Source organism: Aythya marila (genome assembly GCF_965140915.1).
Source record: "Aythya marila genome assembly, chromosome: Z".
Taxonomy (NCBI): Eukaryota; Metazoa; Chordata; class Aves; order Anseriformes; family Anatidae; genus Aythya; species Aythya marila.
In genome coordinates, this window is record NC_139080.1 from 31,381,360 (window position 1) to 31,453,448 (window position 72,089).

The 72,089-nt window shown below is 40.7% G+C and overlaps 1 protein-coding gene across 1 annotated transcript; it reads left to right on the forward strand.

The window, feature by feature from the left end:
- Positions 1–22,394: 22,394 nt before the first annotated feature.
- Positions 22,395–24,012, forward strand: LOC309889739 (tyrosine-protein phosphatase non-receptor type 2-like). Its single transcript, XM_082782762.1, is given in 2 exon segments — positions 22,395–22,831; positions 22,835–24,012. Coding segments are annotated over 2 exon segments (1,164 nt in total). The 5' UTR covers positions 22,395–22,540; the 3' UTR covers positions 23,708–24,012.
- Positions 24,013–72,089: the final 48,077 nt, after the last annotated feature.

A 72,089-nucleotide genomic window follows, 5' to 3' on the forward strand; every position in this document is an offset into this window, starting at 1 on the left:
CAGTTGCACAAAGCTTGGACCTTTTATGTAGCAGTATTTCATACAGCAGGGAGGTATCTTCTTATTTTTTGTTTTCACCGCCACTCTCTAACTTTTTTTTTCAATGTGGTAAGAGCAACTGCTCAAAAGGAATTAAAAACAAAACAAAACAAAAACAATAACAAAAACTGACCTACATAGTCTTTTTCTTTTAAAAATGTAGCTAAAGGAACTGTAATGTGGACACTAGCACATTTCCCTCTTCAGAAGTGACTAAGTAGTTTAAGTACTCTTTTCAGGAAGGACACAAATAGATTCATCTAACTTGTTCATTTGATGGTACTTTTCTTTGGGCATAAAACACCTAAGAGCAGTACTATAGGGTGTTATAGATTTTTCAAACCCCTCCTTTTAGAGCTATTCCATTTTGCATGAAACTATTAAATATTCACTACCTTACCAGAAGGAGAGAGGCAGGAACCATGACTGCATAACATAATATCTAACTCTAAGAGACCTGGATTTCTTGCTCCACTGGATACTTCAATTCCTTGCTCCAGTTGGCTCAGAAGCCAGGAGCCATGTCTTCCTTGTCCCAAATGAATGTAGCAACAGACTATAGCATCTTGTTTAGCTTCTCCTCTGGAATAATTATTTACTGGACATTGCAAGTTGGAACAAAGACATTTGGCTAGTAGAGCACCCACAGCAGAAGTGTATATTCAACTCTTCCATCTCTTTCTGCCACCCTCTCTGAAGCCAAGTAAAGAACCCTTTCACTGAATCACATAATCACAGAATGGCTGAGATTGGAAGGGACGTCTGAAGATCATCTAGTCCAACCCACTCTTCCAAGCAGGGTCACCTGGCACACCTTGCACAGGATTGCATCCAGGCAAGTTTTGGATATCTCCAAAGGAGGAGACTCCACAACGTCTCTGGCAACCTGTACCAGTGCTCTGTCACCCTCACAATAAAGAAATGTTTTCTCATGTTCAGATGGAACTTCCCATGTTTCAGTTTGTGCCTGTTGCCTCCTGTCCTATCACTGGGAACCACTGGAAAGAATTTGGCCCCCATACTCTTAACACCCTCCCTTCAGATATTTGTAAACATTGATAAGACCCCCTCTCAGTCTTTTCTTCTCCAAGCTAAACAGACCCAGATCTCTCAACCTCTCCTCATATGAGAGATGCTCCAGTCCTCCGATCATCTTTGTAGCCTTCTGCTGGACTATCTCCAGTAGCTCCATGTCCCTCTTGTCCTGGGGAGCCCAGAACTGGACACAGTACTCCAGGTGAGGCCTCACCAGGGCTAAGTAAAGGGGGAGGATCACTTCCATCAACCTGCTGGTAACACTCTTTCTAATGCACCCCAGGACAGCATTGGCCTTCTTGGTCTCAACACATTGCTGATTCATGGTTACCCAGCTGTTCATGAGGACTTCCAAGTCTTTCTCCACAGTGCTACGTTCCAGCAGATCAGCTCACAACCTGTACTGGTGCATGGGGTTATTCTGCCCTAGGTGCAGGACCCTACATTTGTCTTTGTTGAACTTCATGAGGTTCCCACTGCCCAGTGCTCCAGCCTGTAGAGGACCATCTGAACAGCAGCACAGTCCTCTGGGGTATCAGCCACTCCTCCAAGCTTTGTATCATTTTTGTCCCAAGACATTAAATAGAAATGGACAGTACCATCCTGACCACCCTTAGAATGCATTTGACTAAGTATAGGGATGTGCTCTCCAAAATTTACCTTAAATAACACGAGTGAGGACACCAGTGCATTTTATGTGTAAAAATGAGTTTAAATGCTCAGCACTGTCATTAACTGGGAATGTGCAACAGGCTCAGAGGCACTGAAGGTGCACAGATTCCTTTGGAATGGGGCTGCATATGAGCAGGACATGTAACTGCAAGAAAATTCTTGAAGAGCAGTTGAACATTAAATAAACTCCTTCAACAAAAAATTGTATAGAATCACAGGTTCATAGAATCATTAAGGTTGAAAAAGACTTCCAAGATCATCTGGTTCAACCATCCCCTTCCATCAATATCACCCACTCAACTATGTCCCTAAGCACCACGTCCAATCTTTCTTTAAATACCCCCAGGGACGGTGACTTCACCACTTCGCTAGGCAACACGTTCCAATGCCTGACTGCTCTTTCTGAGAAGAAATGCCCCCTAATTTCCAACCTGAACCTCCCCTGTCACAACTGGAGGAAATTCCTTCTAGTCCTATCACTAGTTATCTGTGAAAAGAGGATAGAAACTATGTTTACTGAGATTGCATCCTGTTGGTTGTTTTGGGAAAAAATTATAATTTTAAACATGAAAATATATTGGAATCAAACAAACAATTCAGTGATGCTTCTTCAAAGGTGGACACTTTCTTGGTAGGCATGCCTAATTGCTGCAATAGCTTTTAGGTGTTCTAATGCACTCAAGTGAATTATGCACCACACTGCTTCTGAATGACACAGCCATTTCTGACTCCATTAATATGGAAGATTTCATCCAAATGCTTTTAAACGATAGCTTCTCTTTATTTGTAATTTCAGACTCTATTGATTTCCTTCTGTTCCCTTCATTATGATTTCAATTGATTACCTTGGCAACTGCAATAACAATGATTGCACTTGACACTGTCTGAGACTCTTGAGATGGTATTTGAATAGGAATGGTATAATTTGGGGAAAAATGCCTACAAGAACCTGCCATTAACAGTACACTTACACTTTACTTTTATTGACTTCCCTCTTTTTCAAACAGGCCCTTGTCAGAGAATCTGTTGCTAGATATTGGTTAGGATTTCAGTGACTCCTTGAAGCTGAAGATTCTTATTAACAAAGAGAGCAGGTTTTATACTATTGGGCTTTTTTCAGCATTCTGACAGGTCAGGGAAATCAGCCTAGATAAAATTTTTCCTTGGTAGTAGGGATACCGAGTCTTTGTAAGGAGTGTTCCTGCCCTACATTTTCTTCCACTACCTGTATTATGTCCTTACACACAAAAGAATTTCAAGTACAAAAGCATTACTTTGGGTTAAAAGTTGAAATGGCTTTATTCAGTTTCAGCAAAGTTTATATATTGTGAAAGAACAATTGCATATGCTTTTCTTAGAGGAAAATAATAATTTAACTTATTTTACATTTATATTCCTCAGTCTATGCATAAACATTTTAGCTTTTAAGAACTGTCCTGAAAGTAAAACAGTAATACAGAACTTCCTAGAATAAGGACATTCTTGTTGTATAAGTCAGTTACCAACTCAACGCTATTATATTAAGTGCATCAGTACAAGGGAAAGTGTGGTTCCATTGGACATATATTACGACCTGATCAAAACAAGCTGCCAAGTTGGTTAGCATTTTAAAGCCTTAAAAGTAGTAACAGTATGCTTCCTGTTAAAGTAATATTATACTGAAGCTCTATTTTCTCACTCAAGTTATATCAGAACTGTATTCATGTCAGAACAAATATCATAAGGAAGAGAATGTAAAGTAAAAGAGGGACATCTTTCTTTGCAAATTGTAAAGGTAATTCACATTTACGAATACAGTATTAAACAGACGCAGCATTGCTTTATTTTGTCACTTTGTTCTTGAACTTTGATTTTGATTTTGTACCATATCACAACAGTATCTTCTGAATAAATATACCTTCTCTGAATGTCAGTCATTTGGTATTTTATAATACTACCATTCCCATTTTCACATGTACTATTTCAATTTCAAAAAAGAAAGAAAGCCCGACCATGAAAATTGACCTTTTTTTCTTAAAAGCTGAGGAATTGGAGGAGATACACAAGAAAAGAATAATTTTAGTAACTGCCCTTCTGTTATGAGTTGTGTCCTTGCAATGACAATCTGTGCTTTTCCTTCCCATCTAATATTTTGCAGGGAAGCTGAAGTTACAATTAGTAGCTATTGATGGCAGTTGATGGCTTGATGTCACAGGTTAAGAGAGGAAAACTGAAAGATGGACATGATCATTTTCTTCAACATGATAGACCCCTTCTGCCATCTGACCAGTGGAATCAAGTATGATGAGAGTCAAGAAAGGTAACTGTAGAGTAATAAATATTTCATGCTATCACCATGCTTTCTACTGAGAATATTTATCCATAATTATCCATATCAAAACTGAAAATGGACCATTACTTTCATCCCTTGCCCTGGTGTGCCAGGAGAGGTAGAAAATTCTTGGATAGCCCAACTCACACTTTGATCTGTATTGACATGAACTTCAACCACACTGAGATTTTCAGAAGTAACTCAGGCTGTTACTTTATCTCTTGTGTCATTCAGGGCACTGCATGTTTTACCTGAACTCACAGGGAAATAGCTTTAGAAACTGTATTAAAGGAGCTCCTGGAAATTTCTGACTCCAGCTGATAAGACAGACTCAAGAAGAAACTATGTAAATGGTCTTTCTATTGATCTGTATAGTTGTTTTAAATGATTAATGAAGACATTTGAGGAGGAGGTTTATTCTGTAAATATTATCTTCTCTTTCAGCCAATAGCTAGATGTTAGAGCCAAGTCAGGAAAGGCTGGTGACATCTATTACTGGGTAGGCAAACTTCAAAAATTCTAAGGTATTTAGGGGAATTCTAAGGTCTTTAGGGGAATTCTAAGGTCTTTAGGGGAATAATCATTTAATAACTACAGCAAGATGCAGTGGAGTCACCATCCCTGGAAGTCTTCAAAAGACGTTTAGATGTAGAGCTTAGGGATATGGTTTAGTGGGGACTGTTAGTGTTAGGTCAGAGGTTGGACTCGATGATCTTGAGGTTTCTTCCAACCTAGAAATTCTGTGATTCTGTGATTCTGTGTGAAAATACATGTAGGATACTGTACAGAGTTGTATGATCATACTGTAGGCAAACAAAACAAAGAAAAATAAAACAAAAAACCCTAAGTCACATGAAAAAACAAATATGTTGTCCAGACACCCTATTTTTATAATTCACTTATTTGTGAATCCTAAAGAATTTCTCAGCCACAGAATCCAAGACGATCCATGGTTTATTATACTATTTTCTGAAACAAATTAAAACAAACAAACAAACAAAAAGTTTAGAAGGATAACTAACTGGAAACCAGTAACATTGTTAGGGAGAAAGAGGGAAAAAAAAGAGAGACAGAAAGACTTAATGGTAGCACCTTGCATCTTCAGATGCAGTATCTTATTGTGATTCTCAACTACCTCAGTGGGGAGGGAAGCAGTACACTGGGGCACTTTAACAATTGTAGAATCATAGAATGGCTTGGGTTGGAAGGAACCTTAAAGATCATCTAACTCCAAAACCTGTGCCATAGGCAGGAATGCCACCCACTAGATCAGGTTGGCCAAGGTCCCAACCAGCCCAGCCTTGAACACCTACAGGGATGGGGCATCCACAAATTCTCTAGGCAACATGTTCTAGAACCTTAGTACCCTTAGTGAAGAATTGCCTCCTAATGTCTCATCTAAATCTATCCTGTTTTAGTTTAAGACCATTCCCCCTTGCTCCTATCAGAGGTGGTGGTTAGTGTTTCAAATCTAATCGGAGGCCAGTGACTAGTGTTGTACCTCAGAGGTCAATACTGCATCCAGTCTTGTTTAACATTCTCATTAAAGGTCTGGATGATTGGGCAGAATGTATCCTCAGCTAGTCTGCTGATGACACAAAACTGAGGAAGGAGTAGCTGATATCTCAGAGGACCATGCTGCCATCCAGAGGGACTTGGACAGACTGGAGAAATGGATGATAGGAACCTTAAGAAGTCCAACCAGAGTTGAACCAACCAAAAGTCCTTCACCTGTGGAGGAAAAACCAACCAGCACCACCACCACCAACAAAAGGCAACAGTACATGTTGAGGGCCACACAGCTGGAAAAGAACCTGGAAGAGAAGCATATGTGTGTTCTGGTAGACACCAGGTTGAACATGAATCAGCGATGTGCCCTTGCTATGAAGAAGGCTAATGAAATCCTGGGCTGCATTAGGCAAAGTATTCCCACCAGATCAAGAGAGATGAACCTTCCACTCTCTACTCAGCATTGATGAGACCACAACTGGAGTTCTGTGTCCAAATCTGGGTCCCCCACGAAAAGAGAGACATAGACTTACTGGAAAGTGTCTAACGGAAGGCAACCAAGAAGGGGCTGGAAGGCTCCGGGGGATCTCATCAGTGTGTAAAAATACCTGAAGAGAGGATACAATGAGGCTGGAACTAGGCTCTTTTCATTGGTGCCAAGTGACATGACAAAAAGCAATATCAACAAACTGAAACATAGGAGGTTCCATCTGAACACCAGGAAACACTTCTTTACTGTGAATGTAACTGAACACTGGCAAAGAGTGCCCAGAGATCATGGAGTCTCCCTCCTCGGAGGTAGTCAAAAGCCACCTGCACATGGTCCTGGGCAGCCTTCTCTGGGTATCTCTGCTTGAGCTGTGAGGTTGAACCAGATGAGCTTCACAGATTCCTTCCAATTTCAACCATTCTGTGATTCTGTAAATATTCTGTGAAAAGATGTGCAGGCGAAGGAGAAGCCAGGAGTAACAAAGATGGGAGGTGGAGGGCAAGCTAGGCAGAAAAAGGATTAAAAGAGTCTGGTCTTGTGTGGAACAGGTCCAGTAACATGTTTAGTACTCTTCTGTACAGAGTGTTTACTGAGCAGTCTGTCCTATCTTCTTATATCTTATTAAATATTTTCCTAATGATCTCTCTGTGTAATCTCACACCCCATCCATGTGTGTTTGTGCTACAAGGAATGAGTGCTAGCTACTGGTGAGACCTGTGTTTGTGAGTGAAATCTGGTGCCAGTACTAGCACCAAAACAGGGCAGTAGGTGCCCCTGACCCAGTGTCAGCTATTGTGTGTGTGTGTGTGTGGAGCTTAACATCAGGAGCTGGAGGGGCCTAGAAGCACCCCTAGAAGGTGTTTTGAAGTATTTGTACCTGGAGTGCCAGCTACTGGGGACACTGGGATGATAGACTGGGGGCTGACTACAGGAGTCAGACTGTGGGTGTAGGCGCTTTTGGCCTGCAGTACCAGCTATTGTAGCGAATGTGGCAGGGTGTCTCTGCCTCCAGCCAGTGGAGTGGGAATGGTGTGTGCATCCTGAAACCAGCTATTGGGGGGACTGGTGTGAACGAGGGACTCAGCACTGCCAGCTGGAGAAGTAATGTGGGTCACAGACCATGTGCCTGCTGCCAGCCTCTTGGACAAGAGAGCTGTCTGCTTATGTTTCATGTGAGACCTTAACACAGGTGAAGTTGAAGGCAGTGCCTTGTCTGTGGCAGCCTGTATGACTGGCTGTGTCAGTGTCAAGTGCATCCCTGTTCCTGTTCCTGTTCCTGTTCCTGTTCCTGTTCCTGTTCCTGTTCCTGTTCCTGTTCCTCTTCCTCTTCCTCTTCCTCTTCCTCTTCCTCGTCCTCGTCCTCTTCCTCTTCCTCTTCCTCTTCCTCTTCCTCTTCCTCTTCCTCTTCCTCTTCCTCTTCCTGCCCCTCTCCTTCTCCCCTTCCCTCTCCCCCTCGCTTTCTTGTTTTTTTCTCCCTTTTTCTCTTCTTCTCCACCCTCTCTCTCTCTCAGATACACATTCAGAATTGCTACTGGTTGAACCTGCAAAAGGGTCAGTGGTAATTGCATCCCTCAGACTGGGCAGAGAACACAAATCCCCAGGCACTAGGCTGGGTTCCAACAGCCCAACTGGAGGGACTCCTGGCCCAGAGCAACTGGAAAACATGGCAACACTCTTAACATCGCTTAATAGATATTACAAAACCTCCAGTCCTCTTCAAAGTGCACCAGCTGTATCCATTAACCTACATGCATCTTGGTGCTTGCCCTTATACAAGGGCAAGACCCAGATTTTGCCTCTTAGTCACTAGGCAATGTCAAAATGTCTGCATCATATATCGAGTCCTTTAGCTGCTGCTTTTTTTCTATCACAAAGTGATTGTATGGATTATTGTTATGAAAATGACTAGAGTTGATCATTTTTTATTTTTTGATAGCTAAACAGGGACCAATTTACCAATTTTCTCTTTACAACCTCTTTAACTCAGTCTTCACTGCCGGTCAGAATTCCTACCTCTTGTTTCCCTGAACCTCTAAGCAAAGACTGGAGAAACAAAGTCCCTGTCACTGTAAAAGAATCACAGAATCACAGAATTTCTAGGTTGGAAGAGACCTCAAGATCATCGAGTCCAACCTCTGACCTAACACTAACAGTCCCCACTAAACCATATCCCTAAGCTCTACATCTAAACGTCTTTTATAAACTTCCAGGGATGGTGACTCCACCACTTCCCTGGGCAGCCTGTTCCAATGCCTCACAACCCTTTCGGTAAAGAAGTTCTTCCTAACATCCAACCTAAAACTCCCCTGGTGCAACTTAAGCCCATTCCCCCTCATCCTGCCACCAGGCACATGGGAGAATAGACCAACCCCCACCTCGCTACAGCCTCCTTTAAGGTACCTGTAAAGAGCAATAACGTCACCCCTGAGTCTCCTCTTCTCCAGGCTGAACAAGCCCAGCTCCTTCAGCCGCTCCTCGTAGGACTTGTTCTCCAGGCCCCTCACCAGCTTCGTCGCCCTTCTCTGCACCCGCTCAAGCACCTCGATGTCCTTCTTGTAGTGAGGGGCCCAAAACTGAAGACAGTACTTGAGGTGCGGCCTCACCAGAGCCGAGTACAGAGGGACAATCACCTCCCTTTCCAACCACTCATCTCCCAGCCTGTAGCTCTGCTTGGGGTTATTGCAACCCAGGTGGAGGACCCGGCACTTGGCCTTGTTGAAATTCATGCAGTTGACCTCAGCCCATCGGTCCAGCCTATCCAGATCCTCCTGCAGAGCTTTCCTACCCTCAAGCAGATCGACATATGCACCTAGCTTGGTGTCATCTGCAAACTTACTGAGGGTGCACTCAGTGCCCTTGTCCAGATCATCGATGAAGATATTAGAGAGGACCGGCCCCAGCATTGAGCCCTGGGGAACGCCACTAGTGACTGGCCTCCAGCTGGACTTGACTCCATTCACCACGACTCTTTGGGCCCGGCTATCCAGCCAGTTTCTAACCCAACGAAGCGTGTGCCAGTCCAAGCCAAGAGCAGCCAGTTTCTTGAGGAGAATGCTGTGGGAGACGGTGTCAAAAGCCTTGCTGAAGTCAAGGTAGACCACATGCACAGCCTTTCCCTCATCCACCCAGCGCGTCACTTTCTTATAGAAGGACATCAGGTTAGTCAAGCAGGATCTGCCTTTCATAAACCCATGCTGACTGGGCCTGATTGCCTGCTTGCCCTGCAATTGCTGCATGATGACTCTCAAGAGGATCTGCTCCATGAGCTTCCCTGGCACTGAGGTCAAACTCACAGGCCTGTATTTTCCCACGTCTGCCCTCCGACGCTTCTTGTAGATGGGCGTCATGTTTGCTAGCCGCCAGTCAACTGGGACCTCCCCTGATAGCCAGGACTGCTGATAAATGATGGATAGTGGCTTGGCCAGCTCCTCTGCCAGTTTTCTCAGTACCCTTGGGTGGATCCCATCCGGCCTCATTGACTTATGCACTTCCAAGTGCCTTACCAGGTCACCAACCAGTTCTTCATGGATAGTGGAAGGCATTAAGCACCTCAGCCTTTTCCTCATCTCTTGTAACTGTTTCTCCCCGCATCCAGTAAAGAATGGAGATTCCCCTTAGTCCTCCTTTTTGTGTTGATGTATTTATAAAAACATTTTTTTTTATCTTTAACAGCAGTAGCCAGATTGAGCTCCAGATGAGCTTTGGCCTTTCTAATTTTGTCCCTGCACAGCATCGCAACATCCTTATAGTCCTCCCTAGTGGCCTGTCCACTTTTCCAAAGATTACAAACCCTCTTTTTTCTCCTAAGCTCAAGCCACAATTCTCTGTTCAGCCAGGCTGGTCTTCTTCTCCGCCAGCTCGTCTTTGGGCACGTGGGGACAGACCATTCCTGCACCATTAAGATTCCCCTCTTGAAGAGCGCCCAGCCTTCCTGGACCCCTCTGCCCTTCAGAACTGCCTCCCAAGGGATTCTACCAACCAGTGTCCTCAGCAGCTCAAAGTCAGCCCTCCGGAAGTCCAATACAGTGGTTTTACTGGTCCCCTTCCTGGCCTCGCCAAGAATAGAGAACTCCACCATTTCGTGGTCACTCTGCCCAAGACAGCTCCTGACAATCACATCCTCCACCAGTCCTTCTCTGTTTCTGAAGAGAAGGTCTAGCGGGGCGCCACCCCTGGTAGGTTCACTAACCAGCTGCGTCAGGAAGCTATCTTCCACGCTCTCCAGACACTTCCTAGACTGCTTTCTCAGGGCTGTGTTGTGCTTCCAGGATATGTCAGGGAAGTTGAAGTCCCCCACGAGAACAAGCGCTGAAGATTTCGCAACTTCTGTCAGCTGCCTGTAGAACTCCTCATCTGTCTCCTCGTCCTGGTTTGGCGGTCTATAACAGACCCTGACCAGGACGCTAGCCTTGTTGTCCCTGCCGATCCTAACCCAAAGGGACTCGACCTTGTCATTCCCAGCCTTGAGTTCTACAACATCGAAAGACTCTCTAATATAGAGAGCCACACCACCACCCCTTCTGTGCTGCCTGTCCCTTCTGAAGAGCTTATAGCCAGTCTTTGCAGCACTCCAGTCATGAGACAGGTCCCACCACGTCTCCATGATGGCAACCAAGTCGTAGCCTGCCTGCTGCACGATGGCTTCCAGCTCCTCCTGTTTGTTACCCATGCTGCGTGCATTGGTGTAAATGCACTTCAGCTGGGCATTTACCTTATCCCCCGGCCTTGCTATTGTTCCCCCTGGAACAGCTTCAACAATCCTTGCTTCAGCCCCAGAAGAAGAGCAGGCTCAAGATGACCTGAGGAAATTGAACACGTGCAAATCTATGGAGCCCATTGACATGCATCCTAGGGTCTTGAGGGAACTAACTCGTAGTTGCCAAGCCACTCTCCACCACGTAAGAAAAGTCCTGGTAGTCAGATGAAGTCAGATGAAGGGTAGAAAGGAAGACCTGGGGAACTACAGATAAGTGAGCTTATCTGTAAGCCTTCTGTGCCTGGCAAGATCATGGAACTGATCATCCTGGAAGCAATGTCAAGGCATATGCAAGACCAGGAGGTGATCCAGGACAGTCAGCATGGATTCACCAAGGGCAAATTGTGCCTGACCAATCTGGTGGCCTTCTGTGATAGCGTGGCTTCATCAGTTGATAAGGGAATACTGACCAGTGTCATCTACCTGGACTTCTGCAAGGTCTTTGAAGCTGTTGCACAGGATGTCTTTATATCTAAATTGGGGAGATATGGATTTAATGGGTGGACTGTTCAGTGAATAAGGAAATGGCTTGAAGGCCACACACGGAGGGTGGTGGTCAATGGCTCTATATCCAGGTGGAGGCAAGTGACTAGTGGTGTCCCTCAGGGATCTGTCTTGGGACCAGCACTGTTTGATATCTTTGTCAAAGACATAGAGAATGGGATTGAGTGCAAGTTTGTAAATGACACCAAACTGAGTAGTGCAACCGATAAAACAGAAGGAAAGGATGCCATCCAAAATGAGCTAGACAAGCCTGAAAAGAGGGCCCATGTGAACCTGATGAGGTTGAACCTGACCCAAGTGCAAGGTGCTGCACCTGGGTCAGGGCAATCCCAGACAGGAATACAGACTGGGAGAAGAACTCACTCAGAGCAGCCTTGCAGAAAAAAAACTTGGGGGTTCTGGTGGACAAAAGGCTTGACATGAGCCAGCAGTGTGTACTTGCAACCAAAAAGGCCAACTGCATCCTGGGCTACATCAAAAGAGGAGTGAACAGCAGGTGGAGTGAGGTGATTGTCCCCCTCTACTCTGTCCTCATGAAAACCCACTTGAAGTGCTGCATCCATCTCTGAGATCCCAAATACAAGAAGGATGTGGAGCTGTTAGAGTGGCTTCAGAAGAGGGCTATGAAGTTGATTAGAGGGCTGAAGCATCTCTTCTTTGAAGACAGGCTGCAAGAGCTGGTGATGTTCAGCCTGAAGGATAGAAGGTTCCAGGAAGACTTCATTGAAGCCTTTCAGTACTTAAAGGGAGCTTATAGCATAGATGGAGAATAACTTTTTACTGAGGCAGATAATGGTAGGAACAAGGGAAATGGTCCTAAATTAAAGAGGGGAGATTTAGATGAGACATTAGGAGGAAATTTTTCACTTATAGGGTGGTGAGGCTCTGGAACATGTTGCCTAGAGAATTTGTCAATGCCCCATACCCGGAGGAGGTCAAGACCATTTTGGAAAAGGTACTTGGCAATTTGATCTGGTGAATAGCTTTCTTGCCCATGGCAGGGAGGTTGGAATTAGATGATCTTTAAGGTCCCTTCCAACCCATGTTATTCTATGATTCTATGGTTCTATAATATTTACCATACATAAAGGAACTCTATAGTGAATTCATATGTAATATGGAGCTGTACCTCAGTGAAGAAGGGAAAGATGTGAAAACATGTTAATAAACATTCAGAAAAGAGTCCAAGTAGATCCCAAGAGGAAGAAGACATCAATACAAATGTCATATGTTAAATGTGTTGAAACGTGCAGCCACCCCCTCCAGTTGCTCCAGCCCAGGACCACTCCTGCTTATTTGTTGGGGCCCAGCCTTTTGCCTGAGAACCTTGGGTCTCTTCCTAGACTGCAGGACACAGCTGCTGCATTCCCTTTTGTGGACCCCCAGAAGCCAGAACTGGGCACATGGGCTGTGACCTGCAGACCTGCTCCAGTAGCATGTGTGTAACCCTCAGTTGCCTCACTCGTGCCAGTCCCCAGAAGTAGCTGGTTTGGGAGCACACACTGCTCCTGCCCCTGCGGAAGTAGGAGACCATAGTCACTCCAGTAGCTGGCACCAGCCTTCACTCACATGCATACAGGAGTCACCAGCAGCTAGCACATTGTCCTTGCTGCATGCATACAGAAAAGAGAGAAATTATGAATATGCAAATGGATGGATAAGAGAAGATTTAAGGAAATGTAAGAAGATAGGACAGACTGTGGTGAATAGCTGCAGGATTTGGCCAGACAAACATACTGACTGGCCCTGTTCTATGTGTGACTGGCCCTTTTATAACCTTTTCTAGCTATGCTCCCTTCTTGTGGTTCAACCTGGCAGGCATCTAAGTACCACAAGGCTATTTGCTCATTCCTTTGCCACCCCCACAGTGGGATGGGAGAGAGAACTGAAAATAGGTAAAACTTGTGGGTTGAGACAAAGACAGTTTAATAGGACAGAAAATGAAGGATGATGATGATGATGGTAATAATGCATGTATAATTATATAGTTTACATAATATTACTATATTTTTACATTATTATGATTATGTATATATACTTTATATATACATGTATATATTATGATGTGTGTGTGTGTACATATATATATATACAAAGCAAGTAATGCACAATGCCATTGTTCACCACCCACTGATCAATGCCCAGACAGTCCCTGTGCAGTGGCTGTTCCCCCCTCCCCTCCCCATCCCCCACCAACTCACCAGCTTCTTTTTATTTCCTTTTTTTTATTTGTACTGGGTCTGGCTGGGAAGTTAACTTTCCCTGAAGCAGCCCATACAGTGCTGTGCTCTGCATTTGTAGCCAGAACAGCCATGGTATCACACCAGTATTGTGTCTGCTGCTGAGCAGTGCTGGCACAGTATCAGTACTCTCTCTAACCCTCCTAAGAGGTGGGCAAAAATGTGAGAAAAAGAAACATCACCAGGGCAGCTGACCTAAACCAACCAAAGGGATATTCCATACCATATGATGTCACACTCAGCAATAAAAGGTAGAAACAGGAAGAAGAGGGGAGGGGTGGGCTCTCGTGAAAACGTTGGTCCTCCTCATGAACACCAGCTATGTGCATTGAGGCCCTGCTTCAAGGACATTGTCAAGCATCATTCATTTGTGGGAAGTAGAGACTAATTTCTTTCCTCTGCACTTCCACATAGCCTTTATTTGTTTATTTATTTTCTTTTGTTGTTTTCCTTTCTCCCTCCCTTTTTCCCTTTCCCTTTTTTTCCCCTTTAGTTAAATTGTTTAGTTAATAATAATCTTTTCTTAATAATAAAAATTATTTTTCCTTTAATTAAATAATCCTTATCTCAACCCATGAGTTGTTCTTTACTTTACTTCACAGAATCACAGAATTTTCTAGGTTGGAAGAGACCTCAAGGTCATCGAGTCCAACCTCCAACCTAACGCTAACAGCCCTCCACTAAACCATATCCATAAGCTCTACATCTAAACGTCTTTTGAAGACTTCCAAGGATGGTGACTCCACCACTTCCCTGGGCAGCCTGTTCCAATGCCTCACAACCCTTTCAGTGAAGAAGTTCTTCCTAACATCTAGCCTAAAACTCCCCTGGCTCAACTTAAACCCATTCCCCCTCGTCCTGTCACCAGGCACGTGGGAGAACAGGCCAACCCCCACCTCGCTACAGCCTCCCTTGAGGTACCTAAAAAGAGCGATAAGGTCGCCCCTGAGCCTCCTCTTCTCCAGGCTGAACAAGCCCAGCTCCCTCAGCCGCTCCTCGTAGGACTTGTTCTCCAGGCCCCTCACCAGCTTCGTCGCCCTTCTCTGCACCCGCTCAAGCACCTCGATGTCCTTCTTGTAGCGAGGGGCCCAAAACTGAACACAGTACTCGAGGTGCGGCCTCACCAGAGCTGAGTACAGGGGGACGATCACCTCCCTAGCCCTGCTGGTCACGCTGTTCCTAATACAAGCCAGGATGCCGTTGGCCTTCTTGGCCACCTGAGCACACTGCTGGCTCATATTCAGCCGACTGTCCACCATCACTCCCAGGTCCTTCTCTGCCTGGCAGCTCTCCAACCATTCCTCTCCCAGCCTGTAGCTCTGCTTGGGGTTATTGCGCCCCAGGTGCAGGACCCAGCACTTGGCCTTGTTAAACTTCATGCAGTTGACCTCAGCCCATCGGTCCAGCCTATCCAGATCCTCCTGCAGAGCTTTCCTACCCTCAAGCAGATCGACACACGCACCTAACTTGGTGTCATCTGCAAACTTACTGAGGGTGCACTCGATGCCCTCATCCAGATCATCGATGAAGATATTAAAGAGGACCGGCCCCAGCACCGAGCCCTGGGGGACGCCACTAGTGACTGGCCTCCAGCTGGACTTGGCTCCATTCACCACGACTCTTTGGGCCCGGCTATCCAGCCAGTTTCTAACCCAACGAAGCGTGCGCCAGTCCAAGCCAAGAGCAGCCAGTTTCTTGAGGAGAATGCTGTGGGAGACGGTGTCAAAAGCCTTGCTGAAGTCAAGGTAGACCACATCCACAGCCTTTCCCTCATCCACCCAGCGCGTCACTCTGTCATAGAAGGAGATCAGGTTCGTCAGGCATGACCTGCCTTTCATAAAGCCATGCTGACTGGGCCTGATCGCCTGCTTCCCCTTCAAGTGCTGCATGATGACTCTCAGGAGGATCTGCTCCATGAGCTTTCCTGGCACTGAGGTCAAACTGACAGGCCTGTAGTTTCCTGGGTCAGCCCTCCGGCCCTTCTTGTAGATGGGCGTCACGTTTGCTAGCCGCAAACTAGCAAACTACTTCTTCCCCTCCTCATCTAAGGAGGGGGAGTGAGAGAGTGGTTGTGGTGTTTAGCTGCCTAGCACGGTAAAACCACCACATTATTCCAAAGGATGTCATATGTTTTTGAATACCCTTTTGGTTAGATGGGTCAACTGTTCTCTCCCAGCTTCTTAGTTCTGTTCTCTCCCTGCTTCTTGTGTACGCCCAGCTTCTTCACTGGCAGGGCAGGACAAGAAGCTGAAAAGTCCTTGACACTGCGTAAGCATTGCTCTGCAACAACTAAACCACCCATGTGTTATCAGCATAATTTTTCTCCTAAATCCAAAACATGACACATACAAGCTCCCATGAAGAAAATTAGCTCTATCACAGCCAAAAACAGAATACAACTCTTTGTTACTCCTGGTCCATCTTCCCCCCACACACCCCTCAAGAATTTTCAGGGCTCTGCAGTTTCTTTACCCTCCCAGTCCACATTATTGCATTGTTGCATTACAGTCCCTTGTTGCATTGGAAAAGGTCCTTGACCTTGATACTCTTAAAGGAGTAGACACTCTCCTTCTCTGTACCCTTACATTGTATTCTTTCTGGCAGAGAACTCCAGATGCTGACAATTCACAGCACTTGCTCCCTCAAAATGTTTGGATCTAGAAAAGCAGAGGAGAATGGTAAGTATTCCCACAGGGGAAGGGATACTAACTAAGAAGTATGTGCCTAAAATTTTTAGTTATATGACTTTTTTTTTTTTTTTTTTTCCTGCTTCTGTGACAATTACACCTGGACTAATATAGTTTAGTATCAGGTTTTCAGTTCTGTTAACAATAGTGCATTTGCTTTACTTTACACATCCTTGACAGACTGCCAGAAGAGGAAATTTGCATCAGAGCCAGCTGGTCAAAAGAATCATAGATGCCTGGAATGGCTTGGATTGGAAGGGACCTTAAAGATCATTTAACTCCAACCTCTCTGCCATAGGCAGGGATGCCACCCTCTAGATCAGGTTGGCCAAGGTGCCAGTCAACCTGCCCTTGAACACTTCTAAGGATGGAGCATCCAGAACAATGAAGGAGGTGGTGTCCTACTGTGTTTAGCACTGGTGTGGCCTCACTTTGAATATTATGTGTAGTTCTGAGCTCCACATTATAAAAAGGATATCAAGATTCTTGAATGTGTCCAGATGACGACAACAAAGCTGGAAAAAGGATTGGAGGGCACGTCCTATGAGGAGAGGTTGAGGACACTTGTGCTGCCTAGCCTGGAGAAAAGGGAGCTAAGAAGTGGCCACATTACTCTCTACAACTTCCTGAAGAGGGGAATCAGAGAGGGAGGTGCTGTTCTCTTCTCTCCAGTAAGTGATGACAGGACACAAGGGAACAGCACAAAGCAGTACCAGGGGAAGGTCAGACTGGATATTAAGAAAAAAGATTTTTACCATGAGTGTGGTTTAACATTGGAACAGGCTTCCTAGCAAGGTGGTTGATACCCCATGCCTGTCAGTGTTCAAGAGTCATTTGGATGATACCCTTAATAACATGCTTTAATTTTTGGTTACCTCTGAAGCAGTCAGGACAAGATGATTTTTGAAGGTCACTTCGAACTAAATTATTGTAATTCTATTTATAATAATTCTAATTGTAATACTAACTTTAATTCTACCTACTATTTAAGGTGGCCGTCCTTTGTATTCATAAGCAAGATTTTAAGCGTAACATCAAGAAATTCAAAAAGTTTATTACAGGAAATAAATAAGTTTTGGAAGTTATGTAAGACAAGTATATTGAAAAGACTTCACCCCCTAGAACATCTTGATTTTCTTCAGTTTTTCCAATTTCTTCATTTTCTTTCTCCAGTTATCTCCATTCTTTATTGTTTTATACTGTTTCTCCTCTTCTACCTATATTTTCCTTTCCTCTCTTCCATTTTCTTATTCTTGTGTCTGTTATTTTTGCAGTTCTTCTTTCTCTTCTTCATCTGGATCCACTTCAGCATTTACTGAAGTTATTGCATGAAACCTCTGGATAAAGGGAAGCCAATGTACTTTACAAGATTGTAGGACAATGGTGCCTGAAGCCTGTAATAATGTAAGAGGAAGTAATTCATTCTCATTAGGACTATAGTAACAAGGCAGTAGAACTGCCCGCTTGGAAAATCCTCCAGACCTGGAAGTCTGCTTGCTCTGTTTGGAAACTTTTTTTTTCTTTTTTTTTTCCAAGTTGATTGAGCTTGAGTGAGTAAGCTTCACCTGAACAAGCTCAAAAGCTTGTTCAGGTAAAGATTTCTTGGTTCTGCCTCATTTCCATTTGATGGTTGATATTTCTTATTCTCTTTCTTAAAAAAAAAAAAAAAAAAAAGGACAAATTATTGAATTTCATTCAGTCTTGACAAGCTGCTGACTGCACTAGAGAGTATCACTTCCTGAATAGCATCCTAACATTTAAAAAATGAACCTAAAGGTACACTTTGTCTAACATTTGGTGATGGAGCAATCATAGTATCTAACCATGTTGACTTCTACACTTTACCCAAAATTACAAATCAAGCTATTTTTTTTTCTTTTCAACTACTTTTTTTTCATACTGTGCTTTGGTCTGAATATGTATTACAAATTTTGTTGGGTAAATAAATTTCTATTTGATTTTGGTACATAGTAATCTAATTAAAGAAAAATGAAATAATCTTACATAGTGGCAAAATTATTGAGAAAAACAAACAAACAAAAAAAACAGTAAACTTTGCTTGGTGGAATGAAAAGGTTGTTATAAAACTATTTCTCAATTTCAGGGCAGTACTTGCTCTGAATATGTAGCTTAAAATGTATTTAAGAAGTTAATGGATTTAGCTGACTATAATTATGGCTGATGGGAAAAACAGATTGAAGCTGGCACAATAAAGTATCTCATTCATTTGTGCAGTTTTTTAATGCTTCCTTCTGTGGTCATGAGTTGTCTAATCAGGTATCTACATGGACTTTGTGCAGATGTGTGTAATGGATGTCATGAACTCTCTTGGAGTGATTCCCCTTATGAAACATGCTCAATTATGTGAAAAGCTGCGAATCAAAGAAATTAATCCTAAAATACCACTTTAAGGAGCTTTGAGAGCTGAAGAATTATGCTTCCTTTCAGTTGCTTAGTTTGGAAAAGTAAAAGTGCTGGAAAGCTCTAGCAGCAACCACTGCGTCTTTTTTTCTCTTCCCAAAGACTACCTCAACACTTCATAATACTTCTGTCTGAGACCCCAGTCAGCTATTCCTTCACTTTTCAACTCATCTTCCTCTTGCACCAAAAAAAAAAAAATTAAAAAAATGTGGGATTCCTTCCCCAATCCATCCCCCCCCCCCCAAAAAAAAAAAAAAAAAAAAAAAAGAAAAAGAAAAAGAAACTGAACCCCCATAAAAGCAAATATGTTAGCATTGTGTTTTTATTTATTTTTTTCTCTCACTTTCATCATATTCTCACCTAAATGTCAGCTAACTTTTCTTGGTACAAGTGGCTCAGTCACTCCTGCTCCTTCTGCTGGTGTTTTGTTTCTACCCAACCCTTCCAATACAGCAGCTTAGATAAGGCAGGTTCTTCTGAACAAGAACAAGCACCACTCCCACCCCTCCACCCCTCCCCATCTCATATTGTGAAGTAAATAGTGCATCAAGCATGGCATTGCTAGCTCGGCAAGGGAAGTGATTGTACCACTTTGCTCTGGTGTGGCCTCATCTTGAGTACTGTGTGCAGTTTTGGGTGCCACAGTATAAAATCTCATCGTGGTCCACAGCTTCCTTAGGAGGGGAGTGGAGGGGCAAGCACTGATCTCTTCTTTCTGGTGACCAGTGATAGGACCCAAGGGAATGACTTGAAGTTGCAACAGGGGAGGTTCAGCCTGGATATCAGGGAAAGGTGAAAGGGTCTTCACTGAGAGGATGATTGGGTACTGCAATAGGTCCCCACAGTGAAGTGGTCACAGCACTGAGATGACTGGAGTTCAAGAAACATTTGGACAACACACTCAGACATAGGGTCTGATTTATTTGGGTGACCTGAGAACTGGACTCAGTGATTCTTGTGGGTCCCTTCCAACTCAGGATATGATATGATTATATGAAATGAATGGGACAAGACTTCTTTTTCCTATCAGGTTTCCTGGAACTGACCTCTATCTCATGGCTGAAGTTGTCAGTGTGAAGATACCTCCCTTCCTTGTTGTACTTGGCCACTAATGATGGGCTGTATACCTGGAGAAGATCTCACCCAACAAGATCCCTTTTAGTCCCTTGAGCAACTCCTGTATTGCCTGAAGCAAGCCCTTATATTTTGGGTCATGCACACAGCTGCAATGCAGAAAGGTGACCTAGAGCATGTGGACAGACAAAACATGGAACAGTGTGAAATGTCAAAATGCATGTTGGAGTTTTAGAAACAAGATAAATTTGCCCACTTTCATTATAATTGCATTCATTAAGGTAAAGCATTTGCACACATATATATAACCACACACGCATATATACATGAGATATATCTCTTATATACATAAAGTATATCACATATATATATATGAGATATATATCTTATATACATAAGATATGTACATATGTATATATGTATGATATGTCTATAAGGTATATATACATACATATATCTCAAGCTTTGGCAGACTAGAAAGGTGGGCCTGTGCAAACCTTACGAAGTCCAAGAAGGACAAGTGCAAGGTCCTGTATTTGGACTGGTACAATCCTAAGCACAAATACAGGCTGGACAGAGAATGTACTGAGAGCAACCCTGAGGAGAAGGACCTGGGGTTGTCAGTTGAAAAGAAATTCAACATAATCTGTCCATGTGTGTTTGCATCCCAGAAAACCAGCTGTATCCTGGGCTGCATCAAAAGAAGTGTGGCCAGCAGGTCGAGTGAGATGATTCTCCCCTTCTCTGCTTTTATGAGACCCCACCTGGAGTGCTGTGTTAAACTCTGCATACCTGAGCACATGGAAGTATTAGAACAAACCCAGAGGAGATCTACAAACATGATTAGAGGGCTGGAGCACCTATCCTAAGAAGACAGGCTCTGGGGAGAATTTTGCCTGGGAATTTTGTCAGGGAGTGTAGTGATAGGACAAGGAGTAATGGCTTTAAACTAAAATAGGGGAGATTTAGAATAGATATAAGGAAAACATTCTTTACTCTGAGAGTCATGAGTCACTGGAACAGGTTGACCATAGAAGCTGGGGATGCCCCATCTCTGGAAGTTCTTAAGGACAGGTTGGATGGGGCTTTGAGTAACCTGGTGTAGTGGAAGGTGTCCCTCCCTATGACAGGGATTGGAATTAGATGATCTTTAGAGTCCCTTCCAACACAAACCATTCTATGATTCTCTGATTCTGTAATATATACAAAATATATGTATAAATGTATATATGTGTCTATATATACACATGAAATATACATACATGAAATATATCAATATAATTTATATGAAATATAAAATATGTGTGTGTGTGAGTGTGAGAATATGTATATATGCAAGTACATGTATGTATATACAGAGAGAGAAAAATATAAGACCATTTCCTTAATGAGAAGACGAAAAGCCTTACTGGGTGAGATCTTCTCCATATACATATAGACATAGACAAAATTGGCTAGAAGTGGCTAAGAAGTCCAACAGCATCCCAGCTTGTATCAAGAACTTTGTAATCAGCAGGACCAGGGAGGTGATCATCCCCCTGTACTCTGCTTTAGTGAGGCTGGACCTTTATTACTGTATTCAGTTTTGGGTCCCTCACTTCAAGAAAGACAAAGAGGCCCTGAAGCATGTTCAGAGAAGGACTACAAAACTGGTGAAGGGCCTGGAACACAAATCTTATAACGAGTGGCTGAGGGAGCTGAGGTTGTTTAGTCTGGAGAAGAGGATGCTCAGGGGAGTTTATTGCACTCTAAAACTAACTGAAAGAAAGGTGCAGGGAGCTGGAGATTGACCTCTTCTCACAAGTGACTACTGATAGGACAAGAAGGAAGGCCTCCAGTTGTGACAGGACAGGTTTAGTTTGGAAATTAGAAGACATGTTATTAGAAGACAAGTTATGTCCTCAATATGAGAGATGAAGTTAGGCCCTCAGTAAGGGAGAATGAAGTTAAATCTTCAATAAAGCAGTAGCAGTTACTGATCGTGAAAGAAACCTGTCTGTGTGGTCCTTTTCACAACATGTAGATGCAACTTTCAAGTGTAATGTAGTATATAGCTGAAGGAGAAATTAAGAAGGACCTGTGCCACCAGTGATGCCTAAGAAATAGTTGATATGTCTGTCATAATATTTTGAATTCAACAGAAGCAACAAACAGTTTCCAGGTATAAACTTGCCAAGGCAAATCATAAATTACACTTAAGGGAAAAACTGTTACTTCATTAATTTGTTGCCTAATTAAAGTTTATTTCAGGTACAGTGAAACATTTATAGGGTTACTGAAAGTATAAAGTTCAATAAAGCATAAATGAAGTCAAACAACAGTGCATTTGGCATGTAAGAGTTCACTTGTGATATATTGTTTATGATGTTAAATATATTTTATACTACCCTCTAATGCCACAAAGCCCCAGACTTACGTAACTTCTTTACTAGGAGCAACCAAGTACATTTCTTTGGAGGCATTCGGTAATAAAACATTATATTAATTATAACAAAACAAAACAAATTTTCTGATTAAGACAATAGCAAAAAATATTCTGTCACATCATAAAGGGCAGATTACATATCTCAGGTGGTCTTTCTTGGTTACAATTATGACTCTTCCTCCTTCCAAGTAACAATAAATCATATCAGATGTGACCCTATGTGCGCGGGCAGCGGCGGCGGCGGGGCGGAGCGGAGCGCGCTCGGCCGCTCCCCGGGGGTGGGCAACTCGGCGGCCGCCGGGCCAGCTGGCGCTCCAGCCACTCCCCCTAACGCCGCCACCGGCACCGCTACCGGCAGCAGCAGCAGCAGCAGTGCCATGTCCGCCGCCATCGAGCGGGAGTTCCAGGAGATCGACGCCACGAACGACTGGCAGGCGCGATACCTGGAAATTCGACATAAATCCAGTGACTACCCTCATAGAGTTGCAAAATACCCAGAAAACAGAAATCAAAACAGATATAGAGATGTTAGTCCATATGATCACAGTCGAGTAAAACTGCAGAACACAGAAAATGACTATATCAATGCAAGCCTAGTGGTCATAGAAGAAGCCCAGAGATACTATATTTTAACACAGGGTCCACTGCCTAATACATGCTGTCATTTTTGATTAATGGTATGGCAACAAAAAAACAAAGCAGTTGTCATGCTGAACAGGATTGTTGAAAAAGAATCGGTGAAATGTGCACAGTATTGGCCAACAAAAGAAGAGGATGTTATGACATTTAGTGAAACAGGTTTCCGTGTGAGGCTAGTATCAGAAGATGTCAAATCCTATTACACAGTGCATCTACTTCAATTAGAAAATATCAACAGTGGCGAGTCCAGGATGATATCTCATTTTCATTATACTACGTGGCCAGATTTTGGAGTTCCTGAATCCCCAGCTTCATTCCTCAACTTCCTTTTTAAAGTCAGAGAATCTGGCTCACTAAGTCCTGAGCACGGACCTGCAGTAGTTCACTGTAGTGCGGGGATAGGACGATCCGGCACGTTTTCATTAGTAGACACTTGTCTTGTTCTGATGGAAAAAAAGGACCCATTTTCTGTAGATATTAAGAAGGTATTACTGGATATGAGAAAATACCGAATGGGACTTATTCAGACACCAGATCAACTAAGGTTTTCATATATGGCTGTAATAGGAGCAAAGTTTATAATGGGGGATTCAACTATACAGAAACGGTGGAAGGAGCTCTCTAAGGAGGACCAAGCACCAGGTTGTGAGCAGTCTCCTCCACACCCAGCCAAAATAACCACAGAGAAGTACAATGGGAACAGCATAGGCCTGGAGAGCAAAGATCAAACGGAGAAAAATACTGACCTGCCCTCTAAAGTTCAAGATGGAAACATTGAATGTACTGTCCGAAAACGGCTGCGAGAGGATAGAAAAGCTAACACGGCACAGAAGCTGCAGCAGATGAAGCAGAAGCTAAATGAGACTGAAAGAAAAAGAAAAAGGCCGAGACTGACTGACACCTAAGCCTTCGCGACTTGTGAATATTCTGCAGCTATAAACTGCAAATTATTGACATGCAAAGTGAGACATGAGCCCCTCTTCGGGAACAAAAGTGGGGTCTGTTAAATACCAAGAAGACCTCAGTTATCTGTTTACAGCGTAAACTACAGCGAGGGGATGAAGAACACCACCAGCATGCTACTTTGCAAAACAAAATAATTTGCTGTCTTGTGTTTTTATAATGCCTGTATTAATGTAGAAAGATGTAAAAGAAATAAATTAGGAAATATTTTGTTTTGTACTGCCATTCTTATTGTATTTTATACGTTTTTGGCAGCATTAAATATTTTTTTAAATCGACAACGTGCTGTTGTGTGCGCATTATGTTAGGAAGAAACTGTTAAGAGCCTGTTTGGAGCAAGCAGAAATGTTTCACCTTCAGGTTTTCTGATACCCTATCTTAACTAGAAAATTGTGAAATATTCTGATTAGAATGGGCTTTATGCAAATATTTTTAATTATTCCAATGCTAACTGTTGTAGTTTCAGCTGGGAGGAGCACTTGCACATTTCTTTTGTAATGCAGCACTAAGAATATTGTTTTATTAATCTGACCAGTTGGTTTGGTAATCCTTATGTTTGCTATAAAATACTCACAAAACGTTCAGGATAATGCTGGGAGGGGAAATGTTTTGTTGTTCATCCTTTAGTGGAAGGGAAGCTGGGAAAGCTGGAGCTACCCCAGCATGCCCAATGAATGGTGCTGAGGGCGAGGTGCAAAGCACGCAGTCAATGGAGTCATTAATTAAATGGGTTTTGGATTGTGCAAAAAAAAATATAAAAAATTAAACAAACAAAAAAAAAAGGTTTAATGGGGACTGCTAGCGTTAGGACAGAGGTTGGACTCGATGATCTTGAGGTCTCTTCCAACCTAGAAATTCTGTGATTCTGTGATTCTGTGATATTTCATATATAATGACAGGACGGAAGACAAATCTGTTCTGACTTAATTTGCAAATTCTGAAATCAGGTAACATTGGAAATTCTGCCATTCCTATATTTCTTTTTCCTGTCACTCACATGTTCTGGATTCGTGAAGGTGATTTATGGTCATGTACAAAAGCGTTGGCATAAATCCTGAGTATTGAGTAGGACTATAACAAACCTATTGTTACCTGCACAAGAAAATATTCATGGATCAACTAATTTTACAAAGGATGGTAAATAAAAGACAGGTATCTAACTATAGTTTCTACACATTTGGTTAAGAAACTTTGGTGACAAAACTTGAAAATGAGGGCATGCTTTGCTTGATACCCTATATCAAAAGAATGGTGAAATATCTGACAACCAACAAGGAAGTCAATCTCTTGAATGAACTTCTACACACACACACTCACACAAAATAAAAAATAAAAAATAAAGGAAATGCCTGGGGTGAAGCCTACCTGAAGGATCAGACAATAGGACGTACTATATTTGCCAATTTCTAGCTGACCAGATTAGTGAAAAGTCAGTTAGAAAACAATGCTGTCTTTCACAGGTGTCCCTAACAGCATCTTTCTGGACAAATTGATCAGTTATGAGATAAACAAGTTAATGCTATGCCGAGTGATGAAATAGCTCAATGGTAGAGTTCAAAGTCTGGTAGTGAATGGGGCTGCATCCAGCTGGCAGACAGTCCCTTGCAGTGTTCCAAGCAGTAACATGAAATTCAACTAAGGTTCTGCATTGTAGTTCTGGGATAGAGTAATGCCAGACACAAGTACAGACTAGGAGATGAGTGGCTGGTGAGCAGTGCTGCAGAAAGGAATCTGGGAGTGCTGGTTGACAGCCTGCTTGATATGAGACAGCAGTGTTCCCTAGCCAAGAAAGCAAACAACATTTTGAGGTACATTAAGCACCGCATACTCAGCTAGTCAAAAGAGGCGATCGTCTTACTGTATTTAGCACTGGTATGGCCTCACTTTGAATATTATGTGTAGTTCTGGGCTCCTCATTATAAAAAGGATATTAATATTATCAAATGTGTTCAGATGACAACAAAAAAGCTGGAAAAAGGATTGGAGGGCACGTCCTATGAGGAGAGGCTGAGAACACCTGCGTTGCCTAGTCTGGAGAAAAGGGAGCTAAGAGGTGGCCACATTACTCTCTACAACTTCCTGAAGAGGGGAAATGGAGAGGGAGGTGCTATTCTCTTCTCTCCAGTAAGTGATGACAGGACACAAGGGAACAACACAAAACTGTACCAGGGGAAGTTCAGACTCATTGTATCAAGAAAGTTTTCATTAAAATAGCTCCAATACCACCAAAATGGGAGAGGTAGAGACCAAAACTGAGGTCCAAATGCAGCTAAGCAAAGGAAGCTATATGTATAAGATCATTAAAAATGGGCATCTGACAAATGCAAGAGAATAGATTGTGGACAAAACAACTCTTCACATGGTGGGCTGTTTATGAACATAATGACTGGAAATCTAGCCAGTACACCTGCTTATCAAAAAAGCGCAGTGACTGTAAGAGAAGACAAGTGTGTTAATTATGAATGTGCTTGTCTATGACACTTCAAAAGAGGAGCAGAATATTGACACAAAACCAAGAATCACTGCTGCACAACCTTTCTCAGGATCAGGTCTTCTTTCAGAAAAGGAAAGTAAAGTATCTGGGAAATTTAACTTGTACTATACTGTCTATAAAGAGAGATCAAAAGCGTACACTTATTTTCACATTGTGGAGCTTGGCTTATAAGCACTTCTGGATTTTCCAGTAATAACAAGCATAAATGTAGAATCAATACTGTAAAGCAGGAAGAAGTGAATGCTGACATGTTTACAGCATACCATCCTGTATTTGAAGGGCTTGGTTATATTCCAGGAAAACAAACCATACAAATGAACTCAAATGTTATTCTACTACAAAAGTACTAGGTAAGGTAATGGTGACATTACAAAGTAAAATAAAAAGACAGCTAAGTTGTATTGGAGTACAGCAAGCCAGGGAGAAAGACTGAGAACATAAAAATTACAGAGACTTAATGGAGATTACTGATAGGTCTGGAAGAACTGATATAATATCATGTCCACCTCCTTGAAATTTTATTGGGGGTACAAGGCAAAAATGAAGTGACTACTTACTGTTGGAGAAATATCAAACATTAGGAAATGGAAAATTATTAACAACTACATGTATATAAACTAGAAGGGCTTTTGATAATTATATTGGCCAAAAAAATAGCAAAAGCAGAATGGAATGTGTGACTACAAATTCTTAACACACTTTTTAGAAAAGTCATGCTTGCCAGACAGCTGTTTGTTATAAAATAAACTGATGTTTACTCTATTGTAAAGTGGCAAAACTTTGAAGACTATCGCATTAGATTGTATTTGTCCAAGAGAGACAATAAAGGGGAAAACATTTTCAAAGCATTAAATTTCTGAGTCACATTTGGTACTGTAAAAATTACAATCAGATGTTTCTAATACAAAAATACCTCAAAATTATTTTATCTGCAAGTAGTATATATTTGCAAAGATTTTTTGAAACAGTTAATAATCTGGAGAAATTTTACAATTAAAATCCTGTACTATGGTCTTTAATGATATAATTCCAAGCTTTTCTGTAAATGAATATAACAGTTTATCAAAATATAAGTATAGACTAAACTACAGGAAGTACCAATACTTCCTTGCTTTTAAATAGTTGAACACAAAGATTCTTTTTCCTTCTCTCTCTTTTTTTTTTTCCCCTTTCTTTCTTTCTTTCTTTCTTTCTTTCTTTCTTTCTTTCTTTCTTTCTTTCTTTCTTTCTTTCTTTCTTTCTTTCTTTCTTTCTTTCTTTCCTTCCTTCCTTCCTTCCTTCCTTCCTTCTTTCCTTCTTTCCTTCTTTCCTTCTTTCCTTCTTTCCTTCTTTCCTTCTTTCTTTCCTTCTTTCTTTCCTTCTTTCTTTCCTTCTTTCTTTCCTTCTTTCTTTCCTTCTTTCTTTCCTTCTTTCCTTCTTTCCTTCTTTCCTTCTTTCCTTCTTTCTTTCTCTTTTCCTCCCTTCCTCCCTCCCTCCCTCCCTCCCTCCCTTCCTTCCTTCCTTCCTTCCTTCCTTCCTTCCTTCCTTCCTTCCTTCCTTCCTTCCTTCCTTCCTTCCTTCCTTCCTTCCTCCCTCCCTCCCTTCATTCCTTCCTTCCTTCCTCCCCTCCTCCCTTCCCTCCTTCCTTCCCTCTTTCTTTCTCTCTTTCTCCCTTTCTTGTCCTTTGTCCTTTCTCCTAGTTAGAGTGGGTTCAGATTCTGCAGAATATAGAAATTGAGCCAAGCTTTCTAAGAGTATAAGCCATATCTTCAATAGTACTTTATGCAAAGGTTTTTTATTTCTTAATGCCTGTCTTGCATATCCAATATAGGTAGCCCAGGAACATAATCACACAAAAGAGAGGAAAACATTTTACTATTATGTTTGGCTCAAGTCAACTTCATTAAGAAATGAATGAACAAACAAATTGCAGGTCACCTGGGGCCACTTTTTAAGTATAAGCAGTGCTTTACTGGTGTCGTGGTTCCGCTCGAGCTCCACCACAGACGCTCTCTCACTCCCCCTCCTCAAAGAGGAATGGGGAGATAATATGTGAAAAGGGCTCAAAGGTTGAGATAAGGACAAGAAAATCACACAGTAATTATTGTAACAGGCAAAACAGACTCAGCATAAGGAGATAGTAAGATTTATTGCTCATTACTAACAAGCTAGAGAAGTAAGAAACAAAGAAACCAAAAGCACCTTCCCCCCCATCCACCCTCTTCCACCTCCTCCCCCCGAGCGGCGCAGGGGAACGGGGGAATGGGGGTTATGGTCAGTCTACAGCACTTCTTCTCTGCCGCTCCTTCTCAGTCACTCTCGTCCCCTGTGCTCTGGGGTCCCTTCCACGGGATGCAGTCCTTGATGAACTGATCCGGCATGGGCTTCCCACAGGCAGCAGCTCTGGCAGAGCTGCTCCAGATATGGGTCTGTACCACGGGGTCCATCCCTTGGGAGAAAACTGCTCCAGCCTGGGTCCCCCACAGGCAGCAGCTCCTGCCAGGTTACCTGCTCCTGCATGGGCTCCTCTCCACAGGCTACAGGTCCAGCCCGGAATCTGCTCCGGCAGGGGTCTTCCGCAGGCGGCAGCCTCCATCGGTGCAGGGCCACCTGCTCCACCATGGTCTCCTCCACAGGCTGCAGCGTGGAACCCTGCTCCACCGTGGTACTCCATGGGCTGTAGGGGGACATTCTGCTTCACCATGGTCCTCACCACAGGCCGCAGGGGACTTCTGCTCCGGCGCCTGGAGCACCTCTCCCCCTCCCTCTACACTGACCTTGGCGCCTGCAAGGCTGTTTCTCACTCCCTTCACTCTCCCGGCTGCTGTGTGGCACAGCGTTTTTTTCCCTGTCTAAAATATACTCTCACAGAGGCGCAAAACAACATCGCTTATTGGCTCAGCTCTGGAAAACAATGGGGACCTTCCCAAACATGGGGCAGCTTCTAGATCTTTCTCACAGAAACCACTCCTATGGCCCCCTGCTACCAAAACCTTGCCACGTAAACCCACTACAACTGGCAATATAGAGAAAACAAGTTGCCACTACAGAAAGATCAAATAAAAGCTGCGTAGAAGCCATCACAGTGTTCAAAAGTAACAGGTGTCTTTCCCAGAGCATATTCATGTCATACAGAAAACTCAAGCATGGAATTCATATCATAGAGAAGGTGTATGTGAACAGCTGGGGTGTGACATGCTATACTCCTTGGCACCCCAACTCCTCTATGACCATCAGTTCCCCTTAATGTATACCACTATGATGAAGAGCAGACATAGGCCATGAAAACTTCACTCTGAAGTGATCATACTAAATTGTTGCAGAAGCTGATACATATTACATCCAAATATAATCCCTTGAAAACTCTGATTTCCTTTAATAACACTTCATAGGAGAAAGAAGTATATGAGACACTCCAACGTGCTGATCTTCCAAGTCACTGTCACAGAGACTTTGTCCTGTAAGGACACGGCTTTACTTTTATTTATTGCATTAAGCCACACTCATAAAATGAACAGAAAACATGAACAGTTAGCAGATGAGGGGTTTGTACTTGTCTCAAGAGAAAAGTGAGTAAGTAGACATGCCCCCTTTCACTATTCACTGTTATTCTCTGAAATGTCACCATACTTAACCCCTTCTTAGAATGAATGATGCCCTGGATTTAATTTTTGACCTCTGTCACCCTACTTGAGAAAAATCTTTAATTTCACTTCTATCTGTACTGTGCCGTCAGAAATTAATAGCAAATGTATTAAAACTTCCTAAATTGTGCTCTGCTTTGGCCCACATGAAAAATTATAGCCTAGATAACCACTCTAGTTGCTTCCAAATATTTACTTAATAAATTCACTAATGGTTGGGGATATAATATTAGACAAACCAATGACCAAATTTATACTCTCTAATGTAAAGGTGATCCCAGTGGTAGCCTCAGTGTATGCAGAATTTTCAATAAACCTTCATTATTTTCCTCTACTATCAAATTTACTCTACTGTCATGTCATTAAAATAGTGCCTGCGTGCCAAGTTCACAATGTTGTCTTCCAGGACTGCTCAAGTTTATAACATCACCTCACATTGTATCTCTGAGTTTAACCTACCATAAGGAAGCAGTTTGGCAACATCTTTAGTGGACTGATATGCAAGAATGCAGAAGTTTCAGCAAGGATGAAGGAACAAACTGCCTAAAATAATGATATTAATGATCTCACATGTATTTATTAGTCAGTACATAGAGCAGAAATGAAAATTGATTTATCTGTCATTCTCATTTCCTCCTTCATCCTGGTTCTACTGCAGAGCAAAATGTCAGATTTGCTAAAGGAAACCAGTGTTATTGAGTAGGAATGATGTACTGATCTCTCACTTACTTTCCAGTATTTTATATTACAAATCAACATGGTACTCAAACACTTGACAGTCCCAAGAGAAAAGCTACAGAAAAGCAATGGTAAAGTTTCAAGAGCTTGTGTATAACACAGGAGACCAATCACCTCCTAAACAATGTAGGTGGCTTTGAAAAAGTCTCCTGTATTCTCATATAATTTTTGTATGTCAAAGCAGTCAGAATTGCTTTGTGTAAACCTGTGCTCTATCTCTTTTCTTTTCCTGCATCTGGGAGTCAAATGGATTGCCCAAAATTTCTGGAAGGATATACAGAGTACTGTCCCTTGTAACTAACTATTCATGAAAATGATACTTGCATTCTTTATGTCAATCTCCAAGGAATAAAACTAATAAAACAAAAACACCAACAACAAAAAGCTCAAAAACATATTCTGAAGTAGTTAGCCAAACATTATCAGTTGTCTCTTAAAAAAATATTTCTTAGTTTCAGAAGGTTAACAGTGTCATAATGAACTGAGACAGAGAGTGACTATAGCAATACTAATAAGTAGTATGTATTGAAGTGCCACTGACTCCAGAATGCTTCTGACACCATACAACCTAACTAACAAAATAACAACTAATTTTAAGAATAATTTGCCTCCTGGAGTCCTTAAAATGGATTTTACTAATGAAAAAACTTACATGGATTTTTTTTTTATTTATTTATTTCCTGATAAATGAAGCTAATGAAACTGTAGAAGCATGTATACACCCACAAGGGCAAAATAAAATATCCTGAACTGGTCTGCCCTCTTAGAAGTAATTTTGAACAGTGTCAAACAGAGTTTGTACACAAGGGTTTTCTACAGTAACCTAAGCAAAATAAAATATAAGTTGTTAATATAGACAGATGGCAGTTAACAACAGTATTCACGAGAACATTCTGTTTTCTAATAAACGTTGCTATTGTAGAAGTCTGAAAAAGAAAAGTCATTCAGTGAATTCTGTAGAAGTGCCTTGTATTAACCCTCCACCTGATTTTGCCAGCACAGAATACTAAATTAAACCATAGGCACAAATATTCACCTGCACTTTTTTGTTTGTTTGTTTGTTTGTTTGTTTTTTTGTTTCCTAGCTTTATTTACTTTCCTTGCATTTTAGACAGAGTTTAAAGATATTTCAGGGAAACTGAGCAAACCAATCTGTTAGAAATCCTTTAAAGGACAAAGGGTGAGATCTATTAACTTCTAACTATTAGAAGGTGTAGAGGGAGCTTCTCTGTAAGAAGAAAAGAAAACTAACACAAGTAACATAAAATACACTCTGAATTGTATACATACTGCATACTTATGCCACAATGAGTGGGATAAAATCTCAAACGGGAAACAATGTTTCAGATATTTTTTATTTATGCATTTATTTATTCTTTTTAGAATTGCTCATAAAATCATAGAACTGTTTGTGTTGGAAAAGACACTAAAGATTATCTATTTCCACACACCCTCTTCCCCCCTCCCCCTCTCCATGGGCAGGGACATCTTCCACCAGACCAGGTTTCTCAAAGCATTGATTCTATTTTTTTTTTTTTTTTTTAATATTGCTTGATATGTGGATTGGAATAAAGTGTAAGACATTATTTTCTTATCATTGTCTTTTCAGCTGACATGTGCCTCCTAATGATAGTAAGTCATTCTGGTTCTCCTTCCTAATTACTAGTGACTGAGCAGGAACTGTTCACTTTCAATGCACATGTAGTTTCGATAGTCTGAATAGCTTTCACTGCCCATAGGGCATCCGCTCTATATGATCAAGGTAGGAGACTGGTTATCATTTTAAAATTTTCATATGTTCCTCAGGAACTGCAAATGAAATTAAGGGGCTGTCCATATTAAATCATATTCAGCACTGAAAGTGGGCAGTTGAACTAAGCAATGTTGTCAGAGGAAGTCCGTTGGACTAGCTGAACTGGGAGATGACTGCAGACAACACAAGAAAAAACGTTGTCTCACATTGTAACACAATGGAGATTGCTGTACAAGTTTATAGTCTGTTCAAGATAATAATCCAATAATCCAAACTTTGTATGGTACACATCAATGGTTTGAATCTGAGTTACTGCATTCCAGGTGAGACTCAGATAAGAAAGCCATTGACTAGCGAGGAGTCAGATGTTCCTTTATTTTTCTCTCTGGTAGTATCTTTCTATCTCACCTTTTTTTTTTTTTTTTTTTTTTTTTTTTTTTTTTTTTTTTTTTTTTATGTGTTTTATCTGTCTCTCTCTCAGTGTCTCTCTACCCTCCTCCCTTCCTTACTTTCCTCCTTCCTTCCTTCAGATTATTATCAATTATTTCAGGTAGCCGGTGATGAATCATGGAATCACATAATTCTAGGAGTTGGAAGGGACCTTGAGGGATCATTGGGTCCCACCCCCCTGCAAAAAACGGTTCCTTAGAGCAGGCTGCCCAGGTAAGCGTCCAGATTGGCCTTGAATATCTCCAAAGAAGGAGACTACACAACCTCCCTGGGCAGTCTGTTCCAGTGATCCGTCACCCCCACCATAAAGAAGTTCTTTCGCAGGTAGATGTGAAACTTCCTGTGGTCCCTCTTGTGGCCATTACCCCTTGTCCTGTCCCCACAAACCACTGAAAAGAGCTTAGACAAATCCCTCTGTCTCCCATACTTAAGGTATTTATAAACGTTGATAAGGTCCCCTCTCAGTCTTTTCTGCAGGCTAAATAGACCCAGGTCTCTCAGCCTTTCCTCATAAGGAAGATGCTCCAGGCCCTGTATCATCTTTATGGCCTTCCACTGGGCTCTTTCTAGGAGATCCCTGTCTTTTTTTACTGGGGAGCCCAGAGCTGGACACAGTACTCCAGGTGAGGCCTGACCAGGGCAGAGTAGAGGGTGAGGATCACCTCCCTTGACTTGCTGGCCACACTCCTTTTAATGCACACCAGGATCCCATTGGCCTTCTTGGCTAAAAGGGCACACTGCTGGCTCATGGTCAACCTGTCATCCACCAGGACCCCCAGGTGTTTCTCCGCAGAGCTCTCCTCCAGCAGGTCGCCCCCCAGCCTGTACTGATACATGTTTTTGTTCCTTTCCAGGTGCAGGACTCTACACTTGCAAAGTTCCAAGAAGAAGTCCAATGGCCCAAAATTGTCTACCCTTCCAGTTGCAGGTGATGATGAGGGGAGAAACAGAAAAAGTCAACAGTCAATATGTGGCTCCAAGCCTGGTGTCACCAGCAGGGCTTTGGTTTTTTTTTTTTTTTGATCATGGGCCATTTTATATGACATTGGGTTGTTGATCACACATGAGATACACTGTTTCAAAGAGGGAAAAATGATTTTTCCACAGAAGTTAGTAGGGCTCACTGAAAGAGCTTTAAGCTACATTTGAAGGAGTAAAAGGATAAAATCAAGCTCACTGGAGATAAGCCTGGGTACAGTATACCAATGTTTGTCTGATGATGTGTTAAAAAGATCCTTTGGTCTCCTGTCCCAGTGGAGGTAGGTATGGTGAGCCATGCAATAACAAAGACACAAGGGATATTGATGCACTAGAAATCAAAGAAATGCCTGAGAATGGTCACATAAGGTTTAGGGCATCTCCCCCCAGAATGTTGATGGGATCACTAGCCCAATCGAAGTGTATCTATACCAATGGAAGCCATTGTACTGCAGGAAAACTATGATATAGCTGTCATCACAGAAATGTGGTGGAATGACAAACAATTGGGGCACTACAATGGATGGCTATAAACTCTTCAGAAGGCATAGGGTAGGAAGGAGAGGCGGTGGGGTAGCCTTATATTAGGGAGTGGTTTTGGTTGTCTTGAGCTTAATGATGGTGACAATAGCATTGACTATTTATGGGTAAGAATTGGGGAGGACAAGCAAGGCAGATAACCAGGATGAAGAGGCAGACAAAATATTTTATAAGCAGCTGGGAGAAGTATCACAATTGTTAGCTCTAGTTATCATGGGGAATTTCAACTTATCAAATATCTGCTGGAAATAAAATATAGCAAAGAGGAAACAGTCTAGGAGGTTTCCTGGCGTGTGTGGAAGACAACTTCCTAACATAGCTGGTGAGTGAACCAAATAAGAAAGGTGCCTTTCTGGGTCTTGTGAACAGAGAGGGACTTGTGTGTGGTTTGGAGTTTGAAGGCTGTCTTAGGGACAGTGATCATGAATTAATAGAATTTTTGACTTTAAGAAAAATAAGGGGGGGTGGTAGGGAGGAGCAGAATTGCCATCTTGGACTTCTGGAAGGCAGATTTTTGCTTGTTAAGGAGACTGGGTGGCAGAGTGCCTTGGAAGGCAGTCCTGAAAGGCAAAGGAGTCCACGAAGGCTGAACACTCTTCAGAAAGGAAATCCTAAAGGCACAGCATCAGCCCATTCCATCTGCTGAAAAAAAAAATGGAGGTGGTGGACAAGAAGACTGGCCTGGCTGAGCAGAGACCTTTGGCTAGAACTCAGGAAGAAAAAAACAGTTGATGATCTTTGGGAGAAGGAGCAGGCCACTCAGGAGGACTACAAAGATGTTGTGAGGCTGTCCAGGGAGAAAACTGTAAGGGCCAAAGCCTAGCAGGAGCTCAACCTGGTTACTGCCATTAAAAATAATAATAAAAAAATGCTTCTATAAATACATTAGCAACAAAAGAAGGACTAGCAAGAATCTCTCTCCTTTACTGGATGTGGGCGGAAACACAGAGAGGAAAAGGATGAGGTATGTAATACTTTCTTTGTCTCAGTCTTTGGTAGCAAGACCAGTTGCTTTCCAGGTACCCAGCCTGCTGAGCTAGTAAACAGGGACAGGGAGCAGAATGAAGCCCTAGCAGTCCAAGAGGAACTGATTAGCAACCTGCTAAACAACTTAGATGCACACAGGTCTATGGGGCCAGATAAGATTCCTGCAAGCGTACTGAGGGAGGTGGTGGAAGTGCTCATCAAGCCACTTTCTATCATCTATCAGCAATCCTCACTATCTGGAGAGGTCCCAGTTAACTGGAGGCTACAAAAATGTTACAAAAAGGGTGCAGGAGCTACAGGCTTGTCAGCCTGACCTCAGTGCTAGTGAAGATTACAGAGTAGATTATTTTGAGAGCTATCGTGACATTTACAGGATAACCAGGTAATCAGGTCCAGTCCGTCTGGGTTTATGAAAGGCCGGTCCTGCCTGATGAACCTGATTTCCTTCTACAACAAGATGACATGCTTAGTGGATGAGGGAAAGGCTGTGGATATTTTCTACCTAGATTTCAGTAAGGCTTTTGGCACTGTTTCCCATAGCATTATCCTGGAAAAACTGTCTGCTCATAGACTGGATATGCTGGGTAAAGAACTGGTTTGGTGTCTGGGCCCAAGGAGCTTTGGTGAATGAAGTTAAATCCAATTGGCAGGTAGCCAATAGTGGTGTCCCCCAGGGCTCAGTATTGGGACCAGTTCTCTTCAATATCTTTATCAATGATTTGGAAGAGGGGATCAAGTGCACCTTCACTACATTTGCAGATGACACCAAGTTAGGTGCGTGTGTCGATCTGCTCACAGGTGGGAAGGCTCTGCAGGAGGATCTGGATAGGCTGGATTGATGGGCTGAGGCCATCTGTATGAAGCTCAACAAGGCTAAGTGCTGGGTCCTGAACTTGGGCACAGCAATGGTATACAATGCTACAGGCTGGGGGAAGAGTGGCTGGAAAGCTACACTGCAGAAAATGACTTGTAGATGTTTATTGTTTGATAGGTGGCTGAATATGAGCCAGCAGCATGCTCAGATAGCCAAGAAAGCCAAAAACAATCTGGCTTGTATGAGAAATAGAGTGACCATCAGGACTAGGGAAGTGATTATTCCCCTGTACTCAGCCCTGGTGAGGCTGCACTCAAATACGGAGTACAGTTTTGACCTCTCACTACAAAAAAGATATTGAGGTGCTGGAGCATGTCCAAAGAAGGACAATGAGTTGCAGATGACACCACGTTAGACACAAGAGTTGATGTACTAGAGGACCGGAAGTCTATACAGAAGGATCCGGATAGGCTGGATTGATGGGCTGAGTTCAAAAGTATGAGGTTCAACAAGGCTATGTGCCAGGTCCTGCACTTGGGCACTTTAGCATACAGTGCTAAAGGCTGGGGGAAGAATGGCTGGAAAGTTATGAGGTGAAAGGGACCTAGGGGTATTTATTGGTTGATAGCCAGCTGAATATGAGCCAGCAGTGTGTTCAGGTGGCCAAGAAGGCCAACAGACTCCTGGCTTGTATCAGAAATAGCATGGCTAGGAGGACAAGAGAAGCGATTGTTCCCCCATACTTGGCTCCTGTGACGCTGCACCTCAAATACTGAGTTCAGTATTGATCTCTCACTACAAAAAAAATGTCGAGGTGTTGGAGCATGTCCAAAGAAGGACAATAAAGCTGGTGAAGGGTCTAGAGAATAACTTTTATGAGGAGTGTGAAAAGTTATTCAGCCTAGAAAAAAAAAAAAAAAAAAAAAAAAAAAAAAAAAGGAGACTCAGGGGAGACATTATTGCTCTCTAAACATCTCAAAGAATCTTGTACTGAGATGTGGGTTGGTCTCTTTTCCCTAGCAACAAGTGACCTCAAGTGATAGAACAAGAGGAAATGACCTCAATTTGTGCCAGGAAAGGGTTAGGTTGGGTATTAGAAAAAGTTTCTTCACTTAAAGGGTTGTGAAATATTGGAAAAAGGCTGCCCAGGTAAGTGGTTGAGTCATCATCCTGGGAGGTATTTAAAAGATGTGTAGATGTGGTACTTAAGGACATGGTCTACTGGTAGACTTGGCAGTGCTATCATTCATTTTTTCTTTTGCCATCTTTTTCATTTTCTTCCCTATCTTGTCTTTCAATTTCTTTCTCTCTCTGTTTCTTTCTTTTGACCATTTAGGTAAAAAAAATGATAATCCAGATATATAGGTATTAGACCATAAGGTGCCTCTACAATGAAAGCACAGTGAAGCAGTCATCTTTAAGCTAAAAAGGATTTTGTCAGTAAGTTACTCTGATTGTAAGTGCATAATCTGTATGAGTTATAAATAAAAGCAGACACACCCACCAACCAATGAATATATATTTATAAAATCATAAACTTCATGTAAATGTATAGAAAAACTGGGATGGACTGGGAAAGCATGCTTGAGCTTGATCAGCTTTGTTAACGAAGAAAAGAGGTGAAGATACATGAGGAATATTATTGCCATTCTATAAATAGCATTTACGTGGATCTGTATAACACTGGTAATAGGCTGAAAATATTAAGAAACTAGATGAGAAATATTTAATTGAACTGGTTCAGCAGAGCTTTGCTTATCTATAAGTACTCAAGTAATAACGAAATATCACACAATTTGGAACCTTGTCTTGGAAAGACCTCCAAGTGTTCAAAGCAAATGATACTTAAAAAGTACAGGAAAACGGTCATAAGGGAACCTACACCCAAGATGAAGGATTCCAACAAGCAAGTGCAGTCAGAGGGCATCATACATGTTGCTTGCATCAAGCAGCATTAATCTAACATGATACAACAGTAGGAAAAAAAAAATACTGCTAATGTCTTACTATTAATGTATTGAACACTTTGTGTGTAAAAGATTTAAATTTGTCTAAACAGAACATACAGAACATGCATAAACACAGTTCTCTTATTTCATTGTGTCCAGGAGACTGGTTCTTCACTGAGATGAGTGTTCATAGGCTAATTGTATACATTAAAAAATGTGAGCCGTTTTCACAGTGTATCCCATAGCAGTAGTGATTAGATGCTTAGAACGAACTCTTTAAACTAACAAAGCCTTTGTTAATATTTTTTGAGCAGTTTTAATATTTAGAATTTTGAGCAGTTAGACAGTTAGAACTGCTGCTAATACTGACCTACCTAGACAAACCATTTGTCTGAGATGCCAAATTCGTCCTGCATAACATTGATGTGAAAATGGACAAAAGCATGTCTATGTCATTCCATTTCCATTATGATCTGTTCATTTCACACTGTTTTATAATGTTCTTAATTTAAGCCTCCCAGCCCCCCCGATTTTTTTTTTTTTTTTTTTTTTTTTTTTCAGTGTATAAACTTGGCACTGCACACTCCTCTTCCAAAATGACCTTATCTGACAAGTCAGGCCAACCAGAGGTTATGCATATATGAACTTTAATTTTTCACTATGCAAACAAAATGAAAATTGTCTTTCCTACTTATTGTTTGCAGTATGTGTATGGAAAGACTAGAATATTCAAAACCACATTGATCCTCTTACAAAAAATATGCAATGTTACCTTAATGGCTGTTCATGATCATTTTGGATGAACGTTGTAGTGTAACTTTCCTAGCTTTACTAATTAAACTTTGAATCTAAAAAAAGCACACTACTATTTGACTTGATTTTTCGTATTCTCAGTGCATCACTGACATCACCTTTACTGGCTTATGTCAGATTCACCAACTTCAGGAAACCAACAGCCATCTGCCTCCACGCCCTCCTTACTCACAATTTTTCTAGCCAGCAAAGATGTTTTTAGACTAGAGTCCAGTCCTCCTTCACTACAGGTTTCACCTATGTGTGTTGAATATGGTTGTGTTTTATCTGTTCAAATGAGAGGAGGTGGGAGTGTATAACCTCCAGTACAGTCAAAACCTAACTCTTTCCAAAATGCAAGACTTCTTACAAATTGGAGATCTGAATATTTCAAGATATAAGCACCTATCACTTGTTGTAAATGTTTCCCTTCAAAGTTAAAAGTTGACTGTGATCTGGGGGCTGAATGTGCTACTTGCTTGCAAATACAAAAAATATCTAGTGTTTTATCTCTGGCAGCTATACTGGGTAGCTTTTGAGAGCTGCTTGTAAACTGAAGGCTGGGAATGTCAAAGAAAATTTTAAATAAAATACAAGTTTTCTTTAGACACATGGGCACTTTGTTGTTCACCAGCTGTTCAAGAAATGATTGTATGCTACAGGAAAACAAAACATGGTAGTAGATTTATAATATCTTATTATAATCTGCTGGACCTTTCATAGGAAAAAATGTTGGTTTCTTTGTCTGTTTTCATTTGTTTGTTTGATAAACTGTTCTAAACTCTTATACTTTAAGATTCATCTTTCACTCATTCAATATTCAATTCTTGCTTATTATTGCTGGCATCTAAAAGTAAATAAATAGATAAAAAAGATTGAAAAAAAATAATTTTATGAGTGTTATATGTTTGAAACTTACGTTGTCTCATGACTGTTTAAATTCAGGTGAAAGCCCTCTGGCTTCCTTAGTGGCTGAATTATTGTCCTCCCATAGTTTTGAATTTGAAGTTGACAGACTACCTTTTAAAGCAGCATAACCATTTGTCAGAGGCTAACATATTACCATGCAGGCTGCAATTCTTCTAGGCAAAGTTCTTGGCTTCTCCCTCATTAACAATCCAGATAAGGAAAAAACATCTTTGCTTCTTATTTGATTAAACCACACTGGCAGGATAGGCACTAAATTCTTCAAAGGCAACTTCCCTTAACCTTTTATGTTTCAGCACTTTGTTTTTATTACTTTTTTCAACTAAACTTAAAAATTACTTCTTACTCCACTCTCAGTCCCAGAGTGGCTGTTGGCCAGACCCAGAACAGTTTTGTTATGCAACACTTTAGACAAATCTGTTTCTCCCTTCAGAAATATTGAGTTGCCACTCTTTAAAACCACTTTTCTTCTAAGGCTGCAGTTTTATATGTACATATCTATATCTATATCTAATCTATATCTATATCATCTATATAAAGAGAGAAAGAGATAATTTACTTATTTATTTCTGAGAATATGTATACAAATGCACACACACGTATATGCTTCACAAATTCACAGCACACACTGCTGGTTGAGACTGCGCAGCACCTCTGGAGTTTAACCAGTCCCACTTTTTCCCAGAACAGGGTCAGATAGAGCAGGTTGTTAAGGGCTGTGCCCAAGAAGGTTTGAATAATTCCAGAGAGGGGAATTCCACAATGTCCACTACTTGGAATATCACTGTTTTGCCTACCAGGAAATGCAAGATTTTATTACAAAGAAGTATTCAAAACACAAGAACAACAGAGAGGCAAGGGGGTTTTCTGTGGGAAAGCACTAACTGTAGAGCTGTTAAATAATTTGCAGAACAGTGTGAGTCATTGCCACCTCGAGGAGAAAGATATTCTTATGCACAGTAAAAAAAAAAAAAAAAAAAGCATTTAATTAATTCAAATTAAAACAACGACAAAACATACACAAAATAGAGTTCTGTTAATAAAGGAAGCTTTCAGAGTGATCCCAGCAAAATGACTGGCAAATATAACCAAAAAGTTGTATGTACAGATACAGCTTGGAGAGGTTTGATAGTCTTGGGAGGACAACAGATTGGTAGTCTGGAAGTGGAAGAGAAGATTGAACTGCTGTATAATAACTCAGTAATTAAGAGATTTAAAACAGTGGCATAATGAACATTCTTCACTGAACCACAGCCAGATGAAGCTGGCCAGCACCTCTGAAAATAGTCCAGTCCCACCATTGCTCAGAACTGGAGCAGATACAGGAAGTTGTTTACAGAGGGTCATGTTAATATGGGTTTGCTTATGAACAAAGATGGAAACCCCATAGTGTCTCTGGGTAATCCGCTCCAGGGTTTGACTCCACCTTCACAGTAAAGGAGTGTTCTTATGGTTTAGTGGAATTCCCTTAATTGGTGTTTCAGTTTCTGCTCATTGTCTCTTGTCCTGTCACTGGGCATCATTGAGAAAAGTTTGGATTTTCTCAATCAAATATTTATATACATGAATAACATCACCCTGAACTCTTTCTTCTCTGGGCTAAATGCTACATACATTCTCATCCTTTCCTTGTATGACAGATAGTCCAGTGTAGTGGGTTTATGTGCAAGGTTTTGGTAGTGGAGGGCTGCAGGGGTGGCTTCTGTGAGAAGAATGTAGAAGATGCCCCTTGTCAGATAAAAGACAGTTTTAGCAGGCTCCAAATGAACCTGCTGCTGCCCAGAGCCAAGTCAATAAGCAGTGTTGTTTACACCTTTGTGAGAGCAGAAAAGGGGAAAACAATGCTGCTCAACAGCAACTGGGAGAACTAGCAGTGAGAACCAACCCTGCAGACTACAAGGTCAGTCGAGAAGGAGGAGGAGGAAGTGCTCCCGGTCTCAGAGCCAAAGTTCCTCTGTGGCTTGTGGAGAGAACCATGGTGGAACAGGTTGCCCTCCTGCAGCTCATGGTGTACCACGGTGGAGCAGATTTCCATGTTGTAACCTGTGGAAGAGACTGTGGTGGAAGGGGTGTATCTTCCTAGAAGAAGGCTGCACCCTGTGGAGAACCCCTGACGGAGCAGATGCCAGGTTGGGCCTGTAGCCCATAGAGAGAGGACCACGCCAGAGCAGGTGACCTGTGGGGAACCAATGTTTGAGCAGTTTGCTCCTGATGAATGGACCCCATGGTATGGACCCATATTCGGAGCAGTTCTTGAAGAGCTACTGCCTGTGGGAAACCCACACAGGATCAGTTCAGGAAGGACAGCATCCCATGGGAGGGACCCCACATGGAGAAAGGGCAGAGTGACTGAGAAGAATTGGCAGAGACAAAGTGCTATAGACTGACTGCAACCCCCGTTCCCCTATTCCCCTGCACTGTTCGGGGAGAGGAGATGGAATAGGGTGGATGGCAGGAAGATGTTTTGGTTTCTTTCCTTTGTTTCTCATTCCTTCATCATGTTGATAATAGGCAATAAATTTTACTCATCTCCTTACTCTGAGTCTGTTTTGTTTGTCACAATAATAATCGAGTGATCTCTCTGTCTTTATTTCAACCCTTGAGCCCTTTGCATCATATTTTCTCCCTCTTTCCCTTTGAGAAGGGGGAATGAGAAAGCGGTTGTGGTCAGATGCCCACTTGAGGAAAACCACCACATCCAGTTCCTTCATCAGCTTTGTGGTCCTATATTGGACTTGCGGTACATCCACTTCTCTCCTGTATGGGGGAGCCCATATTTAGACATAGCACCCATCTATGTCTTGCCAGGGAAACAAAGTATTACTCCCTTGATCAGCTGGAGATTCTATTTGTAATTAATTCCAAGAAGGTTTTTGGCCTGCTTTGTTGAAAAGTGCAATGCTTGCTCACAGTCACCTTGATGTATACCAGCACCCTAAGACTTTTCTGTCAATTTTTTTCCAGCTAGTCAGCTGATATATGGGGACCTCTGTTCCCTACAGAAGGGAGTCACCTACAACAATTACCTTTCTGTCATTCTTGGTGGAGGAAGACTTGAAGGGTAGAGCAGACTTCCTTGCACTAAACAACCTCCTGTGTGGACCTTCCCCCACATCATCACTACCCTGTCCCTCAAGCTTCAGAGTCTCAAACCTATTGTGTAAAGGCACCTCGGGAGGAGAGTTGGGTAGAGGGAAGTCTCACTTGCTATGCCGAGCATGGACCTGTTTCCATTCCCCTCCATCTCTCAGGTCCCCTCCCTCTGCCTGACAGCTACAGGACAGGGGGTCCATCACGACTTGGGCTGTATCACCCCAGTGCCACACCATGCCAGGTGTGGCAAGGAGTTGCTCCACCAGTCTAACTCCTGATCACACTCCCTGATAGTTCTTAATCTCTCCAATCTGGGAGGCAGCCAAGAGGTGAGCTGATCTCCTGAGTGGGGACGGATACTCCTCCCTCCCTGCTTGCCCTGCCTGTGCTCCCTGCTTCGCAAACTGCCATGCCAGGCCTTGACTAGTGCCTCACACCCTGTTTAACCGCCCTGGTCTCTCACAATCCCCAGGGGCTGCATTTGTGTGATGGAGGGGGGCTCTCCTGGCTCCACCCAAACCTTGCCAGCTGCCCTTATGAGGGTGGATGGGTCATGGCAGCTCCCTCGGCTGCCTCAAATGGCCTCAAAAAGGGAAATGCCCTGAACACTGCAAACTGCTCTCTGCTGCAGAACACATCTGCCTCAGTGCTGATCATCTTGGTAAGCCTCTATCTTATGGTCACTTCAGCCAAGGCTGCCTTCAACCATCACAACCTCAGTGATCCATTCCTTGTTTGCGATTATAATGTCCACCAGGGCACAACTCCTTATTGACTCCTGTCTCTTGCTTTATAAAGTTGTCATCAGTACTCTTCAGGAACATCCATTATTGATCCACCAACTGGATTCCCATGAACTTGACTATGGTTCCCAGAGTTCACTAATTTCTGATACATTTCAAGTAGCACCTGGCAATCCAAGGAGCCACATCTAAGAATCTATGTGGGCAACCCATGTGCTCACATAAAAGATAGCTTGCTAAACGTCAAACTACAGTTTTGTTTACCTCTCACCTCTCCTGGCAGCAGCAGGTGCCCTGGAATTCCTCAAGACGTTCTCAGAAGACTCCAGTGGTCTTCAATTACTGTTCCAGATGATCTGGAAGATCTTGAAGCAAGATCAATGAAATGTTGCACAAACTGTGGAATATTTACTATGTCTTTTAGTTGTCTCTGTTAGTTTGCTGGGGAGGGAAGAAGTAGAATGAACAGAACCCGTTCTCTGAACAAAACCCTTCTGACACTTTTATCTTCCCCTGTACCCTGCTCTGAAATTTCCGTGCCGTTTCCCCTCCCCAAAGTACCCTTCTGATCATTTACTCCAGATGTGACTTGGTACCCAGTGGGTATTCTTCACCTGTTCTGCATGTGGTCTCCACTTTTACAGCCACCTGACCCATCCTTCTCCATCTGCAGGTCAAGTGGGACAACTTTCATAAATATAACTACAATAATTGAAAACCCAAGAAACTCATACTGTATTAGCCTGAAAGAGACTGCTCTTCCACAAAGCAGGTTACAGTTTACTAAAATTATAGTACATGGATTTTTGCATATTACAAAATCCTTCAGGATTTTAGAGGATCAGAAATACATGTATATTTCCTTCTTTCCCATGCTTCAGAATTTTACCAACAATTCTGATTCACTCAGAAATGAAAAGACTATCCTACCTTCCACAAACATGCTCCAAAAAAACTCAGTGACAAGATGACAGATAAGTGGTATCTTGTTCACTGAGACACACATGTTTATAACAGTCTGCATGTTAATAACCACATATTGACATTCATCTGGTTGGGTAGATGCATGGTCTATATACAGATTCAGAGTGGTCTGAGATACCTTGAGATAATGTGGGATAATGTGCATCCAAACTTCTCATATCTGAACTCTCTTAGTCTTTCTCAATCATCTTTCCCAAACCTATCTCCTAAGGACACTAACAGTTCCTGGATTCAAACACTTTCCCTGGAGGTGTTCAAGGCCAGGCTGGGTGGGGTCTTGGAAAACTTGATCTAGTGGTTGGCATTCCTGTCTGTGGAGGGGGTGGGTGGAGTTAGATGACCTTTAAGGTCCCTTGCAACCCAACCCAATATTCTCATATCAAGGCTTTAAATAAATGCCAGTTTCCCTTACATCCTGGAAAGATGATGATATGGTAGTTTATCGTATTCTTAACCCAAGTCCCATCAATGTATTTATAGTTGCCTACATTCTTTTTACTGTGAGATCTAAGCTGTGGAAACTGTTGGCTTATTTTGTACTTCTTGTGGTTTAACCCGTCTGACACCTAAACACCACACAGCTACTCACTCACTCTACCCCCTCCTTCTTTGGGATGGAGGAGAGAATCAGAAAAATGAAGCCTGTAGGTTGAGACAGAGACAGTTTATTAGGACAGAAAATATCAACAACAACAACAACAACAATAATAATAATAATAATAATAGCACTACTACTACTAATGTGTATGAAACAAGTGATGCACAATCCAATTGCTCACCAACCGCTGACTGTTGCCCAGCCTATCCCCAAGCAGCTGGTCTCCCCACCCTAGCTAGCCACCCTATACTATTATATTACACCCATACTATTGTTTAGTATGATGTCAGATGGTATGAAATACCTCTTTGGCCAGTTTGGGTCAGCTGTCCTGGGTCTGTCCCCTCCCAGCTCCTGCTGCACCCCTCGCCTGCCCACTGGCAGGACAGAGTGAGAAGCTGAAAAGTCCTTGGCTTAGTGTAAGTAATGCTCTGTGACAATTAAAACGTCAGTGTGTTATCAACATTCTTCTCACCCTAAATCCAAAACATAGCAGCCTACCAGCTACTAGGTGGAAATTAACTCTGTCCTAGCTGAAATCAGGACAGTACTACATGGTGCTACGATGAAACATTTGCTGTAACATCATCTTTTGTAATCAGGTCAAGTAATTCTTGAAAATTCCCTATATTGACTGATTCTATGGAGTCACCATGACCTCTCTGTGCTAACTCTTTCTGTCCTGACACAAAAGATAATTACTTCTGTTACTGCCACAAAATAATATATTTAATTGGCAGTCATTTTCTGAAGATGCCTATTAGTTCAATACCTCTGTTTCTTTGTGACAGGGAGTGAGTGTATAATTTATTTATCCTTAACACCAGTCCACTACAAAGATCTAATGAATAGTAAAGCACAATTTTCTATTGTTTTTCAGTGTGCCTTGAGATAGGCTAAAGAATGTCAAATAATTTTGCTGCTGTAATAGATCTAGGATCAAGGCATGTTATTACTTGTGAATACACTACAAGATATTGATGAATTGCCAGTAGCTTCACAAGGACAGGAAAATCTGAAATTCTGCATATCAGGATATCTGAAAAACAGAGGGAGATGAGCTTGCCAGAAGATGTCCTGATTTATGCACATGTAGTGTCACTCTAAATTCACAGTACCTGCAATTTAGTAATTACTAGATGATAACTATTTAGATTCACTTGTAACTTTTATATTGTGTTGCCTTGGAGATTCTGCATGCAGATGAGAAGGGGAAAAAAAAAAAAAAGGAAATTACCCCATTGTAAAGGTTATAGATGCTGCATAACTTTGTTTTAATATACTGTTTTGAGATTCAGAAGCAATCATTTTTTCCAGAGAAATTTTATATGATTTCATACAAGCCTTTTAGCTTTTTCCAACCTAATTTTTAATTTGGAGGGTCACCAGGCTTGCTCTGGTTTGGTTTATAAATTAACACTTCTTATTTTATTTTTATTTTTTTTAATGAAAATGTGTTTCTTCTGCTTTGTATAATGTTTAATGCACCTAAAAATTTAATTTTCCTTTGAAATCAAAATCAAACCCATTTTTACCAGTTTCAACCATTGCTTAGTAAAAGGAATGGAAAAGGAAACTTTACAGCCTAAAGAACTTCTCTGTGTTTCATGTCCTGTGATGCTGCATGAAAAATAGCAACAAAACCAAACCAAACCAAAACAAACAAACAAACAAAAAGACATTCTATTAATCTAAAATTGACATTTTTTTTTTAACCTTTACTACAGTGGTATGCTAATTATTTTTAAGTGCAAGTATGGCAGAAGAAACTGATATTTCACATTAATCTGTTTCCCTTCCTCATTGAATCCCACCGATATGGGAAAATAGTTTTTTCAGCACAATAGACCCACTAATGAGTAGGTATATTTTTGTAGACAGGATATTTTGTCATTTTTGCATTTATTTTATTTTTATTTTTATTTTTTTCTGGTACATATCCTTATTCTGAAGTCTTATAATAAAACACTAGTAAACAACAAAACAACAGAAGTGTGGAAGTGTGGTGCCAAATAAAATAAGGCTTATCATAAATAGTGTACCTTGAAATTATAGTTCTGGATATATCAAGGAAAATATAAATTTATTATAAGCAATAATATTTCCTTCTAAGCTTTATGATATTTTATCTTACTTTTCTCTCCATACCCAGTATTTCTGCTGGAATTTAGAATAAACTGGAGTCTATTTCTTTGTGTTTCCTTCCAGAAGTCCAAAATTTTTAGAAGTCCAAAATTTAGAGAAAATGTTAAAGGTAGTACTTCTTCACATCTGCAGAGACAGAAAATGTTTTACAGCTCTTTAGGTCTGGAGACAAAGAACACAGAACAGAAAATAAGAAAGGTTTTACTCCTAAACCCTGACAGTCTCACACATGACACCTACACTTGGCTATCCACTTTGTAAAGAAAAGTTGTTGCAAGCTTATAAAAGTTTTGTATACTTGGAATGAATATCCACTTTTAAAATAGTTACCATTAAAGATTAACCTGATAAAAGAAATCCCAATGGTTTGAAAATTATATGAAACTCTGTATTTCATGGAAAGAAGCTGACCATCAGCAAGTGCAATTTCTTCTTATGAATGAATTACAGTTTACAGCAAAGCACTGGACTGGATGAAATAGTTGTAATTCTAATATGTAATGAAATAGTTGGCATACTAAGACTGATGGAGTACAAACAAAGCCATAACTAATAATCATAGAGAAGCAAAGTTTGGAAGGGACCTCAAAAGATCACTAGGTCCAACATTTTGTGGGAAGAGGGAGCCGGGATGATATCCAATTGCATCTTGAAAGCCTCCATTGGTGGGGATTCTACCATGTCCCTAGGGAGTTTGTTTGAGGTTGTTCTCACTGGTAAAATTTCCTTTCTTATATAAAGATGAAACTTTTGCTGGGTGCAACTTGTATTTGTTTCCCCTTATAGGGAGAATGCCTCTGTCCTCTTTGTAGCCACCCTTTAAGTATTGTAATATAGTGGTGAAGTGCCCCTCAAGCCTTCCCTTCTCCGGAGTGAAAAGACCTTTCTCTTTAAGTCTTTCCTCATAAGGCAGGTACTTCAGCACTTTGATCATCATCTTTGTAACCCTCCTTTGTATCCCCTCCAGTCCATCCACATTGTTTTTGAATTGTGGGGAGCATAAGTGGACAGTACTCCACAGTACTCCACATGTGGCATGTCAAGCATGGTATAGTTGGATGCTATCTCTGCAAGTAATGTCTCTGTGAATGCAGCCCAGGATCCCATTTGCTTATGTTGCTTATGTTGCCACAGAGACATGCTGCTGACTTCTGCTGACTTGTGTTCAGCTTGCTGGCCACCAGTACCTCCAGGTGCCTTTCAGTAAGGCTGCTCTCCAGACATGTAGATCCTAGCCTGTACTGGGATTTTGGTGATGTTGCCAATCTGAGATTTATTAATAGAAGGAAACAGCAAAATCTTTGCCTATTGTAGTTCAGCATGCAATTTTAACTTGTAGTGTAGCGTCAGAAGAAGATAAAGCTAGCAACCTTTTCTTTACTTGCAAATATTTGTGTATCGGTTCCCCATTTTTAACATTTTAACCATTTGTTTAATTTCACCTACATTATTTGACCAACAACCCCCCCCCAAAAAAAAAAAAAAATAAAACAAAACAAAACCACTGGAGGCATCAAAGGTGATATGTTTCTGCTCATTTCTACACAGACAACATCCAGATTAAGAAAACAAAACAAAACAAAAACAAAAACAAAAACAAACAAGCAAGCAAATGAAAAAGCTTGATGCCCTGCTGAAATGAGTTTATGGTATGAGCATGTTTATTACCAAAAGTGAGAGAATCTATGCAGAAGAGAAACATTAGGAATGTCATAGAATCATAGAATCTTTCAGGTTGGAAAAGACCTCTAAGATCATCTAGTCCAAGCTAATACTGACAAGTAAAGTATACTATTAAACCTCATAACTAAGTTCTACCTCCATAAGTTTCTTGTCCAGGGATGGTAACACAACCACTTCCCTGGGCAGCCTATTCCAATGCCATACAACTCTTTCAGTAAAGACAGTTCTCCTAATATCCAACCTAAATCTCCCCTGGTGCAACCTGAGGCCATTTTCCCTGATGTTATCACGTGGTACTTGAGAGAAGAGACTAATTCCCACCTCTCTACAATGGTTAGTCTAAGGTACAATAAGGCTTTATTTACTCCAAGCTAAACAACTCTAGCTCCCTCAGACAGACTTCATAAAACTTGTTCTCTAGACCAGATTAATTGCCCTTCGTTGGACATTCTTTTGCACCTCAGTGTAGTGAGGGGCTCAAACCTCAACACAGTGTTTGAAGTGTGGCCTCACCAGAACCAAGTACAGAGGAACAATCATCTCTGTAGTCCTACTGGCTATGCATTCTCTGATACAGGCCAGAATACTGTTGGCCTTCTTGGCCACCTAAGCACACTGTTGGCTCATATTCAATGAGTTCTATACCCCCAGGTATTGATTATTCAATAATCAATACTCCCAGGTCCCTTTCCACCAGGCAACATTCTAGCCAACATTCCTCCAGCCTGTAGCACTGCATGCTGTTGTGCCCAAGTGCAGGACACTTAGCCTTGCTGAACCTCAAACAGTTGTCCCTCACCCATTGGTTCAGCCTTTCCATATTCCTCTGCAAACCCCTCCTACCCTTGAGCAGATCAACACTCATGCCTAACTTGGTGTCATCTGAAAACTTACTGAGAGTTCACTTGATCCCCTCATCGAAATCATTGATAAAGATATTGAAGAGAACTGAACCCAATACTGAGCCCTGGGGGACACCACAAGTGACAGTCTGCCAATTGGATTTAACTCCATTCACCATTACTCTTTGGGCCTGGACACCCGGTAACCTGACGAAGTATACACCAGTCCAGGTCATGAGCAATGGTTTTCTTCAGGAGAATGCTAATGGGAAATGGTGCCAAAAGCCTTACTGAAGTGTAGGTCTGACCACATCCAGAGCCTTTTCCTTATCCACTAAGCACGTCACCTTTTCCTAGCAGGAGATCAGATTTGCCAAGCAGGACCTGCCTGTCATAAAGCCAGACTGACTGGACCTGATCACGTGGTTGTCATGTAATTGCTGCTTGATGGCACTCCAGATAATCTGCTCCATGAGCTTCCTTAGCACCAAGGTTAGACTGACAGGCCAGTAGTTTCCTTGATCCTCCTTCCAGCCCTTCTTTTAGATGCGCATCACATTCGCTAACCTCCAGTCAACTGGGACCTCCCTGATAGCCAGGACTGCTGAAAAATAATGGAAAGCATCTTGGCGAGCACTTCTGCTGGCTCACTCAGTACCTGCAGGTAGATCCCATCTGGCCCCAAGAACTTACATGCATCTAAGTTCTTTAGCAGGTCACTAACAATTTCCTCATTGATTATGGGGCCTTCATTCTGCTCCCCATCCTTATCTTAGGGTACCTCCAGGTACCCTAACTCTCTAAGGTATCTCCAGGTACCCTATCTCAGATAGCTAGGTACCTGGAGAATCACTGGTCTTTCTACTAAAGACTGAAGCAAAGAAGGCATTAAGTACCTCGGTGTTTTCTTCATCTCTTGTCATCATCTTTCCCTCCAAATCCAATAAAGGATAGAGATTCTCCTTTGTCCTCCTGTTCTTGTTTATGTATTTATAAAAATATTTTTATTGTCTTTAACAGCAGTAGACAGATTAAGCTCCAGTTGGGCTTTGGCCCTTCTAGTTTTCTCCCTGAACAACCCCACAACATCTTTGTAGTCCTTCTGAGTGACCTGCCTCTTCTACCAAAGGTCATAAATAATCTTTTTCTTCCTGAGCTCTAGCCACAGCTCTCTGTTCAACCAGGACAGTTCCACACTGGTTAATTTTCTGGAACATGGGGAGGCCTAAACCTGTGCCTTTAGAATATAATTTTTGAAGAATGTCCGGCTTTCCTAGACTCCTTTGCCCTTCAGGACTACCAAAGGACTCCACCCCCCAGTCTCCTTAACAGGCCAAAGTCTGTCTTCTAGCAGTCCAAGGTGGCAGTTCTGCTATCTCTTCCTCCTCATTTTTCCAAGAATCAAATGCTCTATTAATTCATTATCGTTCTGCTTAAGACAGCCTCCAAACTTTACATCGACCACAAGTCCTACTCTATTTACAGTAAGTTATTGTACTTACTGGTGTGACAGACAAGAGTGTCCTTGACATAATCATCTTTTCATGGACTTGATATGGAAAGAAAAGCCTTCAAAAATAAATAAGTAAATAAATACATATATAAAATAGTGCTGTGATATAATTTTTTCTTAACCTGCTTTTGGCAGGCATTAATAATTAGAATTTAGTCCAGAAATTGAACAATGAATGTATTTCATAATGGTAAGTTTTATTAAAAATTAGCACTGAGTCTGAGAGCAGGAATGGTAATTTTTTTATTTTTTTTTTCTTCCTTACAAATGGAACTACATGGAATTCTGACATCAGTGGGCTCACAATCACATGAGAAGTTTGGTCACCTCTTCAAGTTTCAACTGGTGACCCAGAAGTCATAGAAAAGCTGTAAACAATATTCTTAACTTTGTGAGAACTCAGCCTTTTTTGTTAGGTGAAAGCCTGTGGGGAATGTACAGAAGCTTGTATTATAAAGGACTGCTAGTTCAGTTTTGCAAAGTCAGCTGAAAACAAATTTCCAGCAGTCTGTGGAAAGGTTTATTAAAAAACATGTTCCAGGAAAAAAAAAAAATAAATAAATTAATGAACCAATGAATGCTTTCTGAATAAAAAATAGTGACATGACAGCATTCCTATTTGACGTCCTTCCTTCACATCCTTGGATGTCATAAATACTGCCAATACTGCAGCTGGTAATCCTCCAGCAATAATAACAAATAGAAAAGTTCTTGCTCTGCGTATAGCAGGTCATTGATACTTTCTGTCACCACTGTATAACATAACCAAGGTGAATAGAATAACCAGTAATCAAAACTAACCCTCTTCTTATCAATTTCAGAAGACAATGCTGGACAACAAGTTGTTTTTGTTTTTTTTTTTTTTTCTATAGTCAAAGCTGCAGTGTCTAAGATGATTCAAGCTTGCTATTTCCTTTGATATTTTTTTGTGAGAGAAATCTTGCAATATGGGGTGGAGTGGTCATCGTGCTCCAGTAATACCCATTATAGAGTGTTACTTTTTGCAACTGGAAGAGACAAGGGCCTGTCTCAGCTGCCACAACCAATATGTGGGTAGAAGACACCTGACTGGGCTCCAGTGGATCAAAAGAAGGAGGATGCTAGCAAAGTAGAGTACTTCAGGAAAGCTTGAACATCATTGAACTGACCCCTCAGTTGAAGAGACTTTACAAATTTTCCCAATTTGCTTTCTAACCTGTAACATTCTTAATGGCTGTGTCTTGTGTCTTTTTCAGTATATCACTTTGTGCAAAGAAATTGTGACTTTTCTTCTGTCCTGACAGAGACATTGGCTTGAACATGTTTGGCTTGAACATGGCCACTAGGCAGCCAAACTCCATCACAACCACTTTTACACTCCCCTTCCTCAGAAGAGGAGAAAAAAGTATTATGGAAAGGAAAAAAAAATGCTCATGGTTGGAATAAGGATAATTTAATTAAAGGTAAAAGGAAGAGTAAAACAAAAACAAAAACAACCAACCAACCAAAAACAGAACAAAACATAAGCAAAGGCTCTGCAGAAGCACAGCAAGAGAAAAAATAAATCTCTAGAGTCTCAATACAGGTAGTTGCTCTTTGGTAGAACGGACACCTTCATAATGAGAGCCCCCAGTCTCCTTCCTCTTTCCCACCTTTTATTGCTGAGTGTGATACCACATGGTATGGAATTTCCCTTTGATTGGTTTAAGCCACTTGTCCTAGTGATGTCTGCCCCCTACCTCTTGTCCACCCCCAGACTACTGGTTCTTGGTGCATTTGGAGAGAGTCTTGATGCTATGGCAGTATTGTTCAGCAGTAGACAAAACATTGGTGTGATATCTGGGCTGTTCTACCTACAGGTGCAGAGCAAAACATTATATGAGCTACTACAGGGAAAGTTAGGTCCATCTCAGCCAGACTCATTACAGCCTCACAGGAAAGAAGAGCAAATTAAAGTTATGCTTTTCTCCCTGTTGTTGAAGGAGTAGTAGCTTCAGACAACCACTTACAGCAGAAAAACATGAATGGAAGGCATGTGTGATGGCTCTTGGTAGTTGAATTGCCAATGTGTAATGCCAGCCTGCGAGAATTACAGGACTTCTGATGACACTGATTAGAGCTGATATCCTAAAGAAAGACCATTTCCTATCAATAGCACAATAATGAATCATGCTGTTTTCTCTGTTTCCTTGGCAGTTTATATACACAACGCTGAAACAAACCAATAGTGCTAAGAGTTGAAATATTACAGACAGTGAAAAAGAGTATGAAGAAATGTATGGAACCAACTTCTTTAGTGGATACAGGTTCCTGAAGGACCTGACAAATGTTTTTTGAAGTATAAAATGAATACAGTAATGGATGGATGAAATAATTATCAGCCTGATTGCAACATTGGAAGTGAAATGTAACATTACAGATGACTAAAAATACAAGTAGCATTTTTCATGCCACATACTTTGATCTGAGTTCTTAATCCACTTAAGAGGTGATCTCTGACAATCTACAGCATTAACAGGAGTTGGAAGATAAGACTATCTGGGTAATATTGTATATTTTTAACAATCTGACTTTTGTTTTGTTTTGTTTTTATTTTAAAGAAAGCTCTGTAACAGATATTCTCTCAAAAGTGATTTATTAAAAGTTATATTTTACCTCAATATCCACAATTGCTCTGACAAGCTGTTGGAATGACAAGTCTCTGGCCTCTCACAACAAAAACAGTTTTCATCTTTCACTCCTCCTGAGCATTTGATCAGTGAAAATATTTTTTTATTTGATCATGAATATATTTTGTTACTTCTGAAATTTAACAGAGCCACACAGATCAGCATATCTGGGACATGTCAGTTCAAGAATTGTTCACTCTTCAGCCAGTACCATTCATTCCTGTATACCAACAGTTTATGTCAAGGCATCATGAGGATTAAAGCTCAGAATACTTTTCAACACTTCATTTTGTTTGTTAGTTAGTTTCTTTGTTTTCCTTTCCTTTTTCATTACACAGAAAGTTCAAAAAGTTAAGTTCCATAGGCCTGAACAATTTTGCTCATTGTTTTCAGTGATCCTTTAGAATCACAGAATCAAAGAATAATGAAAAGTGGAAGGGACCTCCAAAGGTCACTGGACTTGAAAAAGGAATTAAGTCATAATGGTTTAAAATATGCATTTACAGTTTTAATTTTAAAAACACATAATTTGGGTGACAATCCAAAATGAGATGCAGAAATGCCCCTTTCTTCCCATCCTACTGAGTGAATAAAAATTAAACCATATAATTACATTTTATATGTGTATTGAATATTCGGAGAGAAAGAAGAATGCATAATGTAGAACCTGCTCTTTCCTTTCTCAATGATACTTCAAGTAAGATTTATGGATACCTATTTTTCTCTGCTTCTGGAAACAAATGAAGCATGAAACCTCCACAGACCTACATTCAAAAGTTAAAATGACTCGGTTATATCCAAGTAGTAAGACTTGTGACAATGAAATAAATTATCTTATAAATACCCATGATACACAGATCCTTCACAAGCTGCAGGTTTAATTTCAGAAATAGAGGTCAGAGTCAATCCTTCAGTAGCTGATGTTCAAATACGTATCTGATCAGTGAACACTGTAAAGATTGAGCTTTGAAATTACCTGGGGATAAAAAAAAAATAAAAAAAATTTAAAAAATGGAGACTCAAGGAGAGCAGACTCGACGATAGGAGACTTGAGGAGACTTGAGGAGAGCAGACTCGAGGAGAGGAAAGGGAAGGGAAGGGAAGGGAAGGGAAGGGAAGGGAAGGGAAGGGAAGGGAAGGGAAGGGAAGGGAAGGGAAGGGAAGGGAAGGGAAGGGAAGGGAAGGGAAGGGAAGGGAAGGGAAGGGAAGGGAAGGGAAGGGAAGGGAAGGGAAGGGAAGGGAAGGGAAGGGAAGGGAAGGGAAGGGAAGGGAAGGGAAGGGAAGGGAAGGGAAGGGAAGGGAAGGGAAGGGAAGGGAAGGGAAGGGAAGGGAAGGGAAGGGAAGGGAAGGGAAGGGAAGGGAAGGTTTTGATTCTTGGACTTGTGGCTGCTGGGGTGGTGGTGGTGGAGGTGTTATCAGGACAGTGAAAATGGTGTTGCATAATTAAGACCTGATGCATTAATAAGACATATTCAGGTTCAGGCTGAAAATTCATTCTACCTATTTATATTTTTTTTCTCTTACAACTAGTCTGCTACTCAATAAAGAGGAAGAATGACTCTGGAAGGGTTCCATCTCACTTTATAACAGACTTACACATGAGCATGCAGTCATATGAAAGTGATCCTAAACTATATGAAAGATTAATAATAAATTTACTTTCCTTAATCTAATACAATATACTATTATTATTATTATTATTATTATTATTATTACTACTACTACTACTACTACTACTACTATTATAATCCAATGCAAAATTGCCCTGCCCTGCCCTGCCCTCCCTCCTCACTCATTTTTATCCTCTTTCTCAAGGCAAATGTCTGCAGCAACATCTCATTAAACTTAATTGGAAATGGTAATTTCCTGTTTAATAGCATCCACATTACAACTACCTACCTCAGGCAGTACTTAAGATGAGTATGTGTACCTTCACTTGATCAAATTCAAATTCAAAGTACTAAGCCTTTGGTGTCTGTATGGCCTGTATTGTCTGTATTTAATTTAGATATCATATATATTATTTTCTTTTGCCATGGACTTTGTGTTAATTAGGGCCATACATATGATTAATTTTGTCCTTTGTCTGACAAACTGTGAGAGAGATTCTTTAAAATCTTCTGGCTTCCATGATGAAATCAAGGGAAAAATCCCCACATTTACTGGTGATACAAAAGAACTTAATACACAATCTGCGGATACTTTCTATTTAAAGTTTAGCCGTTATTTTATAAACAAATTATCCTGAAATAAGTAAAGAATTTTAAATGGAATAATGCAAACTCATGTGTGTCTGAATGTAAATATACTTCAGGAGAAGGAAGAGGAAGAGGAAGAGGAAGAGGAAGAGGAAGAGGAAGAGGAAGAGGAAGAGGAAGAGGAAGAGGAAGAGGAAGAGGAAGAGGAAGAGGAAGAGGAAGAGGAAGAGGAAGAGGAAGAGGAAGAGGGAGAGGAAGAGGGAGAGGAAGAGGGAGAGGAAGAGGAAGAGACCTAATATGTCAAACATGTATTCTCTTTCCCTTCCCTTCCCTTCCCTTCCCTTCCCTTCCCTTCCCTTCCCTTCCCTTCCCTTCCCTTCCCTTCCCTTCCCTTCCCTTCCCTTCCCTTCCCTTCCCTTCCCTTCCCTTCCCTTCCCTTCCCTTCCCTTCCCTTCCCTTCCCTTCCCTTCCCTTCCCTTCCCTTCCCTTCCCTTCCCTTCCCTTCCCTTCCCTTCCCTTCCCTTCCCTTCCCTTCCCTTCCCTTCCCTTCCCTTCCCTTCCCTTCCCTTCCCTTCCCTTCCCTTCCCTTCCCTTCCCTTCCCTTTTCCCTTTTCCCTTTTCCCTTTTCCCTTTTCCCTTTTCCCTTTTCCCTTTTCCCTTTTCCCTTTTCCCTTTTCCCTTTTCCCTTTTCCCCTTTATTTTATTTTTATTTTTTTTTTTAGTGGAAAGAAATATAGGAATAAAGGAATCACATCTACTCATTCTGTTTTCTGTTCCCTGTGCATGGTGGGTTATTTGGTTGTTGACTTTTGTTGGGGGAGTCCCTCTTCAAATCAACAAACTATTTAGATAAATAGCATATGGCATAAGAGAATATTATTGGAGATATAAATAATAATAATAATAATAATGTCTCTAGAGTAAACTGAAAGATGTATTTTGACCGGTAATTGTCTGTCACTCCTAATGGCCTCTTTCTGAAAGAGTCTCTTATTATAATACTTCAGAGAAATTTGCAATGCAGCTAGATTTGTTTATTCATGTTTTGTTCATCTCTGCATAGTGTTCTTCTGATTAATCCTCCAAGAGTCAAATTATTTTATGCTCTTTGACCCATCAGATTCCAGCTCATGAAGCAGCTGAATTTTCACTGAATTGAGACACATCCTCTTGAGAAATACCAGAAGTCCAGTTATCAAATTTCATGGACTAAAGTCTATCCATAGTTAAAACTAATCTCTTAATAGTAAGGAAGGAAAAAAAAAATAAAAAACTCAGCTCATAACAGAATACATTAGATTTTTTACTTATGATTTAACTTTTGAGAACAGAATGGTTGTTCACAGTATTTACGTAAATTAGAAAAATCAGAAGGCTTGCAGTTCCAAGCAATGATTCTCAACTGAAATAAATGTATAGAAACACAAGCTGTCACTGTAATATATTTGCATTGCAGATTAACAAGCAGATCTGTATACTTTCCTTCCAAAAGCCAAGTACTGACATCTTAAGATAACAATAACTTGTGAAGTTATTTAGCATTTAAAGTTTAACTATTAGGATTTAAAGTTGAATCACTTGCTTCCTTGATTTATGATGTTGATCAACGTTTGTAACCACAGAGGCAGAACACTATAGAACTTTGTTTTTATCTTATTCAAAAATAACTTTAAAAACTTTTGTTTTGAAGGTTACACTGCTTTCCTTTTGTGCCAGATTGGACTCTTGCTCATGAAATATCTTCCTAAGTAGCAGAACCTTTTGAATGCCTAAAGTCATCAGCCTGTAGTAAAATTTATGTCTTTCTGAACTTTGTGGATATTTATGAATATTTGATTTATTTTTTTTTCCTAATGAACTTTAAACAGCTTTTAAGAGTAGGAAATTGTATCATAGTTTCACCGTATAAACCCCACCTTCAAACACCCCAAAGTGTATTTGAAGTGGCACCATTTTACTGAAACAAAGGGAGTTTCAAAGCATTGATTGCCAGAACTTCAGCTGTAGACCAGGAGCATCCATCTAAAAAAAAAAAAAAAAAAAGACAATCTTTGAAAAAGGTGGATTCTTTTGGATTCTTTCTTCTCTGAATGTGTGTTTTCATCTTAGAAAGGAAGGTTATAAGATATGTTACAATTTAGCACAAATTCAGAACTGATATAAACAGCTGTACATCTTAAAGTTCAGAAAACATCTTTGGAAACATAGGTTAACATGTACTCTAAGCAACAAGTAAAATCCTATAGCTAAATAGAAGGCCACTAGGAGTATGTCTGTCTTCTGAGACTTTTTCCTTTTTTCCTTCTTTTCCAGTATCAAGTAATCAAGTTCTTCCCAATGCCCCATTGCTTGAGGTTGAGAAAATGGTATGTGTGCAACCTTATATGATTCAGAATTTCAGATGAGTACCTCCGGATTCCACTTGAATTGGCACTTGTGAAGGATATGAAAGCTCAAGTTTTCACTTTTCAAAGCATATACTATTTGAAGGTGGGTGTATTACCAGAACAAATAGAACAAAATCCTGGCCCAAGCTGCATCCGCATCAAGCAAGACTGATAAATAAACTTCACACAGGTTTCCTCAGTAGTATGTGTTTGATGGTTACATTTCAGCTAATTATTACCATTCTCATATGTGTGTACAGAATTAATTTTCCATCTGTCAGAAGCTATGCTCTCAGTAAATGCTTAATCTTTCTCAGAGACAATCAAACTTTATTATTTTAGGGTTTGCCCTTTATAATACCATAGTTTCCATCTATTGGGAGACAGTTATTATGAACAAATGAAAAAAGAAGCAATTGAGCCTGTCTATGTGAAGGAGTTGTTTCTGGACAGGGTACTATTGTCCAAACTGTGCTTTCCATTACTGAACACTCTCTACACATTTGTGATTCCTTCTGAAGGACTAAGCATACTGGAGGTCACGTTATGCCAGAGGATTATGTGGGTTTATCTGAATAATAAATTTTTGCAGTGTGATTTTTATAAGACATGTTTTAAACAAAACAGCAATCTGTGCAGATTCATCCAACTCTGAACTTCCTCCATGCTTTTTACTCATCTCTCTCCCTGTCATCATACTTTTTCCAGTCTTTTATAGGAAACTTTGACTTTATGATTGCTGAGTTAGAGTTAAGTCACATAACTCCTTGCATATTTATCTTATAAAAAGATATATAGAGAGATAGATATAGATATATAAATAAAGTATTTATGCATTTATGTCATATTCTAACAATTTATTTCACTTACTGTATGTGACAATAATAGGGATAGGAAAAAGTCACGCCTATCTAGGTTGATCCCTCTATTTCTATTAGCACCAATTTTATTTTCTCTATGGTTTCTTTTTGCTAACCTAACCAAGAAGTTCAATCTCATACTTCAGTCTCATACATACAAAAAGTGTTTTCTCTAATCCTCATTTAGTTCTTCTCTAAACATATGAAAAACTGAAATTATATCAGGTTTTATGTATATTTTCTTTCTTCTACTAGTCCTATTCCTCTGGAAATCTCTGATGTAAATAGGCTCCCAGTATATTTACAGAAGTTTTTACATCATCCCAGATGTTTATAGTTACTCAGTTTTCCAGATAGTATAAAAGTTTCTTTTCTTCTGCAACTGCCTGATAGTGATACTGAATTTAGAAGAGAAATACATGTAATCCCTACATTTTTGAGCTTCCATAGCAGTACTATTTCACCTTTTATTTTATTTTATTTTATTTTATTTTATTTTATTTTATTTTATTTTATTTTATTTTATTTTATTTTATTTTATTTTATTTTATTTTATTTTATTTTATTTTAATTATTTTCTCCTATGCTTGAGGTTACTTACTTTTTTATATGATTAGCCTAATTGCCCTCTGAAGTTTAAAGGTCCATGACTTTTTGTCATCAGAAATTTTCATTAACATTCGCTTATTTTTTCCCACAAACTCCTTAACATATTGATTAAGTTTAGTCTGTCAATCCTGGAAGAATTTTACTGGTAACCTTCTATACAGCTGATATTTCCTTTGGCAATATATCATGCACCTGTCTACTATCTATCAAATCCTTAGTTGACTTAGTAGCAGACTCATTTTTTGGTACCAACATTGTATGTTTTTCAGGTGGCATTGCAGCAAGTATTGTACTGAACAAAGATCTGTCAAATTTACAGTATTTATTTAATCCTTAATTGGTAATTTTAACCAAGATTTTTTTTTGTGTGTTTGTTTCTTTCAACATAAACTGCAAAGGTGTTAAAGCAGTTTTAAAAGAACTGCATATAATCAAATATCGTTCTCAGAAAAATATGATGAAGTCAAAAATAAAGCATCATGCATGGTCTTAGATATATTTCTTAACTTTTGAATGTCTGGCCATGAAAAGTTAGACTAACATTTTGGTACAAAACAATATTCAGTCTTTTTCAAAGTCTATGAAGAATAAAGATTGATTACACTAATATTTTGGTTTGTACTTCAATACAAGTTTAAATCAAGAAAAAATGTCAAAGTATAGGTTTCAGGAAGATAAACACTTTGAATTTGGATCTGTGAAAGATCTAGAATAATTTGAGGTACATAAATCTAGTGTATATAGATGAGTTGCTAGGTTGTTCCAGTCTGTTCTATTTCAGAATGTTGTTGTTTATGAAGACAGCAAACACACATTTGTAAACTTTATTTTTTTTCATGAATGGACTAGGTACATTTTTTACCCTTCTGCACATATATTATATTCAGCACAGTCCCAAGAATCAGTTTGCACTTGAAATAGTCATTATGAAAATTAATTTCCAAGTGTTGCTCTGTTTTCTGATTAGAAGAAGAGAATTTATGATAATATAATTATCACGGTAGCTTTCTAAAGAAGCCTTGAATGTGTTTATACAATGGTAGTTTTTTCACCTGGTCTTTCACTACCATCAGAAATTTAGGAGTGTATCTTTGGGCAAACATGGATATTTAAAGATTAATCTCTCAGAAATTTACTTTTTATTAGTTTATATTTGTAAGACTCTAATCACACATAATTTATTTTGTACAGAAAAAAAATACTTATTTTACATTCACTTGGTCCTGCAATATGTGTTAGCCGATATATTAGCACTATTCTATTCTGAATACAATATCAGCTAGCTAGACTTAAGTTACAATATAGTTTGCTAAAGCATTATATCTAAATCTGAGATTCTTTAAAGATCTCAATCATAGAAATTAGTAGAGGGAGATTTATATGATTTGATTTCATAGTTTAAGCTTGATGAAGAAGAAATCATTAAGTTGTAACTTCCATCACTAAGTAATGGCAGAAGTTAGGGCTGTTCACTGGCCTAAGGGAAAAACAATTGACATTGCATTTCTACAGTTCTCACTTATAGAAAGTGTTATGAAATTATACTGATATTCCTAAATATGTCCCAGAAGATTGAAAAGAGGAATCTATTGAGAGGAATTCTCTGTTTAAATAAATAATTAACATAAGTGAGTCAGTAGTAAGTACAATATTCCAAAAGTGGAGAGACAGAAATAGCATGCCAGTGCCAGCCAGCAGCAATAGATATCAAGTTATTTTGTACAGAAGCAAAGCCACAGAAGCCTAAAGTATCTCACCACCTCATTGAACCTTTCACGATAAAACATTCTGCCTAGTACAACTGCATAATTAGCCCCTTGCCATGACACTAACTATATAAAAAATACCATAAATAAAAAGTGAAGATGTGGACAATAGATTAAGTGATTAATGGCCCGGTACATTAAAATGTCTAAGCACATCTTAACTGGAAAGTTAGTAATAATATACACATTATATATAATATAAGGTTCAGCACCTGGACGAGGTAATTCCAAGCATGAACATGAACACAGACTGGGTAGTAGAGAGGAGCCCTTCAGAGAAGGATTTGGGGTTCTTGGTGGATTAAAAACTGAACACAAGCTGGCAATGTGAGCTTGCATCCTAGAAAAACAACCATATACTGGAATGCATCAAAAGAAATGTGGCTAGCAGATCAAGGGATGTGATTTTCTACTAGGTTGGACTGGGCTTTCAGTAACCGATGTAGTTAAAGGTAGTTTGTAATTAGATGATCTTTAAGGTCTCTTCCAACCTGCATAATTCAGTGTATTTGTTATTCTGTGATTTAAGTTTTCAGTCGTCAATTCTCTTGATCAACACCAATATTGCATATTATTATTATTATTAAGTACATATTTTTAAAAAATAATGTTACTTTCTTTCTGACACCAAGAACAGCAGCCTGCTTTGCTTTATTGGCATTATATCTATATGGTACTTAGTACCTGCAAGACCTTTCCAATGATATCAGTTGCAGGGTAACATTCTCAATATTTTGACTACTCTCAAGTCATTGAACATACCTGAGCACTGCAATGTACTGCCTACAGCTTTCAGCCTAAGGGGTAATTAGTTACTGCAGATAGGGGGTGAGGGTAAATAATTATTGCAGATAAGCAGAAAAGGTGTTCTAAAACAAAGCAATACAATTTCATTAGTTAGTCTATGAGTTGTAATGTGTAGAAATGGAGGCAATAGAGTGTAGTGGTATTACCTTGGTGGGCAGCTGAACTCTACCACAACTGCTTTCTCAACCACCCCCACCCCACCGACACCCAAATGAAAAAGGGGAGAAAATACAATGCAAAGTGCTCAAGGGTTGAGATAAGGATAGGGAGATCACTCAACAATTATTGTCATGGGCAAAACTGACTCAACATAGGGAGTCTAATATCATTTATTGCCTATCACTAGCAGACTATCAGACTATCAGAGAGAATTAAAAGCAAACTAAAAACAACTTTTCCCCCCCCTCCCCCCCTCCCCTCCAACCACCCCATTCTACATCCTTCCCTCAAACAGTTCAGGAGAACAGGGAATGCGGGTAGCAGGCAGTCCTTAATGCTTCATCTCTGCCACTCCTTCACTATCATTCTCTGCCCCAGTTCCAGCATGGTGTCCCTTCCACAGGATGCCATCCTTCATGAACTGATCCTGCATGTGCTTCACACAGGCAGCAGCTCTTCAAGAATTGTTCCAATATGGGTCCATACCACAGGGTCCATCCTTCAGGAGCAAACTGCCACAATATAGGTCCCCCCACTGGCCGCAGTTCCAGCCTGGGGCCTTATACTGTGGGGGCTCTCCACAGGCTGCAGCCTCCTCCAGGCCAGATCCACCTGCTCCACTGGGGACTCCTCCATGGACTGCAGTGTGGAGATCTGCTCCACTGTGGGACCCATGGGCTGCAGGGGGGCAGCCTACTCCACCAGGGACCTTTCCACAGGCCACAGGGGAACTTCTGCTCCAGCACCTGGAGCACCTCCTCCCCCTCCTTCTTCACTGACCTTGTCTGCAGCACTCTTCTCAATCCTCACTCTTCCAGCTGCTGTTGAGCAGCATTTTTTTCCCCTTTCTTAAATCTGCTCACCCAGATGCACAACCAGCATCACTCTCTGGCTCAAATCTAGCCAGCAGTGCATCTATTTTGGAGCTGGCTGGAGTTAGCTGCAATCTAATATAAAGCAGGTTCTTGATTCCTCTCAGAGAGGCCACCACTGCAGCCCCCCCCTGCTACCAGCTGGTGTGATCAACAAGTTGAGGGAAGTGATTGTCCTCCTCTGCTCTGCCCTTGTGAGGCCCCTCCTGGAGTACTGTATCCAGGTTTGGGTTGTCCAGCACAAGAAGGATGTGGACTTGTTAGAGCAAGCCCAGAAGAGGGCTACAAAGCTGATCAGAGGGCTGGAGCACCTCTCCCGTGAAGAAAGGCTGAGAGTTGGAGCTGTTCAGCCTGGAGAAGAGAAGGCTCAAAGGAGAGTTCATTGTGACCTTTCAATGCTTAAAGAGCTCTTATAGAAAGATGGAGAAGGACTCTTTACTCAGTAAATAAAGAAAGTATTGGTCTTAAACTGAAAGAGGGAAGATTTGGATTAGAGTTTAGGAATAAATTCTTCTCTCAGATGGTGGTGAGGCACTGGATCAGGTTTCCCAGAGGAGCTGCGGATGCCCCATACCTGTAGGGTAAAATAAACCTGGGCCATAAAACCATACCTGGGCCAGACAGGGCCTTGTCCAACATAGAATCATAGAATCATAGAATATCCTGAGTTGGAAGGGACTCTTAAGGATCATCAAGTCCAACTCTTGACACCGCACAGGTCTACCCAAAAGTTCAGACCATGTGACTAAGTGCACAGTCCAATCGCTTCTTAAATTCAGACAGGCTCGGTGCAGTGACCACTTCCCTGGGGAGCCTGTTCCAGTGTGCAACCACCCTCTCTGTGAAGAACCCCCTCCTGACGTCAAGCCTAAATTTCCCCTGCCTCAGCTTAACCCCGTTCCCGCGGGTCCTGTCACTAGTGTTAATGGAGAAAAGGTCTCCTGCCTCTCAACACCCCCTTACGAGGAAGTTGTAGACTGTGATGAGGTCTCCCCTCAGCCTCCTCTTCTCCAGGCTGAACAGGCCCAGTGACCTCAGCCATTCTTCGTACGTCTTCCATGATCAAATGGGTGGCATCCCTGCCTATGGCAGGGGGTTTGGAGTTAGATGATCTTTAAGGTCCCTTCCAACCCAAGCCATTCTATGATTCTATCAAACCCTTGCCACATAAACCCAATACATGGAGACAGACCACCACTGAGGTTCTGAAGAGTTCAGAGCCCCTGAGGAAGAAAGGACAGCAAAGAGGGGACATTAACACAAACAATTTATGGATGAAACAGGAAAGCCAGCCTTTCATGGTATCACCATCTCTTGCCTCTGACGTTTAATCTGCAAACTTTCATCTATTCATACTGTACTCTAATAATCTGACTTTCATGCTGTCAGATGCTTCAGTGCATGTTGTACCAAGCAAATAAACTTGAATAATAAATTTGTACCATAAGTGCAGATACCATAACAAATTTGTACCATAAGTGCAGATGTACTGGAAAAAAAAAAAAAAAAAAAAAAAAAAAAACCACCACAATAGTTATCATTAAGAGATGGTACATTAATGTCTTCTCTTGAGTTTCATACTTAAAGTGAAGTCCTTCTGCAAGATCCAAAGGCAGCATTACAGGTTTCAGTCTAAGAGTGGAAAAACTTTCTCCAACAGCCTCTCTGAAAGCAGAGGGTTTGTTCTCACTGGTTTTGTGTGAAGTATTCAGTGACTTCACCAAAAGGATTTCTATCTTTTATTGATTTTTATCTTTTATTTATGTCTGAAAAGCACTATGTATACCCTACACTTAGAGCACAAACAACGTATGTGATATTCACCACCAAAGCAATTTCAGAAGCATTATCAGAGCTATAGATTCAAATGATTAATCAATCTTTACTATCAAGACAAGGATGTAACCTTGGAGCTCACATTCTCACAAAGAAGCAAACCTGTCTTGCGAGGAAAAAAATAAATAAATAAATAAAATAAAAGGAGTTGCTCTCATCCACACTAATTTAAATGTGTCTACTCTAAATTCACCATAAAAAGAAAATAAAAAATAATTATAAAACAAAACAAAAAACAACAACAACAACAACAATAACAACAAAAAAAACAATGTTTTGAAGACCCAGACAACAAAGGAACTTCCATTCCCCTGAAAAAAATGCCAAACTCTCTCCACTCAACCAGTGAATTAATTTACCACCAAGGAGTATGTGGCCATATGAGAAAAATTTCCCTTGGTATTCTTGGTAATACTGGAAAAGTACAGCAATAAAGAAATAAATCCTAAAAAAATCTTTGAAATAGCAGCTGGGATGGAATCACAAACTCCCTAGATCTTTTTTACACTGAGTATATTGCCATGCCTCTTAGATGTCCTTAGGTGAGAGAGACTAATATTGGAGTGGCTTTTGCTACTTGCTACATTCTGTATACATTTTCTCTTTTGATATGGAAAGTATCTCTTCATTGCCTAATAATGTTTGAGACATTTTTTATTTTGTTACTTTTAAGCACAAAACCAGCAAGGGACAAGAGATATATTACAGAAGAAGCAAATGTGTTGAAGAATCTGAAAAAAATGTTTACCAAAGATGCTGAGATCTTCTGGGTGCACAGTGAAAAATGAAACTACACCTATCTGACTACAGTGGTCATCTGTATTTTCAGTTAAGGACATAACTGATAGTGAGGTCCCTGACCGTTCGTACTCAAACAGGACACACATGACTTGGCATACCCTCTAACCAGACCAGGTAGAAATCAGCAGTTGGTATGGAACTTGGAAAGAACTTGGAAAATAACTTGGTAAATTAGGTATGTAATTGCTGTGGTTTAACCATGGCAGACAGCTCTGTATCACACAGTTGCTTACCCAGGCAAGATGAGGGAAAGAATCAGAGAGGTAAAAGTGTGAGAACTCAGGGGTTGACATAAAGACAGTTTGCTAAGTAAAGCAAAAGCCATGCACAAAAAAAAAAAAAAAAAAAAAAAAAAAAAAAAAAAAAGCAAAACAAAGAATCATTCATTACTTCCTGTTCATTGGTAGGCCGGTGTTCAGACATTTTCAAGAAAGCAGGGTTCATCATGCATAATTGTTTCTTGGGAAAACAAACACCATCGCTCTGAATGTCCCATCCATTTCTCCTTCTTTACCCCATCTTTTATTGCTGAGCATGGGGTCATATGGGATGGAATAGCCCTTTGGTCAATTTGAGTCACCTGTCCTGGCTACATCCGCTTCCATCTTCTTGTGCACACACAGCCTACTTGCACACGTGAGAAGCTGAAAAGTCCTTGGATCTCTGTGAGCACTGCTGTGCAACAAGTAAAAACATAAATGTGTTATCACCCCTATTTTGATGAAAAATCCAAACCACAGCACTATGTGAGCTTCTATGAAGAAAATTATCTCAGCCAAAACCATGTCAATAACAGTACAAAAGAAAATTATTGACAGTTTTTGGAGCATCACACTTCTCTGAACTGTACTGAGATTACACTGCAATGCAAGTTCTGAGAGAAGTATCTTGGAATGAATCATTACGGGAGTGGAACTGTGACCACACCAATGAGATCAATAACCCATAAGTTTGACATTTAAAATACTATCTGGTTTGTCTGCCGTCTGTCTGAAACAAAAGTCTGGAGGAATGTTCTCTACAACTTAAATTTCCAATAACTGTGAGAACTTGCAAAATTTAACAATGGTTGTAGGTTTTAAAAGTAGAAAAGGAATCTGAAACTCAACATTTCTCTCTGGCCAGATATTAGATTACATTTCTCTGCAAATAGTAAGGTGATTCAAAGAGAGCAAACAAACAAACAAAAAAAAAAGATTGCTTATCTACTGTACCATAGCTGACAAATGAGATAAAGGATAATAAGAAGTGTTTTTTTAAGTATGTAAACAGTAAAAAGAAGATTAGGGACAATGCAGGTCCTGGTAATGGTAATGCTGAGAAGGCAGAGATACTGAATGCCTTCTTCACTTTTTGGTCTTTGCTTCAAAGATTACCCCCTGGGGCTCCTGGACCCTGGAGGGAAGAGAAGGAATCTGGGAAATGGAGAGCTTCCCTCTGGCTAAGGAGGGAGTGGTTCAGGAGCATCTTATTAGGATCAACATACACAAATCCATGGGCTGAGGTGGGATGCATCCACGTGTGCCATAGAGCTGGCAGAAGTGATTGCCAAACTGCTCTCTGTCACCTTTAACAGGTCTTGGAGAACAGGAGATGTGCCTGAAGACTGGAGGATAGCCAACGTCACTCCAGTCTTCAAGAAGGGCAAGAAGGAGGATTCGGGAAACTACAAGCTAGTCAGTCTCACCTCTGCCCCTGGAAAGGTGTTGGAATAACTTGTTCTGGATGCCATCTCCAAGCAATTGGAAGAGAAGAAGGTTATGATGAGAAGGTTATGAGCATGGATTCAGCAAGGGAAAATCGGGCTCTATCAACCTCGTTGCCTCCTGTGATGACATCACCATCTGGGTAGATGAGGGGAGAGCAGTGGATGTCATCTATCTTAGCAAGGCTTTTCATACTGTCTCCAACAACATTGTACTAGAAAAGCTGAGAAAGTATGGGATAGATGAGTGGACAGTAAGGTGGGTTGAGAACTGGTTGACTGGCTGAGCTCAGAGGGTGGTGATCAGCAGCACAGAGTCCAGTTGCAGACCTGTGACTAGTGGAGTTCCCCAGGGTTCAGTCCTGGATCCAAAACTGTTTAACATCTTCATCAACGACCTTGATGAGGGAGTGGTGTCCACTCTCAGCAAGCATGCTGATGATACAAAACTGGTCCTGTATAAAAGCATTGGCATAAATTCTAACTACTTTTTTATTTTTTTTTTTTAAATACAGTAGGATTATAACAAGATTATAAACCTGTTGTTGCCTGCACAAAAAAAAAAAAAAAAACATATGTGTTCATGGATCAAATACTTTTACAAAGGGTGATAAATGAAATGTTGGACAGACAAGTATCTAACGATAGTTTTTACACATTTGGTTAAGAAACTGTGGTGACAAAACTTGAAAATGAGGGCATGCTTTGCTTGATACCCAGTATCAAAGGAATGGTGAAATATTTGACAGCCAACAAGAAAAACAAGCTCTTGAAATAACTTCTACTCAAAAACCAAACAAAACCAAACAAAACTAATCAACCAACCAATCAACCACTACCACCACCACCAACAACAAACATGGAAAATGCCTTGAGTGAAGCACACCTGAAGGATCAGACAATAGGATGTGGGAGGAGTGGATGATGCCAGAAGGCTGTGCAGCCATTCAGCAAGAACTGGACAGGCTAGAGAGATGGGCAGGAAGAAACCAAATGAGTTTTAACTCTAGAGAGCAAACCTAGAGTCCTGCACAGGGGATGGAAAAACTGCATGTATCAGTACAGGCTGGGGGATGACCTGCTGGAGGAGAGCTCTGCGGAGAAACACCTGGGGGTCCTGGTGGATGACAGGTTGACCACGAGCCAGCAGTATGCCCTTTTAGCCAAGAAGGCCAATGGGATCCTGGTGTGCATTAAAAGGAGTGTGGCCAGCAAGTCAAGGGAGGTGATCCTCACCCTCTACTCTGCCCTGGTCAGACCTCACCTGGAGTACTGTGTCCAGCTCTGGGCTCCCCAGTAAAAAAAGACAGGGATCTCCTAGAAAGAGCCCAGTGGAAGGCCATAAAGATGATACAGGGCCTGGAGCATCTTCCTTATGAGGAAAGGCTGAGAGACCTGGGTCTATTTAGCCTGCAGAAAAGACTGAGAGGGGACCTTATCAACGTTTATAAATACCTTAAGTATGGGAGACAGAGGGATTTGTCTAAGCTCTTTTCAGTGGTTTGTGGGGACAGGACAAGGGGTAATGGCCACAAGAGGGACCACAGGAAGTTTCACATCTACCTGCGAAAGAACTTCTTTATGGTGGGGGTGACGGATCACTGGAACAGACTGCCCAGGGAGGTTGTGTAGTCTCCTTCTTTGGAGATATTCAAGGCCAATCTGGACGCTTACCTGGGCAGCCTGCTCTAAGGAACCGTTTTTTGCAGGGGGGTGGGACCCAATGATCCCTCAAGGTCCCTTCCAACTCCTAGAATTATGTGATTCCATGATTCATCACCGGCTACCTGAAATAATTGATAATAATCTGAAGGAAGGAAGGAGGAAAGTAAGGAAGGGAGGAGGGTAGAGAGACACTGAGAGAGAGACAGATAAAACACATAAAAAAAAAAAAAAAAAAAAAAAAAAAAAAAAAAAAAGGTGAGATAGAAAGATACTACCAGAGAGAAAAATAAAGGAACATCTGACTCCTCGCTAGTCAATGGCTTTCTTATCTGAGTCTCACCTGGAATGCAGTAACTCAGATTCAAACCATTGATGTGTACCATACAAAGTTTGGATTATTGGATTATTATCTTGAACAGACTATAAACTTGTACAGCAATCTCCATTGTGTTACAATGTGAGACAACGTTTTTTCTTGTGTTGTCTGCAGTCATCTCCCAGTTCAGCTAGTCCAACGGACTTCCTCTGACAACATTGCTTAGTTCAACTGCCCACTTTCAGTGCTGAATATGATTTAATATGGACAGCCCCTTAATTTCATTTGCAGTTCCTGAGGAACATATGAAAATTTTAAAATGATAACCAGTCTCCTACCTTGATCATATAGAGCGGATGCCCTATGGGCAGTGAAAGCTATTCAGACTATCGAAACTACATGTGCATTGAAAGTGAACAGTTCCTGCTCAGTCACTAGTAATTAGGAAGGAGAACCAGAATGACTTACTATCATTAGGAGGCACATGTCAGCTGAAAAGACAATGATAAGAAAATAATGTCTTACACTTTATTCCAATCCACATATCAAGCAATATTAAAAAAAAAAAAAAAAAATAGAATCAATGCTTTGAGAAACCTGGTCTGGTGGAAGATGTCCCTGCCCATGGAGAGGGGGAGGGGGGAAGAGGGTGTGTGGAAATAGATAATCTTTAGTGTCTTTTCCAACACAAACAGTTCTATGATTTTATGAGCAATTCTAAAAAGAATAAATAAATGCATAAATAAAAAATATCTGAAACATTGTTTCCCGTTTGAGATTTTATCCCACTCATTGTGGCATAAGTATGCAGTATGTATACAATTCAGAGTGTATTTTATGTTACTTGTGTTAGTTTTCTTTTCTTCTTACAGAGAAGCTCCCTCTACACCTTCTAATAGTTAGAAGTTAATAGATCTCACCCTTTGTCCTTTAAAGGATTTCTAACAGATTGGTTTGCTCAGTTTCCCTGAAATATCTTTAAACTCTGTCTAAAATGCAAGGAAAGTAAATAAAGCTAGGAAACAAAAAAACAAACAAACAAACAAACAAACAAAAAAGTGCAGGTGAATATTTGTGCCTATGGTTTAATTTAGTATTCTGTGCTGGCAAAATCAGGTGGAGGGTTAATACAAGGCACTTCTACAGAATTCACTGAATGACTTTTCTTTTTCAGACTTCTACAATAGCAACGTTTATTAGAAAACAGAATGTTCTCGTGAATACTGTTGTTAACTGCCATCTGTCTATATTAACAACTTATATTTTATTTTGCTTAGGTTACTGTAGAAAACCCTTGTGTACAAACTCTGTTTGACACTGTTCAAAATTACTTCTAAGAGGGCAGACCAGTTCAGGATATTTTATTTTGCCCTTGTGGGCGTATACATGCTTCTACAGTTTCATTAGCTTCATTTATCAGGAAATAAATAAATAAAAAAAAATCCATGTAAGTTTTTTCATTAGTAAAATCCATTTTAAGGACTCCAGGAGGCAAATTATTCTTAAAATTAGTTGTTATTTTGTTAGTTAGGTTGTATGGTGTCAGAAGCATTCTGGAGTCAGTGGCACTTCAATACATACTACTTATTAGTATTGCTATAGTCACTCTCTGTCTCAGTTCATTATGACACTGTTAACCTTCTGAAACTAAGAAATATTTTTTTAAGAGACAACTGATAATGTTTGGCTAACTACTTCAGAATATGTTTTTGAGCTTTTTGTTGTTGGTGTTTTTGTTTTATTAGTTTTACGGATCACTGGAACAGGTGCCAAGGGAGGTTGTGGAGTCCCATTCTCTAGAGATATTCAAGACTCATCTGGACACCTTCCTGTGCAAACTGCTCTAGGGAACTTGCTTTGGCAGGAGAGTGGGACCGGAAGATCCCTCAAGATCCCTTCCAACCCCTACAATTCTGTGATTCTGTGATCATCACTATTACAATACAGTGAACAAAACAAGAATATATAGTTTGGGGAAAGGGGGGGGAAGGGGGAGGAGAGGGAGGATTCCTTATTTATCTTAAATTTTTTCTCCCTTTTTACAGTCTT